This window comes from Leptodactylus fuscus, chromosome 8 (assembly GCF_031893055.1).
Source record: "Leptodactylus fuscus isolate aLepFus1 chromosome 8, aLepFus1.hap2, whole genome shotgun sequence".
Taxonomy (NCBI): Eukaryota; Metazoa; Chordata; class Amphibia; order Anura; family Leptodactylidae; genus Leptodactylus; species Leptodactylus fuscus.
In genome coordinates this window covers 3,591,126-3,663,214 of record NC_134272.1, presented here as the reverse complement: position 1 = coordinate 3,663,214, position 72,089 = coordinate 3,591,126, and positions in this window count along the sequence as shown.

Genomic DNA, 72,089 nt, shown 5'->3' with positions numbered 1-72,089 from the left:
CCAATACCCAAGATATTTCCTAAACCTCTAGTTTAGTATAGCAGCCTGCAGGGGCGTAACTAGGAATGGCGGGGCCCCGTGGTGAACTTTTGACATGCCCCCCCCCCCCAGATGCTGAACACCTCGACCCCTGACAGCCTGTTTGACACACACGCAGTTTAGCCCTTTTTCTACCATGTTTATCATACGGATCGCTAGCTTGTAATGAATATTAATAAAAGGTTTTAGACTCAATCCAGACATGAAATCTTTATTATTGTTCATTTTTTTAGGTTTGTCCCCCAGAAAACACTTCTATCCTGGGGTGTGAGGAGCGTATAATACGTGAAAATAATCCCATAGAGAAGGCAGGGATGGTTTATTAGGGTAAATTCACAGAAAGCTTTCAATGGGATTTGGAGATCAGTCCTGACAGTAGAGGAATCAGCTGGGGAAAATCTGACATTCAAGTGAATGAGATTGTTGGGAGGCTTTTTTTTTTTTTTAGGTCTTAGGTTTTCTTACTGTCTCTGCCTTCTCGATCACTGTATACACCATATACTCAGTGCGTGCTGTGTACATAGCTATGGGAGCCGCCATGATGTGGACCCAATACAGCCCTACATTCATATAGTATGACTACCAGGGGCCACATTGAGAAGCCGGGACAGATCTCAAGACGGAAGAAAAGGAAAGAATAAAGAGATGCCGGATGTGACAGAAAGGAGACACAATGTGCTGATGAAGTAGGTTATACAATGTATCAGTGACACAAATACCAGACAATCACAAGTTGTCAACGTTTTCTCTTATATGTAGATGTTTTGCCTACAGAAGAATTCAGCCCAGCTCTTGTTTTGTGCAAGAAATTGGAAGATCCTGAATAAGAGCAAACAATAAGGACTATTGTAAGTCTGGCCTGGACAATGACAATTCCTTCTGTTCTACAGACACGTCCTCCATGTGATTATCCGCTTTACTGTCAGATCCCACAGAAATACTGGCTGTGACCTCTTCTGATATTGTCAGTCTGTGGTCTCTATAGGGGATTACTATGAGGACCCCTGACTGTGACTGACAAGTCCTGCAGCCCTACACAAGAGCCTACACAAGACCCTACAGGAGCCTGCACAAGACCCTACACAAGACCCTACACAAGACTGTGCACAAGACCCTACACGAGACCCTGCACAAGACCCTGCACAAGACCCTACACAAAACCCTGCACAAGACCCTACAGAAGACCCTGCACAAGACCTTGCACAAGACCCTGCACAAGACCCTGCACAAGACCCTACACAAGACCCTGCACAAGACCCTATGCGAGACCCTACACGAGACCCTACGTGAGACCCTACACAAGACCCTACACAAGACCCTGCACAAAACCCTACACAAGACCCTGCACAAGAGCCTGCACAAGACCCTGCACAAGACCCTGCACAAGACCCTACACAAGACCCTGCACAAGACCCTGCACAAGACCCTACACAAGACCCTGCACAAGACCCTGCACAAGACCCTACACAAGACCCTGCACAAGACCCTACACAAGACCCTGCACAAGACCTTGCACAAGACCCTGCACAAGACCCTGCACAAGACCCTACACAAGACCCTACACAAGACCCTGCACAAGACCCTACGCAAGACCCTACACAAGACCCTACACAAGACCCTGCACAAAACCCTACACAAGAGCCTGCACAAGACCCTGCACAAGACCCTGCACAAGACCCTACACAAGACCCTGCACAAGACCCTGCACAAGACCCTACACAAGACCCTGCACAAGACCCTGCACAAGACCCTACACAAGACCCTGCACAAGACCCTACACAAGACCCTGCACAAGACCTTGCACAAGACCCTGCACAAGACCCTGCACAAGACCCTACACAAGACCCTACACAAGACCCTGCACAAGACCCTACACAAGACCCTGCACAAGACCCTACACAAGACCCTGCACAAGACCCTACATAAGACCCTGCACAAGACCCTACACAAGATCCTGCACAAGACCCTGCACAAGACCCTGCACAAGACCCTGCACAAGACCCTACACAAGACCCTGCACAAGACCCTGCACAAGACCCTACACAAGACCCTACACAAGACCCTGCACAAGACCCTGCACGAGACCCTGCACGAGACCCTACACGAGACCCTGCACGAGACCCTGCACGAGACCCTACGCGAGACCCTACACAAGACCCTGCACAAGACCCTGCACAAGACCCTACACAAGACCCTGCACAAGACCCTACACAAGACCCTGCACAAGACCCTACACAAGACCCTACACAAGACCCTGCACAAGACCCTACACAAGACCCTACACAAGACCCTACACAAGACCCTACACAAGATCCTGCACAAGACCCTGCACAAGACCCTGCACAAGACCCTGCACAAGACCCTACACAAGACCCTGCACAAGACCCTACACAAGACCCTGCACAAGACCCTGCACAAGACCCTGCACAAGACCCTACACAAGACCCTGCACAAGACCCTACACAAGACCCTGCACAAGACCCTGCACAAGACCCTACACAAGACCCTGCACAAGACCCTACACAAGACCCTGCACAAGACCCTGCACAAGACCCTGCACAAGACCCTACACAAGACCCTACACAAGACCCTGCACAAGACCCTACACAAGACCCTGCACAAGACCCTACACAAGACCCTGCACAAGACCCTGCACAAGACCCTGCACAAGACCCTACACAAGACCCTACACAAGACCCTGCACAAGACCCTGCACAAGACCCTGCACAAGACCCTACACAAGACCCTACACAAGACCGTGCACAAGACCGTGCGCTCAGCTCAGGAGACTTTCTCTGTTATTAGTAACCACAAGTTTTCCAATATCCTTAAGTCTTCTTAATCCCTCCCCTGGATTCTGACTTTGGGTTGTCTCCATCCGCTACGTTCTGATCCGGAGCTCGCCGTGTAAGTTACGAGAATGACAATGTGCGATCTGTCACATGAATGGAGTCTAGACAGAGATTAATTGAACCCAATCACCATCAGCTATTAGCAGATGTCACATCAGTGACTGGCACATACAATAATACGTGTAACAGAGATTATCACCATTTGTCACTAACACAAATACAATCCCATTTTAAGAAGAAGTTCAAGGAGATCTGACACATGTAAAGTGATTATTAGCTGAGTCTGCAGTCTATTGTATCTCTATTTACTATGTAGTGTAATATTATCTATGCAAGAAAGCAGCTATCCCCTCCATACAACCTACCCCAATCCCCTCCATACAACCTACCCCAATCCCCTCCATACAACCTACCCCAATCCCCTCCAAACGACCTACCCCAATCCCCTCCAAACGACCTACCCCAATCCCCTCCATACGACCTACCCCAATCCCCTCCATACAACCTACCCCAATCTCCTCCAAACGACCTACCCCAATCCCCTCCATACAACCTACCCCAATCTCCTCCAAACGACCTACCCCAATCCCCTCCATACAACCTACCCCAATCCCCTCCATACAACCTACCCCAATCTCCTCCAAACGACCTACCCCAATCCCCGCCATACAACCTACCCCAATCCCCTCCATAAAACCTACCCAATCCCCTCCATACAACCTACCCCAATCCCCTCCATAAAACCTACCCAATCCCCTCCATACAACCTACCCAATCCCCTCCATACAACCTACCCCAATCCCCTCCATAAAACCTACCCAATCCCCTCCATACAACCTACCCAATCCCCTCCATACAACCTACCCAATCCCCTCCATACAACCTACTCCAATCCCCTCCACACGACCAACCCCAATCCCCTCCATACGACCTACCCCAATCCCCTCCACATGACCTACCCCAATCCTCTCCATATAACCTACCCCAATCCCCTCCACACGACCTACCCCAATCTCTTCCACACAACCAACCCCAATCCCCTCCATATAACCTACCCCAATCTCTTCCACACAACCAACCCCAATCCCCTCCTTACGACCAACCCCAATCCCCTCCATACGACCTACCCCAATCCCCTCCACATGACCTACCCCAATCCTCTCCATATAACCTACCCCAATCCCCTCCACACGACCTACCCCAATCCCCTCCACACGACCAACCCCAATCCCCTCCATACGACCTACCCCAATCCCCTCCACATGACCTACCCCAATCCTCTCCATATAACCTACCCCAATCCCCTCCACACGACCTACCCCAATCTCTTCCACACAACCAACCCCAATCCCCCTCCATATAACCTACCCCAATCTCTTCCACACAACCAACCCCAATCCCCTCCTTACGACTTACCCCAATCCCCTCCAAACGACCTACCCCAATCCCCTCCATACGACCTACCCCAATCCCCTCCATACAACCTACCCCAATCTCCTCCATACAACCTACCCCAATCCCCTCCATACAACCTACCCCAATCCCCTCCAAACGACCTACCCCAATCCCCTCCAAACGACCTACCCCAATCCCCTCCATACGACCTACCCCAATCCCCTCCATACAACCTACCCCAATCTCCTCCAAACGACCTACCCCAATCCCCTCCATACAACCTACCCAATCCCCTCCATACAACCTACCCAATCCCCTCCATACAACCTACCCAATCCCCTCCATACAACCTACCCAATCCCCTCCATAAAACCTACCCAATCCCCTCCATACAACCTACCCAATCCCCTCCATACAACCTACCCCAATCCCCTCCATAAAACCTACCCAATCCCCTCCATACAACCTACCCAATCCCCTCCATACAACCTACCCAATCCCCTCCATACAACCTACCCAATCCCCTCCATACAACCTACCCAATCCCCTCCATACAACCTACTCCAATCCCCTCCACACGACCAACCCCAATCCCCTCCATACGACCTACCCCAATCCCCTCCACATGACCCACCCCAATCCTCTCCATATAACCTACCCCAATCCCCTCCACACGACCTACCCCAATCTCTTCCACACAACCAACCCCAATCCCCTCCTTACGACTTACCCCAATCCCCTCCAAACGACCTTCCCCAATCCCCTCAATATGAGCTACCCCAATTTTGTGTACTCATTCTTTCCCAGTCCTCTTCACTTGCCCTTCCTCAATCCTCTCTACTCAGCCTTCCCCTATCATCACCATTTGTACCCAATTTATGTAACCAACGTTCCCCCATAACTTTTATATGAATTCCAATGGACAGATGTTGTAGTCTACAAACCTTTTCACTTGGTTGTGCCCAGCTTCCCTTTCCTCCCCGTTACCTTCACAAGCCCCCTGCGATTCCTCAGCTCTTTCCCAGGCCTTGTCACTTGTCATCTCTTGTCTTAGTTTCTAGTTACTGATTCTTACAATGTGGGACTTGTCTTCTTATTGATACAACAGATGTTCCAGGAATATTCGAGAATCCCAAACTAGACTTAGAGCCTGTCAGGATCATGTATGTAATATGTTCTACTAACAGACCAAATCATAGTAGACTTCACCAGAACTAAGAGGTTTATGCTTGGTGACTTGTATAACCCGACTTGTGGCTACTAATGATCAGTTCCAATGTCACCTGTAGATGGGTCAGGAAAGTGACAAAAAGGAATCAATTCGTTCCCATTAGTAGAGACAAATGTCGGCAAATCTGTAGGATGCAAAAGCTAAAAAACAAGAGTATTTTGCAAGCGTGTACGTCGCCTTCACATTTTTATGTTCTACATTTTGGGCAAAGGTTACCCCAATCGTGCGGCTTCACTGTGAGCTGCCTTGCGTGTTGACCCCATCGAGCGCTCTGCTTTTAGCGCGTGTAATGTGCTCATCCGCCATTTACAACATGTCACGGTCTTTTTTGCTGAAATATCTGAATTCCACAAACACAAATAAGAGTTTTTTTTATTTCTCAAGGTTTAGCGCAAGAGCTGCCATAGTAACGGAGCGCATCTCTGTACAAGCAGTGAGCGGAGCTTCAAAGGTTGCGTCTGAGTGTTTCTATTCAATGCGCCTGCCGAAATATTGTCATAGACCTTCCCATGTGCTGCTCGCGTATCGCATAAAAGTGCTTTGTGTACGGAAAACAAAAGGAAACCTGAGAAATAAAAAACGGACAGATAGAAGGTTACCATTGGCAACCGTGCACAGGAAGGATATAGGAAAAATACTAAAGCGGAGCATTGTGTGGATTGGCTATAGCGCGTATACAGCCCAGGCACATAGGGGGTCATAAAGACTTGTATACAGACCATATGGGGATAAACAAAGGCCACTCTCTTTCAATTCCAGACTTAGAAAGTCTTACAATGAGATAATAACGTGACAATTTACGCCGTGGATTATCTTATCTTATCTTATTTATTGTACACAATGCAGGAATAGTCTGTGAAACATGAAGCCGACCCTTAATGCACCCATAGGTATTAGGTGACACCAGCCACGTGATCAACTAGTCATCAGCAAGCGTGACAAGCTCTAAAACAGGAGAAGTTTTGTTAGTTTGCTGGTCTGTAACTTGCAGATATGTGCAAACACAATGCAGAGGAGGAGAGACATCAGCAATGATCTTAGAGATGCGATTATTGCTGCCCATCCATCTGGGAAGGGTTATAAGGTCATTTGAAGTCCATCATTTTACAGCAAGAAAGTCACAAGTGGACATTTGAATGGGCTTTCATCCCAGGAGTGGACACCCCAATAAATTCACCCCAAGATTAGACTGTGCAATGAGTAGAGAAAATGAAAAAGCTCAAGAGATCCATCTAAGACTCTACAGGGCTCAGTTAGAACGGTCAAGGTCATGACATTACAATTAGGAAAAGATTGAACAGTTTTGGCTTGTTGGAGGGGGTTTCCAGGAGAAAATTTGGCAGCATGACGTAAGTTTGCAGTGTTGCATCTGAGCAAACTACAAGACGCCTCCACATGAGACCAAAGTGGAGATGTTTGGCCATAGTGTACAGCAGCGTGTTTGGTGAAACAAGGTGCGAGACTGCAAAGTCCAGAAAACCATGACAAGTTATTACTGCTAAAGCTGCTCCTACAAACTATTGATTTACCTTATTATTATAGTATATTGTATATTGTATCTATTATTATAGTATATTGTATATTGTATCTATTATTATAGTATATTGTATATTGTATCTATTATTATAGTATATTGTATATTGTATCTATTATTATAGTATATTGTATATTGTATCTATTATTATAGTATATTGTATATTGTATCTATTATTATAGTATATTGTATATTGTATCTATTATTATAGTATATTGTATCTATTATTATAGTATATTGTATATTGTATCTATTATTATAGTATATTGTATATTGTATCTATTATTATAGTATATTGTATATTGTATCTATTATTATAGTATATTGTATATTGTATCTATTATTATAGTATATTGTATATTGTATCTATTATTATAGTATATTGTATATTGTATCTATTATTATAGTATATTGTATATTGTATCTATTATTATAGTATATTGTATATTGTATCTATTATTATAGTATATTGTATATTGTATCTATTATTATAGTATATTGTATATTGTATCTATTATTATAGTATATTGTATCTATTATTATAGTATATTGCATATTGTATCTATTATTATAGTATATTGTATATTGTATCTATTATTATAGTATATTGTATATTGTATCTATTATTATAGTATATTGTATATTGTATCTATTATTATAGTATATTGTATATTGTATCTATTATTATAGTATATTGTATATTGTATCTATTATTATAGTATATTGTATATTGTATCTATTATTATAGTATATTGTATATTGTATCTATTATTATAGTATATTGTATATTGTATCTATTATTATAGTATATTGTATATTGTATCTATTATTATAGTATATTGTATATTGTATCTATTATTATAGTATATTGTATATTGTATCTATTATTATAGTATATTGTATGTTGTATCTATTATTATAGTATATTGTATATTGTATCTATTATTATAGTATATTGTATATTGTATCTATTATTATAGTATATTGTATATTGTATCTATTATTATAGTATATTGTATATTGTATCTATTATTATAGTATATTGTATATTGTATCTATTATTATAGTATATTGTTATTATTATTACACAGGTTATTGTATTCAGTATTCACAATGTGCATGCCTTTAACCCTTTCCTGTAGACCACAAGCGGGAAGCGGTAGATTCTATGGCTCTGCTATCACCGTCCGCTATAATGACCTCGATCCCAACCATTTCAGTCTATAGATGATGCAGCCGCAACACCTGAGAAAGAAACATCAATAACATCATAAGAAGAGGGTATTTTTGGATTGTCTCTTTGGGGCTGCGCTTGTTCCAAATACAGTAGTAGAAACTTCAGAGAAATTCACTTAGAGGGAGACAATGGGATTCATTCATCAAAGCTGTCCAATGCAAAACGTTCTAGTGGAAGGATTGATGGGACAAATAAATATGTGCCCCCCCCCCCCCCCAGGGCCCTTCTTTATAGTTGGTGATGACTATTCCTATTGGAGATGTAGTCGTGTCGCCTGAGCACATTGTCGTCTCTTACTAAGCAGACCCCTAGAAAGACCAATTGAAAGTATTATTTATCCTCCGTGCTGAAGCCTCCATGATGAATAATCACAATAGGGAGATGAAGAAGTATCTGGTGAGACTCGAGACTTATCTGAGGAGCCTCCTATATACTGTATATACCAAGACCTGTATATCACTTGTATAATCCGACACTAGCCTCATCCTGGTGGATATAGATGGCGGTTGTCACAATGTAACTGCAAGTTTTTTGTTAATGATTTAGTAATTTGTTACATTTTGAGCAGATTTATTATATTTGTCCATTTTCTACATTGGCTCAACATGACAGAATGTCCTTGAAATATTCCTGATGGTCATAAAAAGAAATGTCTTGTGAGAAAATGACCTAAAGCTTATCTCACGTGTTACGTTAAACATATTTAAGAATTTTTTGTGATATTATTATTATATTATATTATCATTTGGTGATATTTTGGTGATTTCTTTATTGTTTATTATATTACATGTAATTATCTATGTTTTTAAAAATATTTCACAATTCCAACTCTTGCCACTAAACCTAAACTATTCTGTGACTTGTTTTGTGAAGATAGACAGAGGACCATAGACACGCAGTATAATGTCCCATTGTGGCCTATGATGTATATGAGAGCGCTGAGCCCATTCCTCCCCAGTAATAGGACACGACTAGTCCAATGACTGAAGACACAGAAACCTTCCGCCTCTTCCCTCCCCGCACAGATCTCGCCTTCTTATCATAAGACATAAAATTCCTTCCCACAGAAGAGCCACAAGCGCTAAATAAAGTCGAGATATTTGCTCATTTGTTTTACAAATTTACAGCCAAAGCAGATCTTCCGGAAGTTTGTAGAAGCAGAAGGAAGGAGCGAGTTATTAGCTAAGGAGGTTGGGCCTCGTCCAAGAAGAGGAAGAATCACATCTTGAGTTTCTGTTACCTTCAATCTTACAAGAGATTTTTATTACTGGGGAGGAAATTACTGTGAGCCCGGACTTAGCGGCAACTGCCATAAAGCAAGTCCTATAGCCCAGATTCATGACTGTGTCCATGGTTACAGACTACAAACAGCCCCGTGTAGTCTGATGCTGCAGGTATACAATCTGCATGTACAATATAGGTATACGGGAACGAGGAAGAGGGCGGATTGTAAGAAGGTTACGAATTAGGTGGCGGAATGTATGACTGCAGTTTGATACTTTGTTTGTAATCTATCTCCATGGTTACAGACTACAAACAGCCCCGTGTATGACTGCGGTATGTATGACTGTGGTATGTATGACTGCGGTATGTATGACTGCGGTGTGTATGACTGCGGTATGTATGACTGTGGTATGTATGACTGCGGTGTGTATGACTGTGGTATGTATGACTGTGGTATGTATGACTGCGGTGTGTATGACTGCGGTATGTATGACTGCGGTATGTATGACTGTGGTATGTATGACTGCGGTATGTATGACTGTGGTATGTATGACTGTGGTATGTATGACTGCGGTATGTATGACTGTGGTATGTATGACTGCGGTATGTATGACTGTGGTATGTATGACTGCGGTGTGTATGACTGTGGTATGTATGACTGCGGTGTGTATGACTGCGGTATTTATGACTGCGGTGTGTATGACTGCGGTATGTATGACTGCGGTATGTATGACTGCGGTGTGTATGACTGTGGTATGTATGACTGCGGTGTGTATGACTGCGGTATGTATGACTGCGGTGTGTATGACTGCGGTATGTATGACTGCGGTATGTATGACTGCGGTATGTATGACTGCGGTATGTATGACTGTGGTATGTATGACTGCGGTGTGTATGACTGCGGTATGTATGACTGCGGTATGTATGACTGTGGTATGTATGACTGCGGTGTGTATGACTGCGGTATGTATGACTGCGGTGTGTATGACTGTGGTATGTATGACTGCGGTGTGTATGACTGCGGTATGTATGACTGCGGTATGTATGACTGCGGTGTGTATGACTGTGGTGTGTATGACTGCGGTATGTATGACTGCGGTATGTATGACTGCGGTATGTATGACTGTGGTATGTATGACTGCGGTGTGTATGACTGCGGTGTGTATGACTGCGGTGTGTATGACTGCGGTATGTATGACTGCGGTGTGTATGACTGTGGTATGTATGACTGCGGTGTGTATGACTGTGGTATGTATGACTGCGGTGTGTATGACTGCGGTATGTATGACTGCGGTGTGTATGACTGTGGTATGTACAGTATGACTGTGGTGTGTATGACTGTGGTATGTATGACTGCGGTATGTATGACTGTGGTATGTACAGTATGACTGCGGTATGTATGACTGTGGTATGTACAGTATGACTGTGGTGTGTATGACTGTGGTATGTATGACTGCGGTATGTATGACTGCGGTATGTATGACTGTGGTATGTATGACTGTGGTATGTATGACTGTGGTATGTATGACTGCGGTATGTATGACTGTGGTATGTATGACTGTGGTATGTATGACTGCGGTATGTATGACTGCGGTATGTATGACTGTGGTATGTATGACTGCGGTATGTATGACTGTGGTATGTATGACTGTGGTATGTATGACTGTGGTATGTATGACTGCGGTATGTACAGTATGACTGCGGTATGTATGACTGCGGTATGTACAGTATGACTGCGGTATGTATGACTGTGGTATGTACAGTATGACTGTGGTGTGTATGACTGCGGTATGTATGACTGCGGTATGTATGACTGCGGTATGTACAGTATGACTGTGGTGTGTATGACTGTGGTATGTATGACTGTGGTATGTATGACTGCGGTATGTATGACTGTGGTATGTACAGTATGACTGTGGTGTGTATGACTGTGGTATGTATGACTGCGGTATGTATGACTGTGGTATGTACAGTATGACTGCGGTATGTATGACTGTGGTATGTACAGTATGACTGTGGTGTGTATGACTGCGGTATGTATGACTGCGGTATGTATGACTGTGGTATGTATGACTGTGGTATGTATGACTGCGGTATGTATGACTGTGGTATGTATGACTGCGGTATGTATGACTGTGGTATGTATGACTGCGGTGTGTATGACTGTGGTATGTATGACTGCGGTGTGTATGACTGCGGTATTTATGACTGCGGTGTGTATGACTGCGGTATGTATGACTGCGGTATGTATGACTGCGGTGTGTATGACTGTGGTATGTATGACTGCGGTGTGTATGACTGCGGTGTGTATGACTGCGGTATGTATGACTGCGGTATGTATGACTGCGGTATGTATGACTGCGGTATGTATGACTGTGGTATGTATGACTGCGGTGTGTATGACTGCGGTATGTATGACTGCGGTATGTATGACTGTGGTATGTATGACTGCGGTGTGTATGACTGCGGTATGTATGACTGCGGTGTGTATGACTGTGGTATGTATGACTGCGGTGTGTATGACTGCGGTATGTATGACTGCGGTATGTATGACTGCGGTGTGTATGACTGTGGTGTGTATGACTGCGGTATGTATGACTGCGGTATGTATGACTGCGGTATGTATGACTGTGGTATGTATGACTGCGGTGTGTATGACTGCGGTGTGTATGACTGCGGTGTGTATGACTGCGGTATGTATGACTGCGGTGTGTATGACTGTGGTATGTATGACTGCGGTGTGTATGACTGTGGTATGTATGACTGCGGTGTGTATGACTGCGGTATGTATGACTGCGGTGTGTATGACTGTGGTATGTACAGTATGACTGTGGTGTGTATGACTGTGGTATGTATGACTGCGGTATGTATGACTGTGGTATGTACAGTATGACTGCGGTATGTATGACTGTGGTATGTACAGTATGACTGTGGTGTGTATGACTGTGGTATGTATGACTGCGGTATGTATGACTGCGGTATGTATGACTGTGGTATGTATGACTGTGGTATGTATGACTGTGGTATGTATGACTGCGGTATGTACAGTATGACTGCGGTATGTATGACTGCGGTATGTACAGTATGACTGCGGTATGTATGACTGTGGTATGTACAGTATGACTGTGGTGTGTATGACTGCGGTATGTATGACTGCGGTATGTATGACTGCGGTATGTACAGTATGACTGTGGTGTGTATGACTGTGGTATGTATGACTGTGGTATGTATGACTGCGGTATGTATGACTGTGGTATGTACAGTATGACTGTGGTGTGTATGACTGTGGTATGTATGACTGCGGTATGTATGACTGTGGTATGTACAGTATGACTGCGGTATGTATGACTGTGGTATGTACAGTATGACTGTGGTGTGTATGACTGCGGTATGTATGACTGCGGTATGTATGACTGTGGTATGTATGACTGTGGTATGTATGACTGTGGTATGTATGACTGTGGTATGTATGACTGCGGTATGTACAGTATGACTGCGGTATGTATGACTGCGGTATGTACAGTATGACTGCGGTATGTATGACTGTGGTATGTACAGTATGACTGTGGTGTGTATGACTGCGGTATGTATGACTGCAGTATGTATGACTGCGGTATGTATGACTGTGGTATGTACAGTATGACTGTGGTATGTATGACTGCGGTGTGTATGACTGCGGTGTGTATGACTGTGGTATGTACAGTATGACTGTGGTGTGTATGACTGTGGTATGTATGACTGTGGTATGTATGACTGCGGTATGTATGACTGTGGTATGTACAGTATGACTGTGGTGTGTATGACTGTGGTATGTATGACTGCGGTATGTACAGTATGACTGTGGTATGTATGACTGCGGTATGTATGACTGTGGTATGTACAGTATGACTGCGGTATGTATGACTGCTATGTTTGTAGTCTGTTTCCATGGAGACACGCGATCTTTGCGCCGCTGCGTTATTTGCTATTTTGCAGAGACCCCGCTGACAGCTGAGACAAAGAGCCCGAATTCCTCAGGTTTTGTCGCCATCATTACTCTCCAAAGTTTTTGCCAACACGAAAGTCTAAAGTTTTCTGTTTCTATTTTTATTGTGCGGATTTCACCTTGATAAACAACCAGAGAAACACAAGCGGACAGGTCTGAGGTCTGAGGTCTGAGGATTCTTCTTCAAGAAACACCTTTATACTTTAAGAATGGTTCCAGGTCTTTCATCATCTGCTGCCAAGTGCCCGTCCGGGTCTCATTTCTATCGTCTCCCATCATATTGGCTGTAAATAATTGAGTTGGTGACTGGGCCTGTGCCACGGCGTCCGCGCTGCGACGTCTCCTCATATCTGGGGTCTATTATTTATAGTCAATCTCTTATATAGAAGGTAATAAAAGGGATAAGAACTTTATTTATTAACTCCCAATTTCTTCAGCTCCAAGATCAAGCTAAAGACACCTCAGACGGCCCATCACATGTCCTGATGTAAAGCCTTCCGGACCGTCATTACAATCCCTAAAATGAAGCCTCCTCTGTCCCCACATTACCCCACATGATATGAGGCCGGCTCAGGATAACTTTATATGTCCAGACACCTTCTGCACATACAGGACACGACTGGTGACGGCTCAGACAACTTTATGTTTGTGTCACTTCTATTACAAAATTGTCTGACCCCTGTATAAGAAATGCCGCCCTACTTCCAATGCCGCCCCTGCTACCTCTTATGTCACCCCTGCTACTTCCTATCACCCCCTGCTACTTCCTATCACCCCCTGCTACCCCCTATCACCCCCTGCTAACCCCTATCACTGCCTGCTACCCCTTATCACACCCTGCTACCCCCTATCACCCCCTGCTAACCCCTATCACTGCCTGCTACCTCTTGTGTCACCCCTGCTACCCCCTATCACCCCCTGCTACCCCCTATCACCCCCTGCTACCCCCTATCACCCCCTGCTACCTCCTATCACCCCCTGCTACCTCCAATGCTGCCCCTTCTACTTCCGATGCCGCCCCTACTACCTCTTGTGTCACCCCCTCTACCTCATAGATTGTAAGCTCCTGGGAACAGGGCCCTCAGTCCTATTGTGTGAAATGACTGTTTCTTTGTAATGTATCTTTCTGTACTTGACCCCTACACATTGTACAGCGCTGCGGAATATGTTGGCGCCATATAAATAACATGTATTATTATTCTAGCGCTTCATATTCTTGCAGAGGACTCCTGGCTCACTCTATAAATACGGAGGCCATAGTCCAGGGCGCAGGCAATAGTCCAATTGTTTGTTTCTGAACACTTTGGAATATTCGGGTCGATCTGGTCTCTGTACAAGTTGCTTCTAATAACACTTGTATTTTTGAGCATATTCCTTCTTCTGTTCCACCCCTGCTTATCACTTTTGCACACTACTCTATATACCCCGCACGGTTTCTGCTCTCCTTTGCTCTGGACCAGTCCTGTACTTTTGCATTTCTTCCGATTCCTTCCATAGCTTGTTCGGCCTCCTCTAACAAACCTTCGGTCCTGTCTGCGTTCTGCTAAGTGACTGTCACCCTCCACTATCAGAGCAGGATCCTAACAAGTCCTTTTCTAATGCCTTGTCTCCGGAGCCTCCCCTTACTCCATCAGTTGTCATCCCAGGCTTGTCCCTGGACAGGGATCCAGCTGAATTGTGCATGTGTACCCAGAGGCTGGCGCTATCGCATGTTACTAATGAGTCCCGCAGAGACTGCAGCCTGTCTGGGTTTTTCTACCTCTTGCAGACTGAAAGAATTAAAATGCTTCTGGCAAGCGCTGTCGGCTCCGGCAAATAATCCCTTTCCTTATTGCTTCTGTTACGGTGACATTGCCTATTATATTGTGCGCTGGCTCTTTAATTCTCCTAAAACACAACATATATTATACATAGAAAAGTAATGATTTTCAGCCCCCGCAGGCGGGATGTGTGTAAGACGTGACGTCTCTTTCTCTCTTCCTTAGGAGATCTGTTTGAAACAACTTTAAATTATTTTGTTCTCAGCAGCGCGTTTTGCCCCGGGGCCGACGACGCGCGATGCTCTGCTAAACAAAGTTTGATTCTCTCGAGGTGGGATCGTCTTCCCATTAATGCCATGCACATTTCTTTTGAAGGGTAAATGCCTTGTAATGAATTATTTTCAGGGATCCAACAACATCACAGTCGATAGGACGGAATCATTTGCTATGTGACGACTTGAATAAAACATTACTAGGAGTCAGCGATGAATAAGACGCCGCGTTACCCTGATCTCTGCCCACCAAGAACATGCAAAGGAGGCGAGATGCTAAAAGGGAAAGAGTCCCTGACATGTCTGCTGTAATGAATGCCTGTGTGCATCAAGAACGTACAAGTCCCCTGGGATCAGAAATTTGCATTATGCTGCCCCTCTGTTATTCTTCCTGGAAATAGATGAATACTGGAGAATACCTTTATGTAAAGTGTGTGCCCTGACATAGTCTAACATTGATAGTTGCAGGAAGAGTTGTCGATTTATCTATACATTGCCAGGAGGAACTGCAGGAGTTCTAAGAAAAGAAATCGCAATATTGTTATGTATAAGGAAGTCTTTACTAAAGCAGATGTCACAGAGGACGCCCCTTCATGGGATCAATAGGAGTTCTAATGGCTAAAAAGTATTGAGATTCTAACTTAAAGGGGCTTTCTAGATTAACATTATAGATGATGCCTTCTAAATAATAGGTCATCAAGATCAAAGAAAGAAGCCGAAACTATTATACTGTATATAGAGGCTGAACTGACTTGCAATACCTGCTCTGACCACTACACAGAGAACAGCGCTGTCTGCTTCCTGTTTCATTCTATGAGTATCGGATGCTGCGATCCTGAGTGTCCTCGGTGTCAGACCACAACACATCTGGTATTGAAGACCCATCCTTAGGATAAGATACCAGGATTTTTATCCTGAAAACTCCTTTACAAATTTATTTATGTAACTCAGTCATCAAAATGTCCGATCTGTCCAGATACAACATGTCCAATCTGTCCGGATACGACGCGTCCGATCTGTCTGAATACGATTCGTCTGATCTGTCTGGATACAACATGTCCAATCTGTCCGGGTACCACATGTCCAATCTGTCTGGATACGACACACTCGATCTGTTCCGCCTCGACACATCCAATCTTTCCATATACAACATGTATGATCTGTCCAGATACAACACCTCCGATCTCTCCGGATACGACACCTCCGATCTCCGAATAATAATAATAATAATAATAATAATAATAATAACAATAATAATAATGTCACAAATCTAAAGTAACAAAAACAAGAAGCCAAAGATACGGGCGAGTGAGACATAAAGGAGCGAAGTATCTTGTAGGATGAAGCTGTGGCCGCGGCGATAGCAATAATGATTAGATTATATATTAGATACTACATAGATTATAATCTAGGCCGGATTTAATACAGAAACGTTTGGCAACGGTAAAATAAAGTTGCTGAGATTAAACCCATAATAGAGAAAATAAGATTATAAATATGCAATAAAATACGTCTATAAATACTGAATTAAACATCGCCGGGAGATTTAATGAGAAGGTTTCGCTGCCGTTACTTGGCATAATACATCACATCCAAACACTATGACAGCTGCCTTCAACTTTGATTCCTCATTCAGTCGATCTTGAGACGTTCTGTTTACTTCTGCCAGGATAGAAAAGATTTCCTGACACAAAGACGGCTGAAAATATCATCAGCATTGCAGGCAGCACAATAAGCAGGTCCATATATATATATATATATATATACTGTATACTGTGTATATCCACATTCAGGCTATGTCATGGAAAGGTCAATACGTAGGAGTCTATCCATAACATTCCTTACAAGTCTATGGTGAGGGTGACGGCCCTTGTATGTATAGGATGAAGTCAGCCCATTGTATGCAGCTAGAGAGGCAATCGTATGTGTATGGGGGTCTCCCGATTATTCCACAACAGGTGATGAAAAGAAGGATTAGTTTTGGAATATCAATCCCAATCCCTTTGTGTTAAGCAGAGACAATCATCCAGACACAACTCTCCCGGCCCTGACCTCGGCTCGTACCTGACTACTCACCTACCTGACCCTTCTGCTTGTACAACTCACTGGTTATAACAGACGTCAATGGAGCACTCAGGGGAACGTGTGCGTCCCCATTCCCAGGTCATAGTGGTCAGACCCCCATGGATCAGACACTTAGCCCCTATGAAGAATTAGAAGAACAGAACCGCTATTGTTCATGGGCCGTACGGCAATATCAGAAACAAGCGCTGGACAAAGGGTTTGGATCCAGCTGTGATCTGGGTGACGTCATCTACAATCCCATATGGGTCAAGTGTTGTCCATTAGTAAGCAGACCGGCTGTTACGGATGGCAGAGATGGTGTTCGAGGGTCACTCTGCCATAATGTAGGATGGAGATAAGGGCTTTTACCAAGTAACAGAAAGGGAAATCTATTGCTGCCTGGTCCTGCAGCTTCACCATCACAATACAGAGCAGTCTACACGTACACGCGTGTATAAGCTCAGGACAACACATTAGCAACTGCCTGGGGGATAGAGCCTTGGAAAATAAAGCTTATGCATCTGCTAGTATACAGAAAGTAGATATATATATATACGTGTAGAGTCGGCTTTTATTCATAAACTCCAGAAGTGGGTAAAACGCAATAATAGCGACAGCAAACAAGTTAATGGAGATTTGAGGGTTTGTAGCAGTGAAGATTCTCTAGGATTAGGATTTGTATACATTGCCCTCGATAATGGGGAATATTGTACAATTATATCTGCAGCTTAAAGGGGAACTCCACTCTTATGTAGCAAAAACACAATAAAAAATGTAACAAATAAATAATAAAATAAACTTCCCATAATGGGAAAGAACCCATCACTAACCTGCCCCCCATCGTGTACCTGCCCGCAGCCATGACTAGCGGTGTCTCTACAGCTCTAGGGAACGGGATTGTCCAAGACGGACGAATAATAGGTGATGCTTAGGATAGATCGCGGAGGGGGGGGGGGGGGTCGAATAACCGAGCCCCGAACCAGTCGTTACTTCTAGCACAGGGTATGGAATCAGACACAGACGGCCCTTATACTGTGTATGTCCCAGTTGTGTTTTTTCTGTCCAGCTCCCATTGCACTGCCCAGTATACGGCGTTCTCTGCTTCCGATTCCATACACCCTGCTATAACGGGCTGGTGCGTGCGGGGTCTGGGTGGTCTCAAATGAAAGACTTATTCTAAGGGTGGTCAGTGCAGAGTAAATTGCTGCAATGATATTAACCTATACACATATATACACATATATACACATGTATACACCTACCGCCTACTGGAGATTTATCAATTCCCATAGATTTTGAGCCCCCATATGGCAACATGTTACATTATCCAGCCGAAATATCAATAAGGTGATGCAGAGAATTGCACTGACCTTATATGACACCAATATTGGAGACCATCGGGAGGAGCCTTTGTCTATACGAGGTCCCATTTATTTTCCATTCGTTAACCCTTTAACAGCCTTTGCACGCCAACAATCCATCGCCCATAGACGTACAATGATATATCAGCTTTTGTAGATTGTTCAGACCAACAAAATCTTTAGATGGGGGGGGGGGGACTTTCATAGAATTTTTACATTTTTGGTGCTTTTGTTTTTACAATTTATTCTATTATAAGCCATCTATTAGTGTCTGACCAATGGGACACGTAGGACGGATTCTATCAATGAAGATTTTGTTGCCACTGAAAGACAATTCTAATCGTCCACATGGGGGCAAATGCCGAGATATCTGCAAACTCAAGTAATGAGCAGTGGCTAGTAGTGGGGCCCATAGATGGAAGATTCCACAATTTGGTTCGTTTGTAACTTTTCTGACTGTTTGTATGGTTGTATACATGACTACAGCGGCGAGAGCTTTGCATTGACAGCGTTGAGCCTTGAAGCCTCTTCGTACCTGATGGGTTGTCTCCGCAGGTTGCTTTGGTAACTGACAATGGTGATAACTGTACAATATGTTCCCTCTGCCCCTCTCCGGGCTGGAATACAATTGGTAATTACCAGTATAATTCTATTGTATAGCAATGGCTTTGTTCTATTAATTCTTCCCTAATACGAGAGACAAAGCTTTATATCCGCGTCAGAAAACCTTTAGAATTGTGGACGAAGCTTTCAATAGGGAACATTCAGGAAGAAATGGGAAAATACCCAAATACAAAGCCCAAAGGACTCGTTTGTCTTCGGCTTCTATCACATCATTATGGAAACCAAGACCCAGTGCGCGATGGTCACCGACTGACTGACGGACCCCGACTTATAATGGGGCCCATCGGGCTTCATTGTGGTTTTGAATGTTTCGATGGTAAGAATAATATTGTATCAAATATAAGAGAATTCGTCACTGAGGATTCTTATAGCGCTAATGTGAACAAAACCCAGAAATTATAGTATGCAAATGTGACAGCAGTGTATACAGTATTATGTTACATAGTAGACCACAGCCACTGTATATATATATATATATATATATATATATATATATATATATATATAATGTATTCTAGTCCACTTTCTGTTACTCCGTAGGACCTGGCTGACTTTTGTCGCCCCCTCTCCATTTACCATCAGGGGTGTCGGGGTCTGTTTACAAAAATTTCGGAATAGGGTCTAGGATTTTCCAATCTTATATATTGATGCCATTTCCTCTCCTATAATAGTAATTAGTCCATTCACACGGAGTAAACGCGCGCTCATTTTGGCAAAATACACATGTAAAAAAATGTCATTGAAGTCGCGCGTTTACTCCATGTGATTGGAGCCTAATACTGTGATACTATAGTATGAAATTAGTAATAGCAATCTAACAATAACGAGCAGAAATAGTAGAATATTAGTAGTAATTAAGGTTCTTAGTAATAGTATAGTAATATTGTCAGACTGAAGTGCTAATGTAACATTAGGATTAGTAACAATACAATATAGTTGCAATTAAACGAATAAAACTGCTGCCGGCAGCAGTCATTGTATGTCCTGTTTCAACTCAGATCTGCGTCCAGAGGACGCAGATCTGAGTTGAGCACATACACGGCTGAAGCGAGGAGCTGACACAGGTCAGCTCCTCGCTTCGCCGCTGCCGCCTGTCTCGCTGACACATATGCGGCTGAAGCGAGGAGCTGACCTGTGTCAGCTCCTCACTTCGCCGCTGCCGCCTCTCTCGGTGACACATATGCGGCTGAGCCGGAACCCTGACACAGGTCAGCTCCTCGCTTCAGCCGCATACATGTCAGAGTCAGCGAGAGAGACACCCAGCGGCGAAGCGTGGAGCTGACCCGTGTCAGCTCCTTCCTTCAGCCGCATGTGTCAGCGAGAGAGACGCGCAGAGAGCGGCGAGGGAGCGGAGGAGAAGGTAAGTTTAATGTGGAGGTGGAACGTGAATCTGGGGGCAGATGAAATAGAGGACGGAATGACACTGGGGCAGATGAAGGAGGGGACGGCATGACACTGGGGGCAGAGATGGAGAGGACATGAATCTGGGGGCAGAGATGGAGGGACATGAATCTGGGGGCGCAGATGGGGGACATGAATCTGGGGGCAGAGATGGAGGGGGGACATGAATCTGGGGGGACATGAATCTGGGGGCAGAGATGGAGGGGACATGAAACTGGGGGCAGAGATGTGGGGACATGAATCTAGGGGCAGAAATGGAAGGGGGACATGAATCTGGGGGGACATGAATCTGGGGGCAGAGATGGAGGGGACATGAAACTGGGGGCAGAGATGGAGGGACATGAATCTGGGGGCAGAGATGGAAGGGGGACATGAAACTGGGGGAGAGATAGAGGGGGGACATATAATTTACGGGTGACTGTAGGAGGATTATACTATGTGCGGGCACATGAAAAATTAACGAGTGGGCGGAGTCAACACAAAAGTGGGCGGGGCTAAATTTGCTGCGGCGCGCTAAGCGCGCCACACATTTTGTCCCTCTTTTAGTTCTTCAAAAGTTGGGAGGTATGGAGATGGGGGGACATGAATCTGGGGCAGAGATGGAGGGGACATGAATCTGGGGGCAGAGATGGAGGGACATGAATCTGTGGGCAGAAATGTGGGGACATGAATCTGGGGGCAGAGATGGAGGGGACATGAATCTGGGGGCAGATGAAGGGTGTATATGAAGCTAGGGGAGAGACGGAGGGGGACATATAATTTACGGGTGACTGTAGGAGGATTATACAGTGTGCGGGCAAATGGAAAATTAATGAGTGGGCGGAGTCAACATAGCAGTGGGTGGGGCTAAATTTCCCACGGCGCGCAAAGCAAAAATGGCAGGGGAGGGGGGGGGGCAGACACTTAGGCCGTATGGGGCCCCAAAATTCCTGATGGTGGCCCTGGATACATATATATACACCTACCACCTGCTGGAGATTTATCCATTCCCATAGATTTTTTAGCCTGCACTTGGCGATATGTTCTATTATCCGACCGAAATATCAATAACGTGACGTAGACAATGCACTGACCTTACATAACACTATAAACAAGAAGATGCGAGACCCCCGGCAGGTCCCTGCGCTTATGTAAGGAGCCCATTTATCTCACATTGTTTAACCCTTTAACAGGCCAACGACCCAGCGCTCATAGGCTTGTAATGACAAATCAATTTTGGTATATTGTTCAGACCTACATGGCCGGGGTCATTGGATGGGGGGGACATATTACTAGTGTTTGTGTAATAGATTTTATTAAGAACCATCAGTTTTACTGTGAACATTGTAACACATAAGATGGATTCGCTCGCCACAGACTTTGACTTGACTGAACATTTGGTTCCATCCATCCATGACACTGCTATGGTACATTGCCACTGGTGACCAGGTATGGCCAGTCGGACTAAGGGGGTGTTCACACGTGGGAATCTGAAGCTAATTTTTTCTGCTTGACACAAACCTAAAATTTTAACGCAGGGATTGGAGAAGAGTGCCATATTATTTGGCCAAATTCAGATTTTCTTGCAGGATTTGTCAAATTCTGCATACAATTCCATGTCAAATTCTGCCCTGCAGGGGGCTCTATTAGAACACTGTTATCTAGGTAGGGGTTACTGGAGGGGGGGGGGGGACATATTGCTTTGCTACATCAATGGGTCACTTAAGAGACCCAGCAATGCAGCTGAAAGCCTAGATCTGCACAGTGACTGGGACTTGCACTCACATCACGTGCCCACAGATCACCACGTTGCATTTGCTTTGTGGGTTCTTCACTAAGGTAAGTCAATGGAGTGACATTGTGACCCTGAGGGAAGGACTTATTGGTATCAAAGATGTTCAGATCCTGGATGACCCCTTTAATCCAAGGTGCACGACCACTTTAAGGGTTAATATCCAATACAAGGGGAGGAGGCTTTCAGGCCAGGTACTAGGACCCTTACCTTATCTGCTCCCTTCTTCTTTGCCTTTTTCTTATGCCAGTTCCTCTGATCTCCATATTTCTGTGTCTTTCTGGACTGGTGAATGAGGAAATGCTCCCCACAATACGGCAGGGACACCCACATGACATCCCACATACATCCTGGTGCTCTCAATGCAAACGTATGTTCTTGGTTCAGAACTTACTGCCAGTGTTCACTCCAAGCTGTGTGATAGAGGCGACAAGGAAAGGAATAATACAAAGAATAAGAACCATCAGGACCTGTAGACTGGAAAACTCTGTGACCTCAGTGACCTGCTCTGGCTTATGTGTCGTGTCAATTATATACGATTCTATGGGATTGTCATATGGTCAAAAATGTGCAAAAAACTAAAATATATAAAAATCTGCAAGAATTATGGGAACAGAATTGTCTACATGAACCCTACAAGTTATTTAATAATAGAAAGCAAGCAGAAGTTACAGAGAAGACCTCAAAGTAGAAGGAAGGTGGATGGTCAGATGGTCAAGGAACGAGGTGGATGGTCAGAAGGTCAAGGAACGAGGTGGATGGTCAGACGGTCAAGGAACGAGGTGGATGGTCAGACGGTCAAGGAACGAGGTGGATGGTCAGAAGGTCAAGGAACGAGGTGGATGGTCAGACGGTCAAGGAACAAGGTGGATGGTCAGATGGTAAAGGAATGAGGTGGATGGTCAGACGGTCAAGAAACAAGGTGGATAACACTCACTTATAACACTCACAATTGCACAACTGTGAGTGTTATAAGAGATTAACATTTAATCCTTTACAGGCCAATGAAACAGCACTGGCTCCATCTTACCGGAAGCAGCGGGACATAATATTACTAAGAGACTGTCCGATTATTAGACCATTGAATACCCTGCAGTGGCGCCGTCCTCCATGCTGCTGAATGTGCTATATCCACCTGGCCGACCTATACGACCTGCTGTATATAACTGATGGGAAACTATTTGTAAGTTTTAATCTAAGGAAGAATTTTTTAAACAATCTGCAAGAGAACTCAGAGAGATGGACGCAACGATATATATATATATATATATATACTGATTATCTCCACACAACACGTTTTATACATATTTTTGTCACCAGTGGGTTTCACTACCAAGATTTCTTCTATATGGCGGTAATTTTTTGCATATTCAATAGTCTATATAATAGAATCCAAATGTAATGGCAAGAAGAAGCGGCAAATAATTGTAAGATAATTGAGGTTTAATGAAGATTTATCATGTCCTCTTACACTTGTGGGCTTCCTGCTGTTTTATTGGGGTTAATATTAACACAAATGTGCAAAATAACAGAAATACCGATAAATCTGCAAGAATTATGGGAAGAGAATTGTCTACAAGTTATTTAATAATGGATCAGTTAATAGTTCCCGCCCGGGGCTGTGATTGTCACATTCACTGCATTGCTGCCCCACATGGAATACAATTATCCAAAGCGATTCCGGAAACCATCGCGCGTTAGGTTACAAGAAAGGCTCTGAAAAATCTCCTAATGCAATAATAAAAGCTGGTGTGAGGAGCCCGGTGGGGTGATCACCCGTCACGGCTCCCTCATTCATTGTCACAGATGTAGCAGAGCTAAGCAGGACTTCTGCAATGTGATGTCGTATCATCGAAGACTGAAGGTTTATCCAAGGACCTTGCATTGGTCTTCGTTGTCTTCTGTGATACTTGGATCTCGCTGCAGTTTAACCAGTTAAGTTCAGGTTAACGCTGCGACATCTATAAATATTCACTGACAAAATATCATCTCCAGATAGAAATGTCAGATGGCGGAAAGTGATAGATCGCGTCCTGCAGACCCGACATCAATGATCCATGAAGCTGTCACAGTGACCATAGAGTGTGACCTGCAGGCAGTGTATATAGAGTATATAGGGTATATAGCTTCTGAATATTCTGCCATTCATCCATTTACATCTCTGTTTATTTTGGGCTCCGGAGTCCAGTGGGCGGGTCCTATCCAGAGACTTAATAAACACTTAGTTATTTCCATCTTGGCGAATTGTCAGTTCCGCTAAGTAAAACCGTTCAGCTGTCACTTTGTTTCCATTCCCTTCTATGTGAGATACAGAAACATCGTAGATCAGCGCTAGTCACTTATTTCCGCCATTGTGGTTCGGACTTGCCGGCAGTTTTTCCCATCTCAGAAGTGATTTGCTAAGATGTGATTAACCCCTTAGAGGGCTCCTTTCACCATCTCCACCGTCTCCGTCTCTTCTTTATCTTGATTCTATCACAGATAGAATGTTTTCTCTCACCCTCACCATTCCTGAGCCATCAGTTCTGTTAGTTCCGGCACCCAATATGCTAATGAGGCTCCCTAGAACCAACATTTGCATATTGGATGCTGAAAATAACTGAATTGTTTGCTGAGGAATAGTTGGGGCGAGAGAAGAAATTACAACTGTGTTGGAAGCGATGGAGCGGAGCCTATTGGAAGATATAGAGAGTTGGGGTTGGTGCAGGGGGTGGAAGGTCCTCCCTAAACACCACAAAGGGCTTGTGTCCAACCCTTGCATCCTTATTGCCAGTATTGGACACTTTGGGTCCTATCAGTTACTTTCCCCTTAGACCTTACACCAAGGTCCAGCACGATGGTCACCGCCCAGGATCCACATCCCAGAATTGTAGACAATTTTTTACTTTTTAGTAGAATTTTACTATAAGTCTCATTGACAGATAAGATGCCAGACACATATTCCAAACTACCAGCCATTGCATTAGTACATGACATGTCCCAGTGTCAGAAGATTAATTGGAGGAGATATCTTGGACGTCCAGGACACGCGGTCTTGCAGAACATTCGTTCCCGTCCATTTGGAGCTCCCTCGGGTTCAGGTCTTTTCAGAAGCTTTTAAAGCCGAGTTAAAAATAAGATGAAACTATTATGAGACGAGACGTCAGGAGGCGGGACATGCCCATATACCAAGACAGTGCCAAGATGGGAAGGATTCCTCCTCTCCTGGCATCATCTGCAAAGACGTCCTTAGCTTTGATGGAGATCCTCGTCTTCGTCTCCCAGACATTAGGGCAGAAGCTTCTCTTGTACTTGTCACTGACATGTTTCAGATCAGTCTAGATTAAAAGTCGTACCTGACATTCATCGTCTGATGCGAGTAGAAAGGTATCCACTCTCTGCCGGCAACCATAACATCTAATTATGCAAAGAAATTCCCAAAGCTTTCCGTGGGTTACACATTGTCAAGGAGAAAAAGGATCATTGTACCGTTGGCTCCGCTCATTGACATGTTCTCTCTACAGGTTCTGGCTCACCAAGGTGTCCGGCCAAATACTAAGCCTCGCCATTGTCGGGAAAAAATCAAGATGCCTATGAGTTCTGCACATTCCAAAAATGTGTTTCTTAGCCCCTGTTTGTGGGAATCAGCACCAGTGGGGATATTATATAGGAACACCACCTGTCAGTGCTATACGGCGTCTATGTGGGTGACATGTACAAGTATAGAGTTGTATGTTCGCAGTCATTGTATGAATCTGGATCACAATGACTGCTAACACCTTCATTAGAAATTTGGAGGATCGTACCATTGACCACAGAGGAGCTTATCTTCTACCAGGACACTGCAGACTCCCATAGAAGTCAATGGATTTAAGAGGTCAATAATAATTTCACATCCAGTTTGGGGGGGGGGGGGCAAGCCACAACCCCAAACCTAAATTTCGGGTCTGGTTTGATCTGAACCAATTAATTTCCTCCCACCATTTCCTACAAACCCTTTAAATGAATTTTATGGCCTCCCTGTTTTTTAGCAGATGTGACCCAATAGTCAGTGACTAAGAACCCAACAATGAGGACTATTAGTTGCAGCCAATGGCGGGTGGAGAAAGTTACTTACATTCGTTTCAAGGTTTACTAAGTGCCTGTTTTTGTGTCGCCCACTTTCTATATGTTTTTATCTCCGATCTTCTTGAGGTCGCCTTTCATGATCTCGCCTCTGATCTCGGGAATAGGATATTGACATTCTTCTTGAGAGCACTTTATAAGGATTCTTCCAAATGTCACATTGTGCAAATGTCTTATTGTTAAATATTTCAAAGCTTCTTCTTGAAAAGTCGAAAAATCATCACCATCGGCGCAAAACCGACCCATTTGTTTTCTTCTGGGTCAAGAAAAGGTCAGCACTGGATCAACACTGTAGGTGATTGTAGGGTTATAGGTTGGACTTGATGGACTGATGTCTTTATCCAACCTCATCTACTATGTAACTATATGTAACTATGTAGCAAAAAATCTGAAAATTTGTCTTTGTGTTGATCAATGTCTAGTACCTGGATGGCCACAGGAGTCCATGAGAGATCCTCTGGTGTATCAGGGCTCGGACATAACAAGGGGCTCAGACATAACAAGGGGCTCGGACATAACAAGGGGCTCGGAAATAACAAGGGGCGCTGAAGGTCCAGCGGAGGAAGCCCAATGAGGGGGTTGATTCACTAATATCAATATTTGGGCAGAGATATCTCGAATAGTTGGGTTAGGCTTTCTCAGTAGGATCTTCTGTTTGGCTTAGACCCATCTGGAACCAACAAATTGGGTTTATTTCTCATGGGACAATGATATCAACTAAGATTACAATGAGATGATGGATCTCCAGAATCGTGTCCTCTGCTGAGTCCAAGGAACCCAAGTCCGACATTACTTGGAGACGTCTCCCATGGCTCTTGACAGCCCAATACAATTCCAAGCGAGTTTGCAGAATTCAGCACCTCCTGGGTTCCTAGCAATGTTCTAGAGGTCATCACATCTGCAATCCTTCCCCCCACCATGTCTTCTCCAGCGATGATCTAGAGAACACACCATTGGGCTGAGATGAGGAGCTGGTAGAGCCCTTGACGTAGGACATTCATGTGACCGGTGAGTTTTCCTCCTCCCCAGTTGGAGACATGAGAGGGTTGTTATCTCTTCACAGTCAAGGAGAGGGAGAACGATGAAGTCCCAGTTAGGTTGATGGCCACAGACAGATCCAAGTGCCATTATGGAGTCAGGAGATGGGCCATAGCCCTGCTCACCAACCACCACCACTCCATGGGGAATACGGCTACCATCCACTACCGCACAGCAGGACCCCTTGTCACACCAGCCCATGAGGATGATGGCGGGTCTGATACTGGTTACTGCAGCTGCTACTACTACTTTCAGCCTCCAAGCCTTGCTCTACTGGGTTGTAGCAGGTGCCATATTACTTGCCTACCTGTGGGATGGTTTGGTGGCACAATGAATTGGACTATATAACTTCATAGAGGCACATTGGGAAAATCTGCAGAGGTGCCGCTCTCTCAGCAATCCAGCATCCTAGTATGAGGACGGTCCGCAGCGAGCGCTACTATTGGGAACTATTTAGAGACATCATAAAATTTCTATTTTTTTAGGAATAGCGCCTCATTTGTCCATGAGCTATGGCTGGTATTGCAGTTTCCTGCCATTCAGGTAAATTGGACTGAGCTGCAATACTAGACCCAACCTATGAACAAGAGAGGCGCCATTTCTTAAAAAAAGGTCTAGGCAAGAATTCTGCAGAAAAGTCACCGATGTCCCCCCATTACCTAAGTCCATGTGGACCCTGGAGCAGGACAAATCCCTTCTCTTCTGCCTGTCCCTTTAACTGTTTGCATTGCGCTTTACAAACAGATTGTAGCAGGTTGAATCATTCTGTCACATGGATAATACTTCTTAAAGGCAAAGTTCCAGGATGAGTAGGCTGTCATCTAATATGTCACTGGTGATGACTGATGAGACATGACTGTGTCACACAAGAAATCTGCTGCTCCTTCTGGAAAGCCAAAAAAACGCTCTTGTACTTATTTGGGGATATTTTCTGTCTTATCGCAACGTGTCATCCCCAGCAGTCACATGGCAGCACGGCTGACTAAAATTAATATCGGATCAGGAGAAGTTGCCAAAGCAATCTGCGTCCTCGCCGAGATGTTCAGAAAGAATCCGCTCGGTTATTAGTTCTTCACATCTGTCAAACAATTACTAAGAGAGAGATCAATGTGAATCCTGTCGTAGCCACGTGCAGCCATCTCGCGTCTGACAGCAAGAATGCGACATGTCCTGAAAGCGAGCGGCGAAATCACAAGTAGTGGGGGTGGATTAGACACAAGATGTAAGATGGAGTCAGCGCAGCAGATGGCCGTCACTGCTATGGGACAGCTGCCATATTGGAGGACCACAATAACCTTCATCTATTAGATATCATATGTATAAAATGTAACTAGTGGTGAGAGGGGTCTGACCCAAATGTAACACCTGTCTGCAGGATAAGCCATTAGTATGTGATCTGTACACCCGGACCCCGCGCCGATCAGCCACAAGCAGCAGCAGTGGATAGACAATGGTAGTTACTCTGTTCTTGTTTAAGTAATAGGCAAAGAGTAGCAGAGTCATCGGGGAGCTGCAGGTAAGAGCGGAGGACCTCGGACTCCCCGACCACCCAAGTTGGAGGATCCACTGTGTGCAACATGGTATGGCCAAACCCAGATTCTATCCCAACCTTAGTGGATGTAAGCAGAATGTCGCTAGGTTCACACCTGCATTAGGGTTTCCATTCTCTGGGTTCACTTGGGGACCTGAAGAACAAAAACCCAATCCACCTAAAAAGTGGTTACCTGCGGAAACCTGCGGACCCCATAGACTATAATGGGGTCTGCCCAATTTCTGCCCAACAAGTGCTTGCAGGACTTTTCCTTCTGCAGTCTTTAAGTAGAATGGAAACCCCAAATGGACACGGGGCGCAGGTGTGGACCTAGCCTAACACTGCAAAGGCTGGAAGTACTATCAGTATTTGGGGAGTTGCATGTTCAGTAGGTGGAGACGGGTCCACCAGTTTAACAAAAAACTGAGGCTCGATCTCTGCTGTCACCCGCTCGGAACTTCCATTGATGCGATGCAACACTTCAACTACTGACACTGACATCACCCTATAACGTCCGACGCAGCAGATGAACTTTTCATAGTTACATAGTGGATATCGTCACTCCTTAGGGACAGACCACCATATAGGTGTGTGGAGACTCATTAAGCCTTTAGCACTCCACTTCACAAAGGACCATGGGAAGAATATGCAAATCTGTCTTCCATGATGTAATTAGGAAGTCAGCTGCTGCTGCCTCAGTGTTGCAAACCAATAGAGGGCGCTCACTGGAATGTGCAAGCCTGTCTTCCCTGATGTAGTTAGGAAGATAGAACTCCAGTGAAATAACCCAATAAAGGTTGCTCCCTTTCACATCATGCTCGACCTTCCAAGAAGCCTTTGTTTTGCAATGATGCTGGGATTATTACCAGGTATAGTCTGTCAATCGAGGACAGCTGTTTTGATGTACTTGCATTTTCACTGGAGTTCTGTCTTCCTAACTACATCAGGGAAGACAGGCTTGCACATTCCAGTGAGCGCCCTCTATTGGTTTGCAATACTGAGGCAGCAGCTGACTTCCTAATTACATCATGGAAGACAGATTTGCATATTCTTCCCATAGTTACATAGTAGATGAGGTTGGATGAAGACATCAGTCCACCAAGTCCAACCTATGACCCTACAATCCCCTACAGAGGGGAAGGCAAAAAAAACCCAACGAGGTTCCTGCCAATTGCCCCATTTCAGGGGGAAAAATTCTTTCCCGACAGATCTCGGTTGGGATCTCTCAGACTTTTAGGTCGTTCTCAATCTCCAGGGTTCGGTTAGGTTTATTAGATTCGCCATTTACCAAGCTCTTCTCCCGCTTCTGGTTACAATTGGTCGTATCCCTGGACAAGTCGCCGGCGCTCTCATCTTTAGATTACTTTGCGCTAATCTTCACCCGAGCGGAATTACTTATTAGAACCTTTTGTCTTATTCCAGATGAATATTCAGACATGGAGGACGCAGATTGATTTCTGACACAACAATACAATGCAGAGAATCATCGCTCGGGTCTATGGTGGCCAAGAAGCAATCTAATTAAAAAACATTAAAGACAAGGTGAGACAATGGCGGCGAGCGCTGGGAGACGCTGTCACTTCCAGGACAAGATACTTAGGGCGCGCCCAACCGCCAGCGAGCCAGGAACGCAGTATTTTACAATGCATGAAATTCCAGATAATGACGGCACAAATCTCCAACATGAAAAAGCGCGATGTCGGGGGACTGTCAGCAGCCGCACAAATGGAGAAATTACCCGAATGTATCACATGTCATGGAATGAAAGAATACGGATCTCTCTCCTGACAGGGGGATAAATAAATGCGTATTTATTCATGCGATGACAAGGGATTAAATTGTAGGAGAAATATAGATTGTTGCTGCAGCTGCAGAGAGAGGCTGGAACGTCGTCCCCGGGGGATCTGCAACATTTAGCAGGAGAATCATCAAATCAATTGGTGCATTATATAGCAGTGCTATGTGTGTGCAGTATAGTAGTATAGCAGTGCTATGTGTGCAGGATAGTAGTATAGCAGTGCTATGTGTGTGCAGGATAGTAGTATAGCAGTGCTATGTGTGCAGTATAGTAGTATAGCAGTGCTATGTGTGTGCAGTATAGTAGTATAGCAGTGCTATGTGTGCAGTATAGTAGTATAGCAGTGCTATGTGTGCAGTATAGTAGTATAGCAGTGCTATGTGTGTGCAGTATAGTAGTATAGCAGTGCTATGTGTGCAGTATAGTAGTATAGCAGTGCTATGTGTGCAGTATAGTAGTATAGCAGTGCTATGTGTGTGTAGTATAGTAGTATAGCAGTGCTATGTGTGTGCAGGATAGTAGTATAGCAGTGCTATGTGTGTGCAGGATAGTAGTATAGCAGTGCTATGTGTGCAGTATAGTAGTATAGCAGCGCTATGTGTGTGCAGTATAGTAGTATAGCAGTGCTATGTGTGTGCAGGATAGTAGTATAGCAGTGCTATGTGTGTGCAGGATAGTAGTATAGCAGTACTATGTGTGTGTAGTATAGTATTATAGCAGTGATATGTGTGTGCGGGATAGTAGTATAGCAGTGCTATGTGTGCAGTATAGTAGTATAGCAGTGCTATGTGTGTGCAGTATAGTAGTATAGCAGTGCTATGTGTGCAGTATAGTAGTATAGCAGTGATATGTGTGTGCAGTATAGTAGTATAGCAGTACTATGTGTGTGTAGTATAGTATTATAGCAGTGCTATGTGTGTGCAGGATAGTAGTATAGCAGTGCTATGTGTGTGCAGGATAGTAGTATAGCAGTGCTATGTGTGTGCAGTATAGTAGTATAGCAGTGCTATGTGTGTGCAGTATAGTAGTATAGCAGTGCTATGTGTGCAGTATAGTAGTATAGCAGTGCTATGTGTGTGCAGTATAGTAGTATAGCAGTGCTATGTGTGCAGTATAGTAGTATAGCAGTGCTATGTGTGCAGTATAGTAGTATAGCAGTGCTATGTGTGTGCAGGATAGTAGTATAGCAGTGCTATGTGTGCAGGATAGTAGTATAGCAGTGCTATGTGTGCAGGATAGTAGTATAGCAGTGCTATGTGTGTGCAGGATAGTAGTATAGCAGTGCTATGTGTGCAGTATAGTAGTATAGCAGCGCTATGTGTGTGCAGTATAGTAGTATAGCAGTACTATGTGTGTGTAGTATAGTAGTATAGCAGTGCTATGTGTGTGCGGGATAGTAGTATAGCAGTGCTATGTGTGTGCAGTATAGTAGTATAGCAGTGATATGTGTGTGCGGGATAGTAGTATAGCAGTGATATGTGTGTGCGGGATAGTAGTATAGCAGTGATATGTGTGTGCGGGATAGTAGTATAGCAGTGCTATGTGTGTGCGGGATAGTAGTATAGCAGTGATATGTGTGTGCAGTATAGTAGTATAGCAGTGATATGTGTGTGCAGGATAGTAGTATAGCAGTGCTATGTGTGTGCAGTATAGTAGTATAGCAGTGATATGTGTGTGCAGGATAGTAGTATAGCAGTGCTATGTGTGTGCAGTATAGTAGTATAGCAGTGCTATGTGTGTGCAGTATAGTAGTATAGCAGTACTATGTGTGTGTAGTATAGTATTATAGCAGTGCTATGTGTGTGCAGTATAGTAGTATAGCAGTGCTATGTGTGTGCAGGATAGTAGTATAGCAGTGCTATGTGTGTGCAGTATAGTAGTATAGCAGTGCTATGTGTGTGCAGTATAGTAGTATAGCAGTGCTATGTGTGCAGTATAGTAGTATAGCAGTGCTATGTGTGTGCAGGATAGTAGTATAGCAGTGCTATGTGTGCAGGATAGTAGTATAGCAGTGCTATGTGTGCAGGATAGTAGTATAGCAGTGCTATGTGTGTGCAGGATAGTAGTATAGCAGTGCTATGTGTGCAGTATAGTAGTATAGCAGCGCTATGTGTGTGCAGTATAGTAGTATAGCAGTACTATGTGTGTGTAGTATAGTAGTATAGCAGTGCTATGTGTGTGCGGGATAGTAGTATAGCAGTGCTATGTGTGTGCAGTATAGTAGTATAGCAGTGATATGTGTGTGCGGGATAGTAGTATAGCAGTGATATGTGTGTGCGGGATAGTAGTATAGCAGTGCTATGTGTGTGCGGGATAGTAGTATAGCAGTGATATGTGTGTGCAGTATAGTAGTATAGCAGTGATATGTGTGTGCAGGATAGTAGTATAGCAGTGCTATGTGTGTGCAGTATAGTAGTATAGCAGTGATATGTGTGTGCAGGATAGTAGTATAGCAGTGCTATGTGTGTGCAGTATAGTAGTATAGCAGTGCTATGTGTGCAGGATAGTAGTATAGCAGTGCTATGTGTGTGCAGGATAGTAGTATAGCAGTGCTATGTGTGCAGTATAGTAGTATAGCAGCGCTATGTGTGTGCAGTATAGTAGTATAGCAGTGCTATGTGTGTGCAGGATAGTAGTATAGCAGTGCTATGTGTGTGCAGTATAGTAGTATAGCAGTGCTATGTGTGCAGGATAGTAGTATAGCAGTGCTATGTGTGTGCAGGATAGTAGTATAGCAGTGCTATGTGTGCAGTATAGTAGTATAGCAGCGCTATGTGTGTGCAGTATAGTAGTATAGCAGTGATATGTGTGTGTGCAGTATAGTAGTATAGCAGTGCTATGTGTGTGCAGTATAGTAGTATAGCAGTGCTATGTGTGTGCAGTATAGTAGTATAGCAGTATTATATATACTGTATAAATTCCCTCAAATGTTCCATATTTCGCCTGAAGCTGTAATCCACTATAGGTCTGACGTCTCCCACACTGTGAAGGTCCTCGTGTGTAACATGGAGACTTTCCTGGGCTTCTAAGATGGGACCAGCGGCCTCTTTTATTGCACCTGCTCTGATAGCCCTGTGTGTACAGGTACAAATACAAGACATGATCCTGTTATAGCCGGCCATTGCTGTGTCTGAGCCATACAGGAGGCGGCCGCACCATATTGAGGGCTCAGAGACACAGCAGTCGGTTTCCATCATTATTCTTGGTACTGAGTAGTAAGGCAGCGGGTGACACTGCAGCAAAGGGAAGTCCGAAATTCAGGGAGCGAGAAAATCTGCAGAAAAATCTGTTTCTTTCTTCCTGTGCCTGGATATTTACTGAAGTGTCTTTACTTTTAGCCCTATATATAAGATGTCAAGGACTGAGTCCATCTCAGCAGTCTGAAGAAGGACTATATGTACAGTATATATAAGAATATAGTGATGTATTCCCAATATCTCTAAGTATTATCAGTCCTGACTTCTATTTTATATTCCCATTCCCTCCCCGTCCTCCATCTATCCTCTCTTCCTCTATCTGACGTTCATCCTCTGTTCATCCCTCCATCTCCTTTCTATCTTCTCTCCACCTCTTTCTTATTTTCTTCCCTCCTTAGCTATTCGATTTATCCTCAATCCTCCCTCTACATCAAACTGTGAAGAACCCACCAGTCCAGTTCTGGAAACAAACTTGGAAGCTGCTACAAAGTTCCTGCAGTTGTGGGTTGTAGTTACAATTTAGATTTTGGATTTTTCTGTTTGTATTATGGATTTGAATACAAGGTCCCAGTATTTTTGGTAAGACATCAGCCATACGTATGATCTGTGGTGTAGGAGGGGAGTAGTGTGGGTTGGTGGAGGACTCGGGGGGGCTTGGGTGACATTTAGTAGCGGGGTCTCTCCTGTGACCAATCATAGCAGGCGTGGTAGTCTGCAAAATCCCTCATTGGGATAGTCTGCAGATTGGCTTGTACATTCCTAGAGAGTTCCAAGGTGGTGTCATCTGTAACTCCCAATAGGGACTAGGTCATAGGAGGGAAATGGTCAAGTAGAGCGTCCTCTAGTGGGCCAGATGGACAGCTATCCTAGGTGGACCATATCTCCAAGACCACAGTGAGTGGATTTCTCAGGTGGGTTTCTGAGTTTCCAGAGATTCTGTGTTAGCCCTGGTATCTGTAATATTCTACAACTGCAAGGTGATACAGATTGTCCAAGTGTAGAGCGAGGGATGGGAAGAAAATTCTTGTTATTATTTATCAGGAACGACAATCAAAGAGGAAGAGATGGATACAAAGTGGCGGGGACTCAGACCCTGAGCTGTCCATTGCCAGTGCTTGCCTTCTGGGGCCTATTACATACCAATTATGTGTCTGACCCCCTGGACATGACTGCTGAGGCCAAATCGTGGGTGAGACTTGTCATCGCTGGAGCAGAAGATCAGGGACTGTGAGACCTCGGCTGGGACCACAGGACCGAGGACAGATGAGTGCGGCTTCTTTGTTTTTCTGGCCCCTTCCTTGCTCTTTGTTCATTTTTACATCTGGGCTGGACATTTCCTTTAATTCTTTCCATCCTGATTAAAGATTTGATCATTAGTCTAAAAATTCTTCAGTATTTGACACCAGGGTAAACGTCTGACGACTGGTCATCTTGTGTGCACACGATATATCATCGGCCAGATTTACACCGGCAATCCTGGATATGGCCAAGAACCCAAACATTATAAACCTGACATCCATAAAACATCACAGGGAGTATAGAGCGGTCGTATGTGCCGCCATGTGCCGAGCGTAAAACCTGACCTTTACTTTATGTGAAATCCATCTGCAGGGGATTCTCTAGACAGTCGAGATAATCCAGGACCGAGATCTTTTATATCCCATTTTATTTCTCTCTTATTTTTATAATGATGAAAAGGTTCAATTCTTATTATTTCCCCCAAATCATCAACATTTCTTAAAGGGAACCTGCCATAACAACGGACGTGAAGAGATCCAGGTCCGGAATATATAATTATCTGGAGGCCATTGGAGTTTATGAGAAAGGTCAAAGCCCCGGCGGGAGGCGGCGAAGCTCCTACGGATTGTCACCGGCAGAGACCGTCTATTAATTCAACACATAGGGAGACATTTACAAAAGTGCCAGTTTAACCCCTTCCCGCTCTATGCCATACGATTAAGCCGCGTATAGTTGTATAGTAAACGCTCAGCGCCGTAATAGTACGAAATTGTTAAGCCGTGGCCGAGGGCTGTGATGAGACGCTGGAGTCAGAAGAGACTGATTCTGGTGGATTTTCCTCCCGACACCCCTCGGATTCCCCAACATTATCAGACTGCCAATGCACAATTCCCATAGGGAACCTAAGAGTGAAGTTCTGTTACATTGGAAATCTGAGATCACAGGTTCAAGTTGTAATGTATCAAGGTAATGTAACAATGTGAGGTAATGTAACAAAAATAAATAATAAAAAGTTCAGAAAAGTCACCTTTATATTTACAAAAATACATAACATAAAGAAACAAAATAACGAAACCTGTTCCGTCTCCCCATGTATATATAAGCTGTCACTATAACAATATAGTATCATTTATCCCATACAGTAAACAGCAAAAAAAAAAAATACCGCAATTCGCAAATTAACATATTTTTAAGGACCACAACGACAATTCTGTACATCTTAGATGCGACTTTCCCGCACTTGCCTATAGAAGACGCCATTCAGTACTAGAGCCCATCATATAAGTGAGATGTATAGAAGCTTTTATCATAGATGGAGATTCCTGCTGATTGGAAGGAAGTTTTGCAATGTTTAGAACAACAGGAGAGCAGATGATAAGCGGCATCAATAGATGGAGGAGGAAAGGATTGTGCGGATTCGTATATATTGTTATTGCAGATTTCTACTTCTTATATTCTGGAGATTTCATGTTATTTATCGCCTCCTTATTCAGCAAATGCCTCCTATTGTGTAGAAACTGCAGCATTTGGTAAAATCCTATTTTTTAAATCATCATCTTTGGTGCAAAACCCGACTTAAAACCCCTTATTTCATTGAACAGAACAGCATTGGCGGCAGGGGTGAGGCGAAGCTCTGTTTCCTCCTTGAGCCATTCATACCACTTATCATCTGGGATACATGGGGGGGGGGGGGGGTATCCCAAACATCTTGGGTTGGCTCTGCTTTGGACTTGCATAGTCTTCACTGCTGAGCTGTTGTTCCTCCTAGATTCCTCCACACTGCTAAGGTGTGATATATTTCCAAGTGTAAAGATCCATAACACTGCAGATACATGATTCAGTGTAGATATGGTCTCAGGATACTACGTAGAGTATAGAATGTGACTGCTACAATATGGACACAATGTTCATACTGCATGTAATAGGAAGGCACAGCCACTATATAGATGCCAGATCCCTGCCTGCTCTGTTTGCCCAGCAATTCCAATTATTCCATCTGATACATTTTATGGGTAAACAAAGAAACCTCTTACTATGTCATGTAGAGACCCCAGACTCATGAAGAGACCCCAGACTCATGTAGAGACCTCAGACTCATGTAGAGACCCCAGACTCACGTAGAGACCCCAGACTCATGTAGAGACTTCAGACTCATGTAGAGACCCCAGACTCACGTAGAGACCCCAGACTCATGTAGAGACCTCAGACTCATGTAGAGACCTCAGACTCATGAAGAGACCCCAGACTCATGTAGAGACCTCAGACTCATGTAGACCCCAGACTCATGTAGAGACCCCAGACTCATGTAGAGACCTCAGACTCATGAAGAGACCCCAGACTCATGTAGAGACCTCAGACTCATGAAGAGACCCCAGACTCATGTAGAGACCTCAGACTCATGTAGACCCCAGACTCATGTAGAGACCTCAGACTCATGTAGAGACCCCAGACTCATGTAGAGACCCCAGACTCATGTAGAGACCCCAGACTCATGTAGAGACCTCAGACTCATGTAGAGACCCCAGACTCATGAAGAGACCCTAGACTCATGAAGAGACCCCAGACTCATGTAGAGACCTCAGACTCATGTAGAGACCCCAGACTCACGTAGAGACCCCAGACTCATGTAGAGACCCCAGACTCATGAAGAGACCCCAGACTCATGTAGAGACCCCAGACTCATGTAGAGACCCCAGACTCACGTAGAGACCTCAGACTCATGTAGAGACCCCAGACTCATGAAGAGACCCCAGACTCATGTAGAGACCTCAGACTCATGTAGAGACCCCAGACTCATGTAGAGACCCCGGAGTAGAATGCAGCCATCACTATAATTCATCTGACACAAATCTCTATTCGTTTGGTTTTGTACAAAAATGAACAATTTGGAATATTCGGCTCGGTTTGTTCTTCTCTAGCCTGAACAATCTGATCTAGTTCCTGTTCCTGCTCAAAATCTTGTCAACTTTGGCAACTTTGTGGACTTGTTCCTTGCACCATGGTCCACAACAGGTGTTAGAGCAGGGACATGTCTACTATATGTGAGGTGGGAGGTTTATCTCTCTCTTTCTAAAGGAATAGATACATTAGAAAGGAAGTGCAGACTGATGACATCACTAGACGACAGATACATTCTGATGACATCACTAAACGACAGGTACTTACTGATGACATCACTAAACAATAGGTACATATTGATGACATCACTAAACGACAGGTACATACTGATGACCTCACTAAACAATAGGTACATACTGATGACATCACTAAATGACAGGTACATACTGATGACATCACTAAACAATAGGTACATACTGATGACATCACTAAACGACAGGTACATACTGATGACATCACTAAACAATAGGTACATATTGATGACATCACTAAACAACAGGTACATACTGATGACATCACTAAACGACAGGTACATACTGATGACATCACTAAATGACAGGTACATACTGATGACATCACTAAACGACAGGTACTTACTGATGACATCACTACTATACAGATATAGGAGAAGACATGCTAATAATATGAGCTGTGGCCCCAGGTTTTCTTGCAGCAGTGACTGAGATCTGACAATCCTTTCTTCTGAGTGCTGGTTTGGGATTTGGGCTGACAGGACATTATATCACAGGTATTGATGACACCACCACATTGTCTTTGTGACGCGCAGACGCGATGTTTTAAGATGGTGTCGGTGCCTTTAGATTGGTGATGTCGTTGTAATATTTGATCTATTGTTTTGTAGGGTGTAATCCTCCGAAGAGCGATGTCTGATTTATGGGACTTCTCCCAGATTCTCTCACAGACATCAACTCTATGATTTTGTACAGAAATTTATCAAACCTTCAGATTTGCCTGAATCCTAATCTCAGACTCCGGAGAGATGAAGGAAGAATCAACTTTCTGCTTTACAACATAATGTAGAACATTTGTCAAAATTTTAAAGGGACAATCCAGTGGCAATGTGTTTGACTCCTTATATTGTGCTCAGTAGTAATAGATGTCTCCTGACCATTGTCAATCCTTATCCTGCTTTTACCTCATTCATATCCTCAGATGATCACATTGTGACCTGTATTGTATTAGCATGGATTGCTGTGTATACAGGAGGTCTCTCAGAGCTGCCTGCAGATACTATGAGAGCTGCCATGTGACCTCAGATTCATCAGAATACTGCCCCCTCTCTCACATACTGACCACAGCCCCCCTCACAGTCAGGTCCCCGTGGCCCCATCACCTTCACCAGTGTTACCAGCAGCAGTCATTGGTGCAGCTTGCAGGACTCGGTGACATCATTCTCACAGTGTAATGTCCTGGCAGCCATGTCATATTATAAGCTCTCCAATGTTTTGCAGAAACAGAAATTAGACATGGATACAAGTACTAGACATGGATACAAGTACTAGACATGGATACAAGTACTAGACATGGATACAAGAACTAGACATGGACTAGATATGGATACAAGTACTAGACATGGGTGCAAGGACTGGACATGGATACAAGTACTAGACATGGATACAAGTACTAGACATGGATACAAGTACTAGACATGGATACAAGTACTAGACATGGATACAAGTACTAGATATGGATACAAGTACTAGACATGGATACAAGTACTAGACATGGATACAAGTACTAGACATGGATACAAGTACTAGATATGGATACAAGTACTAGACATGGATACAAGTACTAGACATGGATACAAGTACTAGACATGGATACAAGTACTAGACATGGATACAAGTACTAGACATGGATACAAGTACTAGACATGGATACAAGTACTAGACATGGATACAAGTACTAGACATGGATACAAGTACTAGACATGGATACAAGTACTAGACATGGATACAAGTACTAGACATGGATACAAGTACTAGACATGGATACAAGTACTAGATATGGATACAAGTACTAGACATGGATACAAGTACTAGACATGGATACAAGTACTAGACATGGATACAAGTACTAGATATGGATACAAGTACTAGACATGGTGCAGGAACTAGACATGGATACAAGTACTAGACATGGATACAAGTACTAGACATGGATACAAGTACTAGACATGGATACAAGTACTAGACATGGATACAAGTACTAGACATGGATACAAGTACTAGACATGGATACAAGTACTAGACATGGATACAAGTACTAGACATGGATACAAGTACTAGACATGGATACAAGAACTAGACATGGATACAAGTACTAGATATGGATACAAGTACTAGACATGGATACAAGTACTAGACATGGATACAAGTACTAGACATGGATACAAGTACTAGACATGGATACAAGTACTAGACATGGATACAAGTACTAGACATGGATACAAGTACTAGACATGGATACAAGTACTAGACATGGATACAAGAACTAGACATGGATACAAGTACTAGACATGGATACAAGTACTAGACATGGACTAGATATGGATACAAGTACTAGATATGGATACAAGTACTAGACATGGGTGCAAGGACTGGACATGGATGCAAGTACTAGGAATGGGTGCAGGAACTAGATATGGTGCAGGAACTAGACATGGATACAAGTACTAGACATGGATACAAGTACTAGACATGGATACAAGTACTAGACATGGATACAAGTACTAGACATGGATACAAGTACTAGACATGGATACAAGTACTAGATATGGATACAAGTACTAGACATGGATACAAGTACTAGACATGGATACAAGTACTAGACATGGATACAAGTACTAGACATGGACTAGATATGGATACAAGTACTAGATATGGATGCAAGTACTAGGAATGGGTGCAGGAACTAGACATGGTGCAGGAACTAGACATGGATACAAGTACTAGACATGGATACAAGTACTAGAGATGGGTACAGGAACTAGACATGGATACAAGTACTAGACATGGATACAAGTACTAGACATGGTGCAGGAACTAGACATGGATACAAGTACTAGATATGGATACAAGTACTAGACATGGATACAAGTACTAGATATGGATACAAGTACTAGACATGGTGCAGGAACTAGACATGGATACAAGTACTAGATATGGATACAAGTACTAGACATGGGTGCAGGAACTAGACATGGATACAAGTACTAGACATGGGTGCAAGAACTAGATATGGATGCAAGTACTAGACATGGATGCAAGTACTAGACATGGATACAAGTACTAGACATGGATACAAGTACTAGACATGGATACAAGTACTAGACATGGATGCAAGTACTAGACATGGATACAAGTACTAGACATGGATACAAGTACTAGACATGGGTGCAAGAACTAGACATGGATACAAGTACTAGACATGGGTGCAAGGACTAAACATGGATGCAAGAACTAGACATGTATACAAGTACTAGACATGGATACAAGTACTAGACATGGATGCAAGTACTAGACATGGATACAAGTACTAGACATGGATACAAGTACTAGACATGGATGCAAGTACTAGACATGGATACAAGTACTAGACATGGATACAAGTACTAGACATGGATACAAGTACTAGACATGGATACAAGTACTAGACATGGGTGCAAGAACTAGATATGGATGCAAGTACTAGACATGGATGCAAGTACTAGACATGTATACAAGTACTAGACATGGATACAAGTACTAGACATGGATACAAGTACTAGACATGGATACAAGTACTAGACATGGATACAAGAACTAGACATGGATACAAGTACTAGACATGGATACAAGTACTAGACATGGGTGCAAGAACTAGATATGGATGCAAGTACTAGACATGGATGCAAGTACTAGACATGGATACAAGTACTAGACATGGATACAAGTACTAGACATGGATACAAGTACTAGACATGGGTGCAAGAACTAGATATGGATACAAGTACTAGACATGGATACAAGTACTAGACATGGATGCAAGTACTAGACATGGATACAAGTACTAGACATGGATACAAGTACTAGACATGGGTGCAAGAACTAGACATGGATACAAGTACTAGACATGGGTGCAAGGACTAAACATGGATGCAAGAACTAGACATGTATACAAGTACTAGACATGGATACAAGTACTAGACATGGGTGCAAGAACTAGATATGGATGCAAGTACTAGACATGGGTGCAAGAACTAGATATGGATGCAAGTACTAGACATGGATGCAAGTACTAGACATGTATACAAGTACTAGACATGGATACAAGTACTAGACATGGATACAAGTACTAGACATGGATACAAGTACTAGACATGGATACAAGTACTAGATATGGATGCAAGTACTAGACATGGATACAAGTACTAGACATGGATACAAGTACTAGACATGGGTGCAAGAACTAGATATGGATGCAAGTACTAGACATGGGTGCAAGAACTAGATATGGATGCAAGTACTAGACATGGATACAAGTACTAGACATGGATACAAGTACTAGATATGGATGCAAGTACTAGACATGGATACAAGTACTAGACATGGATACAAGTACTAGACATGGATGCAAGTACTAGACATGGATACAAGTACTAGACATGGATACAAGTACTAGACATGGGTGCAAGAACTAGACATGGATACAAGTACTAGACATGGGTGCAAGGACTAAACATGGATGCAAGAACTAGACATGTATACAAGTACTAGACATGGGTGCAAGTACTAGACATGGATACAAGTACTAGACATGGATACAAGTACTAGACATGGATACAAGTACTAGATATGGATGCAAGTACTAGACATGGATACAAGTACTAGACATGGATACAAGTACTAGACATGGGTGCAAGAACTAGATATGGATGCAAGTACTAGACATGGGTGCAAGAACTAGACATGGATACAAGTACTAGACATGGATACAAGTACTAGACATGGATACAAGTACTAGACATGGATACAAGTACTAGATATGGATGCAAGTACTAGACATGGATACAAGTACTAGACATGGATACAAGTACTAGACATGGGTGCAAGAACTAGATATGGATGCAAGTACTAGACATGGGTGCAAGAACTAGACATGGATACAAGTACTAGACATGGATACAAGTACTAGACATGGATACAAGTACTAGACATGGATACAAGTACTAGACATGGGTGCAAGAACTAGATATGGATGCAAGTACTAGACATGGGTGCAAGAACTAGATATGGATACAAGTACTAGACATGGATACAAGTACTAGACATGGATACAAGTACTAGACATGGATACAAGTACTAGACATGGGTGCAAGAACTAGATATGGATGCAAGTACTAGACATGGGTGCAAGAACTAGACATGGATACAAGTACTAGACATGGATACAAGTACTAGACATGGATACAAGTACTAGACATGGATACAAGTACTAGACATGGGTGCAAGAACTAGATATGGATGCAAGTACTAGACATGGGTGCAAGAACTAGACATGGATACAAGTACTAGACATGGATACAAGTACTAGACATGGATACAAGTACTAGACATGGATACAAGTACTAGACATGGGTGCAAGAACTAGATATGGATGCAAGTACTAGACATGGGTGCAAGAACTAGATATGGATGCAAGTACTAGACATGGATACAAGTACTAGACATGGATACAAGTACTAGATATGGATGCAAGTACTAGACATGGATACAAGTACTAGACATGGATACAAGTACTAGACATGGATGCAAGTACTAGACATGGATACAAGTACTAGACATGGATACAAGTACTAGACATGGGTGCAAGAACTAGACATGGATACAAGTACTAGACATGGGTGCAAGGACTAAACATGGATGCAAGAACTAGACATGTATACAAGTACTAGACATGGGTGCAAGTACTAGACATGGATACAAGTACTAGACATGGATACAAGTACTAGACATGGATACAAGTACTAGATATGGATGCAAGTACTAGACATGGATACAAGTACTAGACATGGATACAAGTACTAGACATGGGTGCAAGAACTAGATATGGATGCAAGTACTAGACATGGGTGCAAGAACTAGACATGGATACAAGTACTAGACATGGATACAAGTACTAGACATGGATACAAGTACTAGACATGGATACAAGTACTAGATATGGATGCAAGTACTAGACATGGATACAAGTACTAGACATGGATACAAGTACTAGACATGGGTGCAAGAACTAGATATGGATGCAAGTACTAGACATGGGTGCAAGAACTAGACATGGATACAAGTACTAGACATGGATACAAGTACTAGACATGGATACAAGTACTAGACATGGGTGCAAGAACTAGACATGGATACAAGTACTAGACATGGATACAAGTACTAGACATGGATACAAGTACTAGACATGGGTGCAAGAACTAGACATGGATACAAGTACTAGACATGGATACAAGTACTAGACATGGGTGCAAGAACTAGACATGGATACAAGTACTAGACATGGATACAAGTACTAGACATGGATACAAGTACTAGACATGGGTGCAAGAACTAGACATGGATACAAGTACTAGACATGGGTGCAAGGACTAAACATGGATGCAAGAACTAGACATGTATACAAGTACTAGACATGGATACAAGTACTAGACATGGATGCAAGTACTAGACATGGATACAAGTACTAGACATGGATACAAGTACTAGACATGGATACAAGTACTAGATATGGATGCAAGTACTAGACATGGATACAAGTACTAGACATGGATACAAGTACTAGACATGGGTGCAAGAACTAGATATGGATGCAAGTACTAGACATGGGTGCAAGAACTAGATATGGATGCAAGTACTAGACATGGATGCAAGTACTAGACATGTATACAAGTACTAGACATGGATACAAGTACTAGACATGGATACAAGTACTAGACATGGATACAAGTACTAGACATGGATACAAGAACTAGACATGGATACAAGTACTAGACATGGATACAAGTACTAGACATGGATACAAGTACTAGACATGGATACAAGTACTAGACATGGATACAAGAACTAGACATGGATACAAGTACTAGATATGGATACAAGTACTAGACATGGATACAAGTACTAGACATGGATACAAGTACTGGACATGGGTGCAAGAACTAGACATGGATACAAGTACTAGACATGGGTGCAAGGACTAAACATGGATGCAAGAACTAGACATGGATACAAGTACAAGACATGGGTGCAGGACAGCACCGCACCTCCCATGAGGCGACCTGAAGCGAGCGCTTCAGGAGGCGCTATGTCAGGGCCTCAGGGAGGGCGGCATTTTTGCTTCCCTAAGCCAGTCCAGGACAAGCTGTCCTGGACTGGCTTAGCACCGAGCGGTGGATTGGGGAGGCCACTGGAGCAGCGCTGCTCCAACAGCCTCCCCTCACACTCAGGCAGAGAGCAGGCAGCCTCCCGGCCTACTCTCTGCCGGTGAACGGCGCTAAGCCCCGGCCCCTCCGCTCGGCCACGCCCCCTCCTCCCGGCCCCCGGGGGGGGGGGGGGGGGGGGGCGGCTTTCTGTAGTTCGCCTCGGGCGGCAAAAGGGGAAGGTTCACCCCTGGTGCAGGAGCTAGATATGGATACAAGTGCTAGACATTGGTGTCAGTGGCCACAAAAAAATAGGGGCCTCTGGCCGAGCCGACTGCGCATGCCTAGAAGTTTGAAGTCCAGCACCAGAATAAGAAGCGAAGAGAGGCGTTCCAGACGAAGATGGAGGCGGCGCTGGAGATTTCTCTCGCAACATTGGGGATGCCCCCAGTGCTGTGAAATAACTCATTTGCATACAGAAGAAAACCTGGATTTCTACCAAATGGCGACCCGGAAAAGACATCTAAAGGTAGGAGAAGAAATGCCTTTCCTAAGTCTATTCCTACGGGTTATTGAGAAAAAATGCCGTTTTAATGATTGAATCCCTTTAAATCAGCTGATCTGAGGACAGGTGATCAATATCATAGATCCGGAGAACCCCTTAAAGCCTACACGGTTGACCAAGTACATATAAGGGGATATTGTCACTCCTTAGGGAGAGACCACCATATAGGTGTGTGGAGACTTATCGAGCCATTTGCGCTCCATTGTGAGGGATCATGGGAAGAAGATGCAAATCTGTCTCCCATGATGTTAATATAGGGAGCGCCCCCTAGTGGGCTGCATGAATGAGTCACTGTTTCCCTATATTACCATCATGGGAGACAGATTTGCATCTTCTTCCCGGGTACATGTAGCACAGCCATCACATAGATGTTTGCGATGTCACAAGTTACATTCTAGATAACACATTGTACCGCAGATAATAACGCAGGATTGTATAGAATTTGTGACTACTTGTTTGTTCCAGCCTTTGCTACCAAGGACGTGTTATTGTGACGGCGGTCTGGTGATGGCGGCCTTCTCCATTCATCGGCTCCTAATGTTTGAGCCCTTTTCACTAACACATACTTGTTCTGTTTTTGATGTCCTCACGTTTTATCTGTATTGGTGGTTGGAGAATGAATTGAATGCCGGGTTCATTGCCTACATACCGTGTTGTTCTGTGCCTGTGTCACCTCTTTACCAGCTGCATGATGTCATCGCTTGCGAATCGCTGCCTCCAACAATACACGGATGACCAAGGACACAACCAATAAATCTCTTCTATCCAAACGTTCCTGCAGTGAATCATATCCGATATCCTAAAAGCAAAGGTAAGTTATCGCTTTGTTACATCTCATCAATTACCATCCTGACTGCCATGGAGACAGTCAGTAAGTATGGAGACGTCGCATTAAGGGAGTCTGTCAGCAAGGCTAAACCAGCACAGTCAGAGAGGTCCGGCTCACCTGGATGGAACACACTTATCCCCAGGAGAATCCTTGCCTCCATTGCCAAGAGAATCTGCAAATGCAAAGTCTGGAGCACTAAGGGCAGCTCCAAACTGCTGTACCCCGCACCGCTCTAATATGCCCCACACTGCTCAAATACTCCCCACACTGCTCTAATATGCCCCATACCACTCTAATACGCCCCACACTGCTCTAATATGCCCCACACTGCTCTAATATGCCCCACACTGCTCTAATATGCCCCATACCAGTACACCCCGCACCGCTCTAATACGCCCCACACTGCTCTAATATGCCCCACACTGCTCTAATATGCCCCATACCACTCTAGTACACCCCACACTGCTCTGATACACCCCGCACCGCTCAAATACTCCCCACACTGCTCTAATATGCCCCACACTGCTCTAATATGCCCCATACCACTCTAGTACACCCCACACTGCTCTGATACACCCCGCACCGCTCAAATACTCCCCACACTGCTCTAATATGCCCGCATTGCTCTAATACGCCCCACACTATTCTAATACGCCCCACACTATTCTAATACGCCCCACACCGCTCTGATACACCCCATACCATTCTAATACACCCGCACCGCTCTAATACGCCCCATACCACTCTAATACGCCCCACACTGCTCTAATATACCCCACACTGCTCTAATACACCCCACACTGCTCTAATACACCCCACACTGCTCTAATACACCCCACACTGCTCTAATACACCCCACACTGCTCTAATACACCCCACACTGCTCTAATACGCCCCATACCACTCTAATACACCCCACACTGCTCTAATACACCCCACACTGCTCTAATACACCCCACACTGCTCTAATACACCCCACACTGCTCTAATACACCCCACACTGCTCTAATACACCCCACACTGCTCTAATACGCCCCATACCACTCTAATACACCCCACACTGCTCTAATACACCCCACACTGCTCTAATACACCCCACACTGCTCTAATACACCCCACACTGCTCTAATACGCCCCATACCACTCTAATACACCCCACACTGCTCTAATACACCCCACACTGCTCTAATACACCCCACACTGCTCTAATACACCCCACACTGCTCTAATACACCCCACACTGCTCTAATACGCCCCACACTGCTCTAATATGCCCCACACTGCTCTAATACGCCCCATACCACTCTAATACACCCCACACTGCTCTAATACACCCCACACTGCTCTAATATGCCCACACCGCTCTAATACACCCCACACTGCTCTAATACGCCCCATACCACTCTAATACGCCCCACACTGCTCTAATATGCCCACACTGCTCTAATATGCCCCATACCACTCTAATATGCCCGCACCGCTCTAATACACCCCACACTGCTCTAATATGCCCCACACTGCTCTAATATGCCCGCACCGCTCTAATACACCCCACACTGCTCTAATATGCCCCACACTGCTCTAATACACCCCACACTGCTCTAATATGCCCCACACTGCTCTAATATGCCCGCACCGCTCTAATACACCCCACACTGCTCTAATATGCCCCATACCACTCTAATACACCCCACACTGCTCTAATACACCCCACACTGCTCTAATACGCCCCATACCACTCTAATACACCCCACACTGCTCTAATACACCCCACACTGCTCTAATACGCCCCATACCACTCTAATACACCCCACACTGCTCTAATACACCCCACACTGCTCTAATACACCCCACACTGCTCTAATACGCCCCATACCACTCTAATACGCCCCACACTGCTCTAATATGCCCACACCGCTCTAATATGCCCCACACTGCTCTAATATGCCCGCACCGCTCTAATATGCCCCATACCACTCTAATACACCCCATACCACTCTAATATGACCCGCACCACTCTAATATGCCCCGCACTATTCTAATACGCCCCATACCATTCTAATATGCCCCGCACTATTCTAATACACCCCATACCACTCTAATATGTTTCATACAAAGTGACCAGGATCAGATTTCACTTCCATTCATTGACAGTAAAGAAGATGATTCTAATTTTTAGAGAGCAAAAAGTTATCACCAAATCCGATGCAAGAGCAGGAATAATAATACCCGCAGCAAACGTATCCGTCTTATCTTATAGGGTGCTTAAGTGATTTGTAATTACATCTTCACGTTCTGACTTGGCTATTGGATTCCATTACAGTAAGACGCGCCGGCACATAATAGGCATTTGTGCATCACTCGCTGCGTTAATCAGTTCCTGGCAGTGGATGGATCAGATACAGCTCCAGGCATGAAGCCCTGCCCGGGGTCCTCTATTAGCGCCCCTCATAGACACGTCTGCAGCTGATACAAGACCTGCAATAACTCGCTGCGTATTCTCATTACTGTTATGTAACATCAGTCCAAGGAAGGTGACTCTTAAAGGGGCCATAACACCAGAGTCTGCAATAGTCTCACTGATAGCTTTGTATATCTGCATACAGGATAAGTCATCACCTGGACCCCACACAGATCAGCTGTTCTAGAAGCTTCCATGCAGCAGTATCTACAGTCCTGGACATAGAGCGGATGCTGCCGTCTCCTGGGGACTCTGCTATACAGTGCATGGGGCTGCAGCTCCCTCCTGTCACTTATATAGGAGCAGACTGCACACATTTGCCATCCAGTACTGCAGCTTTTTATGCCAGGGGACAGCTGGATCAGTCAATCTGTACGTGGTAGACACATCAGCCACATTCAGTGTCCATGTCAGGTCATATTGGTGGGAGCAGCTGAGTGGGATCCAGGCAGAGCACCCTTTTATCATGTCGTAATATCACACATCATGAAGATTGTGCAGGCGGCAGGTAAATTTGGATTCCTAAATATCCCCTATTATTAGTCACATCTGCATATGATGAATACAGGCATGGTTCTATATATTCCCTGGCATTACAGCATCTCATGGACCTTGTATTCTCTTTCGTTCCCTGAGCAGGTTTGTAAATGTTCCGTTCCTGTTGCTACAGAATTTCTGTGTTTCAGCCTGCATAAATCTGCGCCTGCACCCCTCACCATATGCTCAGTACGTTGCTCACAGCAGAAATAGCTCCTCGTGAGCTTGTCAGCCGCTGCCCCTTCCCATCGCTTTCTGCCAGGCACAATGAAACCTGAAATCATTAACTATACATAAAGGCGCTGATATATATTTATTAGCTGCACAACCTGCACAACACTCAGTCAGGTTTCAGACTTGCTTATTAGGAGCCGGGAAATGGACGGCCACAAATTTCCCGAATTCCCACGTTGTTCTCATAAATCCATCTTTAAGTGGCTCGTAAGATTTTCATGTTCCGGAGCAAGGTAATAGAATCTAGTAACTGCTATTATGGACTGTAATAACTAGTCAATGCCTGATGGCTCTTACTAAATGCAATAATTACCCTGATAATCACTTGTAATAAAGAATCTTCTCCAAATGGGCAAATAAAATTGTGCAAATGACAAAGAAATTATTTCTAAATTATTGTCATGTAGAGGAATCGGCCATAAGAATCAGGGTGGTGACACATGATGTGGCTGCAGCACCGTAGCTGCGCCCTGGGCCCGGGGCTGTCGTGGCTTTCACTTTAGTGATATATTCATTATAGGTTATTTCTCATTACTGGTGATCTGCAAAACTGCATGGCCTGTAATAGAGAACCCTATAATCTATCAGGGGTTCACTTACTTAAAAAGGGGCTGTCACTAGGTCTGAAAGCCCAATGACATCCATCCTCTGATCGGCGCTGTCACCAGGTGTGATAATCCCAATGACATCCATCCTCTGATCGGCGCTGTCACCAGGTGTGATAATCCCAATGACATCCATCATCTGATCGGCGCTGTCACCAGGTGTGATAACCCCAATGACATCCATCCTCTGATCGGCGCTGTCACCAGGTGTGATAATCCCAATGACATCCATCCTCTGATCGGCGCTGTCACCAGGTGTGATAATCCCAATGACATCCGTCATCTGATCGGCGCTGTCACCAGGTGTGATAATAGTGTTTTGCAAGTGACAAACCCCAAAAGTTTCATGTTCAGGCAAATCCAAAATGTTTTAAATTTTTTGGTTGAATCTGGTTCTAAACAAATAGTTTTGTCTATTTCCATCCGTCCTGCTGCAGCCACGTTGGTACCGTCCTTCTTAAAGTTACATCACATCTAAACCAGTTTACAGCATAAAACATGTCATCATTCCTGCAAAATTCCGGTTGTCACCAATTAACCCTTTAGCAGTGTCCCGGTGAGACTGTGCAGGGTACCCAAGCTATAATAGTGTCAGTAGAAGCATTAAGCGCCCTTCAGACCCCTCCTCGCCCTTGAGACCCCTCCTCGCCCTTCAGACCCCTCCTCGCCCTTCAGACCCCTCCTCGCCCTTCAAACCCCTCCTCGCCCTTCAGACCCCTCCTCGCCCTTCAGACCCCTCCTCGCCCTTCAAACCCCTCCTCGCCCCTCAGACCCCTCCTCACCCTTCAGACCCCTCCTCGTCTCCCCCCCATTACAGTTTCGGGTTCTGCCTCAGCACTAAGCAAAAGACACAAATAAATGATAGCCACAAAACTTCATCTTATCCGAATAACGAGACCTGATGAGCGCCGTCACCTCCAGCCATGGACATCCACTGGTCTCCAGCCTCTGTCATGTGTCAGCACAGCTCAATATTCTTCTTAGGGTAAGAAATAACTTAATTGGTTGTGGCGTCGATCATGATGATCTTCAGGGTAATGTCAGGGCTGCGGGGTGCAGATGTTGCGATGAGTCTGATGGATGTCACATCTAGAGCCTTGTCTTCATAGCTCCGAGGGTCATTCCAATACTTCAAGGTCACGGAGTCAGAATTTCCAGTAAGGCCAACCATGTGCACTCGTAGGATTAATGGGGTAGTCGATAATTTTACTATTGATGACCTTTCCTTAGACAAGGTTAGGATCAGGGGATAATCATTCTCAATAGGGAGAGTGTGCACCTACACAGATGGGCCCTTCTGTAATCTATGGAAGAATCCACCGGTAAGTGATCAGATCCTTCTACAGCACCACCACAGGTGAAATGAAGGATTGCATGGTGAGTATTGAAAGGAATGGGATGGCCAAGTCATCCATGGTCGTTCTGGGTCCTCCAGAGGGATAGACACTCTTTATAGTCACTCATCACTCCAGCTAACATGTGGGGCATGGGAGACTCCTTTTTATTAGTGCTGAATTACCCAATGGGGGGGGGGGTGAAAATCTTTGAAGAGACCCGAAGGCTTTCCTTATGTAACTATAGTAATAAATACTTGTATTCCCCATAAGATAATTCTGGAGTGTCTTGGACGTTTTCATTGTCGCACTCGCCAGTTACTTGTCCCAATACTTTACAAGGTCGTGACCTTGAGACCCCACCACAAGTCACTTCCCACCACCCCAATATTGATGACGTCACATAACAAAAGAATCCACTAATATGTACAATATCCATTATTATATGGACAAGGACCGTCAGTAATAGACAATAACTTGACCCTTATCTGTGCCGTCTGGATGAGCCGGGGTGCCCCAGAGGGCTAAACAGCTCAGCCCATTGGAGCCCTGCACCGGGGATATTATCTGGTCTCACGTAAGTTATTTTGGCCAATTATTGATTCAGAAATTTCCAATGGGAATAACAGGGGTGTAGCACACGACAGACAGAATACAATAGACAGATCAGGGGCCACAACAATTCCGTATTCAATGTTCTTACTAGACGGACACAGAAGGAAATCTCTGTATAATGCGGCAATTTCCGAGAATATGAGAAGGAGAGCGATAAAATACGGTAAGTTCCTAAAATCTAGTGACAGAGAAGAGTCAATGCCTTGTAAATATCTAACGCGGAGACGTCTGGGGCAATGTTTCTTCAAAGACGACAAGAACCCTGACAGGTCTAGATCACAAAGATGTCATGTACGAGGCAGAGCCCGCGCCGATCACACTTGATATGTAACGCCACGGCGAATATAAATCGTATCTTTCACATTATCCACAACTATAAGATCGGGATGAAACTGCGCAAAGAAAATAAACACTTTGGCCAGAAAAGCAATTTCCAAAAGGTTTAAAAAAAAAACAGCGAGAAATATATGAATATAAAATGCAAAAAGATGTCCAAATATTTAACCCCTTCTCACCGCGGCCATCCTTCCAACATGGAATGTTCTGGTTGGGTTCAAATTCAAGGCAATAGGGGGAATCCACCAATTCCTCCGAGATGATATTGTGGCGCGGATTTGGTGCAAAGCCCTTCCTTGCCACAAGCCTCGATCTTCACCGCACCGCGCATGTGCATTTCACAGGACAAGAAGTCGTGTTCTTTTGAAAAGCTGGTCATCTCATGATACACGACTAAACATATTCAAGTGAGATAAGGAGGACACATCTGTATGACATGAAGCTTATTCAATGGGTCTTTACGTCAGCACATACTGTAGAGGAGGATACCAGACCCCTCCCTAATTGGGTCAATGGAAACGGGTTGTCATGATGAGTCGCCCCTTTAAGGATCTTTTACTGCAGTTTGGATGAATTGATTAAATACATGACATTATCTTTACAGCGACACAATAAGGTCTGTCTGATCCCATTATATTGTGTTCTCTAAACAAACCTACATTCTGGAACAAATCCCATTCAGGCCACAATGCACACCAGGCTGTTAGTCTGCAGTCATTAGCATGGATGGCGGATGTGGGATTCAGGTGATGAATGTTTACAGCAGAATCGTCCGTCTCATTTCCTACAGTCTGTCTCTTCCTTTTTAATTGCTCCTTCCCAACCTCTGTGACGGACATGACGGCGAATGTTAATGATTGTTCTCAGAAAAAGCAGAAACGCGACGGCTCCTAATTCTGAATACAAACAGTAAACTGGCCATTCAGTGTGATGCACAGACAATTCTCTTGACCCCTTTCACTTCAGTCACACTAACCTATCTATCTGCAGGGCTGGGGTGATATGCTGGGTCTGGTGACAGTAACCTATCTATCTGCAGGGCTGGGGTGATATGCTGGGTCTGGTGACAGTAACCTATCTATCTGCAGGGCTGGGGTGATATGCTGGTTCTGGTGACAGTAACCTATCTATCTGCAGGGCTGGGGTGATATGCTGGTTCTGGTAACAGTAACCTATCTATCTGCAGGGCTGGGGTGATATGCTAGGTCTGGTGACAGTAACCTATCTATCTGTAGGACTGGGGTGATATGCTGGTTCTGGTGACAGTAACCTATCTATCTGCAGGGCTGGGGTGATACGCTGGGTCTGGTGACAGTAACCTATCTATCTGCAGGGCTGGGGTGATATGCTGGTTCTGGTGACAGTAACCTATCTATCTGCAGGGCTGGGGTGATATGCTGGTTCTGGTGACAGTAACCTATCTATCTGCAGGGCTGGGGTGATATGCTGGTTCTGGTGACAGTAACCTATCTATCTGCAGGGCTGGGGTGATATGCTGGTTCTGGTGACAGTAACCTATCTATCTGCAGGGCTGGGGTGATATGCTGGTTCTGGTGACAGTAACCTATCTATCTGCAGGGCTGGGGTGATATGATGGTTCTGGTGACACTAACCTATCTATCTGCAGGGCTGGGGTGATATGCTGGTGACAGTAACCTATCTATCTGCAGGGCTGGGGTGATACGCTGGTTCTGGTGACAATAACCTATCTATCTGCAGGGCTGGGGTGATATGCTGGTTCTGGTGACAGTAACCTATCTATCTGCAGGGCTGGGGTGATACGCTGGTTCTGGTGACAGTAACCTATCTATCTGCAGGGCTGGGGTGATATGCTGGTTCTGGTGACAGTAACCTATCTATCTGCAGGGCTGGGGTGATATACAGGTTCTGGTGACAGTAACCTATCTATCTGCAGGGCTGGGGTGATATGCTGGTTCTGGTGACAGTAACCTATCTATCTGCAGGGCTGGGGTGATATGCTGGTTCTGGTGACAGTAACCTATCTATCTGCAGGACTGGGGTGATATGCTGGTTCTGGTGACATTAACCTATCTATCTGCTGGGCTGGGGTGATATGCTGGGTCTGGTGACAGTAACCTATCTATCTGCAGGGCTGGGGTGATATGCTAGTTCTGGTGACAGTAACCTATCTATCTGCAGGGCTGGGGTGATATGCTGGTACTGGTGACAGTAACCTATCTATCTGCAGGGCTGGGGTGATATGCTGGTACTGGTGACAGTAACCTATCTATCTGCAGGGCTGGGGTGATATGCTGGTTCTGGTGACAGTAACCTATCTATCTGCAGGACTGGGGTGATATGCTGGTTCTGGTGACAGTAACCTATCTATCTGCAGGGCTGGGTGATGTGCTGGTTCTGGTGACAGTAACCTATCTATCTGCAGGGCTGGGGTGATATGCTGGTTCTGGTGACACTATCCTATCTATCTGCAGGGCTGGGGTGATATGCTGGGTCTGGTGACAGTAACCTATCTATCTGCAGGACTGGGGTGATATGCTGGTACTGGTGACAGTAACCTATCTATCTGCAGGGCTGGGGTGATATGCTGGGTCTGGTGACAGTAACCTATCTATCTGCAGGGCTGGGGTGATATGCTGGTACTGGTGACAGTAACCTATCTATCTGCAGGGCTGGGGTGATATGCTGGGTCTGGTGACAGTAACCTATCTATCTGCAGGACTGGGGTGATATGCTGGGTCTGGTGACAGTAACCTATCTACCTGCACGGCTGGGGTGATATGTTGGGTCTGGTGACAGTAACCTATCTATCTGCAGGGCTGGGGTGATATGCTGGGTCTGGTGACAGTAACCTATCTATCTGCAGGGCTGGGGTGATATGCTGGTTCTGTTGACAGTAACCTATCTATCTGCAGGGCTGGGGTGATATGCTGGGTCTGGGGACAGTAACCTATCTATCTGCAGGGCTGGGGTGATATGCTGGGTCTGGTGACAGTAACCTATCTATCTGCAGGGCTGGGGTGATATGCTGGTTCTGGTGACAGTAACCTATCTATCTGCAGGGCTGGGGTGATATGCTGGGTCTGGTGACAGTAACCTATCTATCTGCAGGGCTGGGGTGATATGCTGGTACTGGTGACAGTAACCTATCTATCTGCAGGGCTGGGGTGATATGCTGGTTCTGGTGACAGTAACCTATCTACCTGCAGGGCTGGGGTGATATGCTGGTACTGGTGACAGTAACCTATCTATCTGCAGGGCTGGGGTGATATGCTGGTTCTGGTGACAGTAACCTATCTATCTGCAGGGCTGGGGTGATATGCTGGTACTGGTGACAGTAACCTATCTATCTGCAGGGCTGGGGTGATATGCTGGTACTGGTGACAGTAACCTATCTATCTGCAGGGCTGGGGTGATATGCTGGTTCTGGTGACAGTAACCTATCTATCTGCAGGGCTGGGGTGATATGCTGGTTCTGGTGACAGTAACCTATCTATCTGCAGGGCTGGGGTGATATGCTGGTTCTGGTGACTATAACTAGACAAGGGGTTTGGGTAGTGACACCACTAGTATATGACCCCAATAAGATTTGCCCCTATTACCCCCTTCCTTTACTATAATCTGTATAATCGCCTCTGAGAACTTCTTGTGTAAGCAGAAGACGTTTATTAAGGACTTGGAGGACTTTCCCTTTCTATAATCTCTACATTTCGATCTTCTCTTTATTTCCACTCGGTTAGTTTTGCCCTTTTCAACCTTCTTTGACAAGTTTTCTCCAATGATTTCCTTCTTCCATACTTGCTTGTGTTTTCCTCGAGAGGTGTTCAGAAGAGCAAGGACATCACGCTTCGCTCAAGACGTCTCCACTCAAGAAACTCAATTCACTGTCTTATGTATTTCTTCTTTCGCTGGAAGGAAAGTTCTGGCTTTTTGTTATTTCTTTCACTAGTTTAATCTTTTTGATGTTACTGAGTTCTAGACTTTTATAACCCAACTTTACAATGTTCTCAAAAATTTTCTTTGACATCAACATCTTACCCGGAGATCTTATTCACAGGAGAACATACATTTTCTAGAAGCTTTCACACATCCTTAATAGAGTAAGACAGGAGAGGACGGTGAGGGCTCTGGGCTCCGGGTCTGTTGGGCTCATTACGTATCGTTATACATGGGCCGGATTAATACAATGGCTTCCTTGTTTCTTAACTCGTTCTGAGTCGGGTTCGACCTGCACATTCCAAATTGGGTTTCTAACATGTCTGTGATGTCTTGGTATCTCCTGACAACCTCTCATACAATAATCAGTGGTAGACAGACATCTTACACTGCTGATGTCACATACAGAAGGAGGAACACGAGGCATTTCAGTGATGGTAGAAGTAGGAGATGAATGTGATATTCACCTCGGGATGATACAGAGTTACTAATCCATTTTCTTCAGCAATCCACAGCAGTGACTGCAGTAATAGAGCGAGAGAATCCTCCGAGATAGAAATCATAGACAGGAGTCAGGGAGAAGATCTGCACTGCTGCAGACATAAAGACAAAGGACAGTTAACCTTTTCATTGCCAATAATCTAATTGTGTCTGTCTGTTGTGCAGTAGAGCAGTTTGATTTGTCCACAGTCTTACTTCTTTTTTTTTTTTTACTGACATTCAGTCCTGTTAATTAAAACATTCTTTAAGGGTTTTTTGGGCAAGAGTTTAAAATTTAAAACGTTACTGTATTTGGATTACACGACACTACAATAAAACTTAATATAATCACATTTCGAACCCCTGGAGGGCCAAGTTGTTTCAGCATTGTTTATACTGGGTGGAAGCCTACCTGAGCACCAAACACACGTGGAGTGTAACAATGATGTCTACAGTGTTATATTACTGATATTATGTCTATAGTGTTACATTACTAATATTGATATCTATAGTGTTACATTTCTAATATTGATGTCTATAGTGTTACATCTTCTAATATTGATGTCTATAGTGTGACATTACTAATATTGATGTCTATAGTGTTACATTTCTAATATTGATATCTATAGTGTTACATTACTAATATTGATGTCTATAGTGTTACATTACTAATATTGATGTCTATAGTGTTACATTACTAATATTATGTCTATAGTGTTACATTACTAATATTATGTCTATAGTGTTACATTACTAATATTGATGTCTATAGTGTTACATTACTAATATTGATGTCTATAGTGTTACATCTTCTAATATTGATGTCTATAGTGTTACATTACTAATATTGATATCTATAGTGTTACATTACTAATAGTGATGTCTATAGTGTTACATTACTAATATTGATATCTATAGTGTTACATTACTAATATTGATGTCTATAGTGTGACATTACTAATATTGATGTCTATAGTGTTACATTACTAATATTGATGTCTATAGTGTTACATTACTAATATTGATGTCTATAGTGTTACATTACTAATATTGATATCTATAGTGTTACATTACTAATATTGATATCTATAGTGTTACATTACTAATATTGATGTCTATAGTGTTACATTACTAATATTGATGTCTATAGTGTTACATTACTAATATTGATGTCTATAGTGTTACATTACTAATATTGATGTCTATAGTGTTACATTACTAATATTGATGTCTATAGTGTTACATTACTAATATTGATGTCTATAGTGTTACATTACTAATATTGATATCTATAGTGTTACATTACTAATATTGATATCTATAGTGTTACATTACTAATATTGATGTCTATAGTGTTACATTACTAATATTGATGTCTATAGTGTGACATTACTAATATTGATGTCTATAGTGTTACATCTTCTAATATTGATATCTATAGTGTTACATTACTAATATTGATATCTATAGTGTTACATTACTAATATTGATGTCTATAGTGTTACATTACTAATATTGATATCTATAGTGTTACATTACTAATATTGATATCTATAGTGTTACATTACTAATATTGATATCTATAGTGTTACATTACTAATATTGATGTCTATAGTGTGACATTACTAATATTATGTCTATAGTGTTACATTACTAATATTGATGTCTATAGTGTGACATTACTAATATTGATTTCTATAGTGTTACATCTTCTAATATTGATGTCTATAGTGTTACATTACTAATATTGATATCTATAGTGTTACATTACTAATATTGATGTCTATAGTGTTACATCTTCTAATATTGATGTCTATAGTGTTACATTACTAATATTGATATCTATAGTGTTACATTACTAATATTGATGTCTATAGTGTTACATTACTAATATTGATGTCTATAGTGTTACATTACTAATATTGATATCTATAGTGTTACATTACTAATATTGATATCTATAGTGTTACATTACTAATATTGATGTCTATAGTGTTACATTACTAATATTGATGTCTATAGTGTTACATCTTCTAATATTGATGTCTATAGTGTTACATCTTCTAATATTGATGTCTATAGTGTTACATTACTAATATTATGTCTATAGTGTTACATCTTCTAATATTGATGTCTATAGTGTTACATTACTAATATTGATGTCTATAGTGTTACATTACTAATATTGATGTCTATAGTGTTACATTACTAATATTGATGTCTATAGTGTTACATTACTAATATTGATGTCTATAGTGTTACATCTTCTAATATTGATGTCTATAGTGTTACATTACTAATATTGATGTCTATAGTGTTACATTACTAATATTGATATCTATAGTGTTACATTACTAATATTGATGTCTATAGTGTTACATTACTAATATTATGTCTATAGTGTTACATTACTAATATTGATGTCTATAGTGTGACATTACTAATATTGATTTCTATAGTGTTACATTACTAATATTGATGTCTATAGTGTTACATTACTAATATTGATGTCTATAGTGTTACATTTCTAATATTGATATCTATAGTGTTACATTACTAATATTGATGTCTATAGTGTTACATTACTAATATTGATGTCTATAGTGTGACATTACTAATATTGATATCTATAGTGTTACATTACTAATATTATGTCTATAGTGTTACATTACTAATATTGATGTCTATAGTGTGACATTACTAATATTGATTTCTATAGTGTTACATCTTCTAATATTGATGTCTATAGTGTTACATTACTAATATTGATATCTATAGTGTTACATTACTAATATTGATGTCTATAGTGTTACATTACTAATATTGATGTCTATAGTGTTACATTTCTAATATTGATATCTATAGTGTTACATTACTAATATTGATATCTATAGTGTTACATTACTAATATTGATGTCTATAGTGTTACATTACTAATATTGATGTCTATAGTGTTACATCTTCTAATATTGATGTCTATAGTGTTACATCTTCTAATATTGATGTCTATAGTGTTACATTACTAATATTATGTCTATAGTGTTACATCTTCTAATATTGATGTCTATAGTGTTACATTACTAATATTGATGTCTATAGTGTTACATTACTAATATTGATGTCTATAGTGTTACATTACTAATATTGATGTCTATAGTGTTACATCTTCTAATATTGATGTCTATAGTGTTACATTACTAATATTGATGTCTATAGTGTTACATTACTAATATTGATATCTATAGTGTTACATTACTAATATTGATGTCTATAGTGTTACATTACTAATATTGATGTCTATAGTGTTACATTACTAATATTATGTCTATAGTGTTACATTACTAATATTGATATCTATAGTGTTACATTACTAATATTGATGTCTATAGTGTTACATTACTAATATTGATGTCTATAGTGTTACATCTTCTAATATTGATGTCTATAGTGTTACATTACTAATATTGATGTCTATAGTGTTACATTACTAATATTGATATCTATAGTGTTACATTACTAATATTGATGTCTATAGTGTTACATTACTAATATTGATGTCTATAGTGTTACATTACTAATATTGGTGTCTATAGTGTTACATCTTCTAATAGATGGGGCTCATATACAATTCAGTGTGGTGGACCCGCACTCTCTGATCCCCGTATGATTCTTCTGGGGAGCATTTCTTCTAGAATCCCTCAGTATTACAGCATACAGTGGTTCAGACTCCATCAGAGGTAGATTGGGCGTGTAGTAGTGTGTGGGTACTTAGTGCAGATCCATACAACATACAGCCACAATACGGCTACATACATGAAGTGTAATGCAGAGACCACTATGTGTGTAAACCTCTCTGGGTATAATAGACAGTCCACAAGAGAGGAGCTGCCTCTACGAGAAGGCCAAATGTTTTTTTGTTAAATGTGAACAACAAAGTCCACATTTTGCCAAACTTCTGAGTACGTTCCAAATGTTCTCGCTTTTGTTCCAAAGCACTTTGTGTTGTCAAATGTCATCTTTTATAAATCTGCTGACAGTGACCGTGTGATACAAATCCATTGAGAGACTCGTCCATGAGGGGGACCTTAGATAATATCACTCCGACCGTCATCTGTGCGTAACTGACAGCGAGCTCAATGTAGAGCTATCATAATGATGGTAAATGTCTCCCCTGCAGCCATGTCGCTCCTTAAAGGAATTGTCAAGGAGATTAGATTAATAGCCAATAGATTGTACAGGAGCGATGAGCGATATAATCACGTGAGTCTTGAGAGTTCACATTTTGGGGTTGCGGAGTATGATATATGGCTGTCTCCTCTACTCATCGAGAAATATGGACTAGAGCATGAATATTAATCCGTCACGATGATGCCAAGGATGTAACGTCAGGGCTGACGCGGCTAAGTCCTGCATTTTTAACATGTTTACTGAATGGCGGTTTATTATTAATAAATGTGAGTTTCATTAAGGAATGGAGATGGATATGAGCGCGTAATGAGGCGCCATAGTTACAGTATACAGACGGCCTGCCGCTCATGGTATACATCAGATGGAGCTTTCCTGCCGTTACACTGAATTAACATTGTTGCATTTGGCTGCGAGCGGCTGTACGAGCCCTTAAATCTGCGCTGAATATTCATGGACTCTCGTGTTTACTGTTCATCACTTCCAAAGACGTCAATCACCGAGAAGCTTTGTCATAGACGGCCCTAAAAAGTCGAGATGAAGTATGAGGCCATTTCCTTGGGGTTACCCAGTTTAGGATGTTGATGGTTGAAGAGGAGCTGCAAAGTCCAGGCCTAATAATACAATTCATTGGTCATATAAAATGTATCACCTGTCAGAAAAATCCAAAGTGTATTTGTAGTGGACACGGAGGGAGAAATCCAAAGGCGTCCCTTAGTAGAGAGAAGAGAATTTGGACGGGAGGCGGAAGGTTTCTGACCAGCCGTACGGCCTCAGGTGGTTCGGTCACATTCGCCATCTTTATCTGCCAGATCTTCCCCTCCACATGCAGATTGTTGTTTCACTATCATTAGCAATTCTTCTGCATAGATGTTCTGTGTTGGCCTCTTTCATACGTGTCTTTGATGTGTAGACGCTTCTATATGTCATTGGATTGTAGATGTTGGAGTATTGTGGGTCTTGTTTTTCTCTTTCATGTTTGTGTTTCATGTGTAAATCTCTTACCCGGCTTTTGTTGGCTGATATTTATGTCTCGTTACTTAGATGCAAAAATATTCTCTTTGTTCTTGTTAATAAATGAAACATTGTATAATGTCAATTACCTTCTTATATGGTAACAAGTAGTGCGATACTGGGGGCGGATACACCAATCCCTCCAATAGTTCTATAGTTATATACAGACAATAAGACGTATCTCACATCAGTATAAAGTGTCCGAGCCCTGTATTATATTCCTGCAGACCAATAAGTTCCTGGCGTACAATACGGTGAAAGGGAATTGACATCTAGTTTTGTCTTGTAATTTCGTGGAGGTCCCGCAGGATCGGTCAGATTCTCTATTAGTATAAATGACCGCTTAGACGTCTCGGAGATTTACTATCTGTAATAAGGAATGGCGGCTGATCGTGACCCGGCCTCTTTGTGCTTCTCACTGTGGGAGATCTTCAAGAGAACTACAATTTATTTATGACCGCAGACTTAAGACTACAAGAGCTTCGGAGTATTAGGATCACTGATGGTAAGGAAACAATAAAGCTTCTTAGGGTCTATTAAAGGGACGGGATTTTCTTTGTTATTAAGGTTTCATGTTCCGTATTTTGCAATAATCATGAAAGGAACCTGCAAACGTCTTCACCCGTCTACAAGAAAGCGGATGACTATTATAGCGATATAACAGTACACGGTGCGGTCAGATTGCGGTAGTTGCATGAAAATTAGCCCAGCGATTAGCGACCATTCCCATGCGGTCACTGTGGCACCTTGTACATATACAGAAGCAGTGGTCATCCGTGCATTGGGCAGTTCTGCTGAACCAACATATCCATCACCTCTCCATGTGGTAGTTCATATTACTGGAGCTTTGTCCAAATTATTTCTAGACCTTTGGGTATTACAAAGCCACCAGAAAGCAGTAGCCTACCTGCGATTATCAGACCAGTCCACTACTAGGATTGGCCAACAATGACAGACCATTGGCTATTCTAAGTGTTACCATCTATTAGCCACAGAACAGAATGGCTGCTAGGATTATTTATTGCCCTGGAGAACCCAGATCATTGATTTCGATAGTTGCTGTGTCTGCAGTTTTCTCGTAACTAGCCAAAGGTCCAGAGCAAACTAGCAGGATATGGAAGCCAAAGTAGATGCAACCAAATAGCAGGCGCCTGGGAGCGGAGGAAGAGGGTTTAACTCTCCCTCCTTAGTGGCTAAATGGATAAGCCTTGGAGAACCTTTAACACTGCAGAAGCGACAGCAATTAATCTGAAATTCCTGACACAGGCTTCGTGGTGCCCCCGCCAGAAATGGAAAACTGCAGGGCATCTCCATAACTTACCTCTGACCATCTGATGTCCTACCTGAACAGCTTATGATTTGGATGTTAAGATAAGTCTGAGTGTCTACAAACCACACCTAGACTTATTGTAATCTTCTAATTGCTCCTAATTATTATTACGTCCAAAGGTTTTTGCCCTTTTCTCATGTAATTGGTGTTGTAAGGTACCGCAACGAGAAGCTCATCTCTGGGTGTCCCACTGTTCAGACTTCCAATGATCAGTTTTTATCTGTGCAAGTGTTCCATTTCCCTGCAGTGCCTCCGATGGATAAATGAAGTATTACACAATTCCCCATTGAATCAATAGACATATAATATACCGCCATACTACGTCCTCCAGGAAGAAAGCCTCTCAGGGATGATTTTTTTTTCTGTGGCTGAAGATTCTTCTTTACAGTAATAAGGTGCGTGAATATTGGTTTTCTAAGCCAAACAACCCCTGTAAAGATATAACCGCCATCATACTACACGACAGCCACATACAGTAAGTGGAGCCTCTACTACCATTGTATATTGGAAGATAGCCAGAAGATTAGGGGGATTTTTTTTTGCGTAGGTGTCCCATCTGTCCCTGACAGTCCTGGTGATGAGTAAAATCGTACAATCTCGCCATTCCATTATTAACACGTCTTTATGTCATTCACTTGCTAGGTGCATATGTTTATCTCCGTTTGTGTGAAGCAGCCATATTACGCCGCGTACAGCCCTGATACAACATATGTGTGAATGGCTTAGTCAGATATGGAAATTCAGACAAAGTTTCGAGAAGTTTAACATTGGACAAAGTTTCCTGAATATGAACAAGTGCAGCATGTATATAACATTTATGTAGAGTCTATCACAGGAGTCAGATGGACAATCCCTACTTTGTTCCATTTACGTTCCATCATTTTACACTTCGTCAGTCTTCTCTATTGTTTGGGAAAAGGACAATTCACTGGCGCCCCCTACCTGGCAAAGCCCCCAATCACAGCCAATGACCCCCAAGACTTGGAACTCTTCTCCGTTTCTATTCCCAGCTCCTCATTAGCAGGCGGCAGATCTCTATCTGTTCTATCTTCAATATGAGCCGTTCCTGGCAGCCATACTCAGGACTGCGCGAAAGACAAATTTAACAGCTTGACATTTTGGCTGGGTTAAAGGAAATGAATGAACAGAAAGAAGTATTCATGTAACATGTCTTGTATTGGATTTAACACATAATTATCACTCCGCAAATGGCTTTGGAGACATCTCTGACTTATATCAAGATAAAGAAGAAGTTACATTGTAGCGAAAAAAATATAAGATAATTGGAATGTTCCAAATTTCTGAATATATTATCATTGGCTATTTAGGTAATCGAAAGCTGGAGCAAGTAACTGTGAGGACCCTCTAAATCAGGACCACCATCAACGCACACAGTGATGTCACAGTACAAGGATAATACACACAGTGATGTCACAGTACAGGATAATACACACAGTGATGTCACAGGACAGAGATAATACACACAGTGATGTCACAGTACAGAGATAATACACACAGTGATGTCACAGTACAGGATAATACACACAGTGATGTCACAGTACAGAGATAATACACACAGTGATGTCACAGTACAGGATAATACACAGAGTGATGTCACAGTACAGAGATAATACACACAGTGATGTCACAGTACAGGGATAATACACACAGTGATGTCACAGTACAGAGATAATACACACAGTGATGTCACAGTACAGGATAATACACACAGTGATGTCACAGTACAGAGATAATACACACAGTGATGTCACAGTACAGGATAATACACACAGTGATGTCACAGTACAGGATAATACACACAGTGATGTCACAGTACAGAGATAATACACACAGTGATGTCACAGTACAGAGATAATACACACAGTGATGTCACAGTACAGGGATAATACACACAGTGATGTCACAGTACAGGATAATACACACAGTGATGTCACAGGACAGAGATAATACACACAGTGATGTCACAGTACAGAGATAATACACACAGTGATGTCACAGTACAGGATAATACACACAGTGATGTCACAGTACAGAGATAATACACACAGTGATGTCACAGTACAGGATAATACACACAGTGATGTCACAGTACAGGGATAATACACACAGTGATGTCACAGTACAGAGATAATACACACAGTGATGTCACAGTATAGGATAATACACACAGTGATGTCACAGTACAGAGATAATACACACAGTGATGTCACAGTACAGGATAATACACACAGTGATGTCACAGTACAGGATAATACACACAGTGATGTCACAGTACAGGATAATACACACAGTGATGTCACAGTACAGAGATAATACACACAGTGATGTCACAGTACAGGATAATACACACAGTGATGTCACAGTACAGGATAATACACACAGTGATGTCACAGTACAGGGATAATACACACAGTGATGTCACAGTACAAGATAATACACACAGTGATGTCACAGTACAGAGATAATACACACAGTGATGTCACAGTACAGATAATACACACAGCGATGTCACAGTACAGAGATAATACACACAGTGATGTCACAGTACAGGATAATACACACAGTGATGTCACAGTACAGAGATAATACACACAGTGATGTCACAGTACAGAGATAATACACACAGTGATGTCACAGTACAGGATAATACACACAGTGATGTCACAGTACAGAGATAATACACACAGTGATGTCATAGTACAGGATAATACACACAGTGATGTCACAGTACAGGGATAATACACACAGTGATGTCACAGTACAGGATAATACACACAGTGATGTCACAGTACAGGATAATACACACAGTGATGTCACAGTACAGAGATAATACACACAGTGATGTCACAGTACAGAGATAATACACACAGTGATGTCACACTACAGGATAATACACACAGTGATGTCACAGTACAGGATAATACACACAGTGATGTCACAGTACAGAGATAATATACACAGTGATGTCACAGTACAGAGATAATACACACAGTGATGTCACAGTACAGGATAATACACACAGTGATGTCACAGTACAGGGATAATACACACAGTGATGTCACAGTACAGGGATAATACACACAGTGATGTCACAGTACAGAGATAATACACACAGTGATGTCACAGTACAGAGATAATACACACAGTGATGTCACAGTACAGGGATAATACACACAGTGATGTCACAGTACAGAGATAATACACACAGTGATGTCACAGTACAGGGATAATACACACAGTGATGTCACAGTACAGAGATAATACACACAGTGATGTCACAGTACAGAGATAATACACACAGTGATGTCACAGTACAGAGATAATACACACAGTGATGTCACAGTACAGAGATAATACACACAGTGATGTCACAGTACAGAGATAATACACACAGTGATGTCACAGTACAGGATAATACACACAGTGATGTCACAGTACAGAGATAATACACACAGTGATGTCACAGTACAGGATAATACACACAGTGATGTCACAGTACAGGATAATACACACAGTGATGTCACAGTACAGGATAATACACACAGTGATGTCACAGTACAGAGATAATACACACAGTGATGTCACAGTACAGGATAATACACACAGTGATGTCACAGTACAGGATAATACACACAGTGATGTCACAGTACAGGGATAATACACACAGTGATGTCACAGTACAGAGATAATACACACAGTGATGTCACAGTACAGAGATAATACACACAGTGATGTCACAGTACAGGATAATACACACAGTGATGTCACAGTACAGAGATAATACACACAGTGATGTCACAGTACAGGATAATACACACAGTGATGTCACAGTACAGGATAATACACACAGTGATGTCACAGTACAGGGATAATACACACAGTGATGTCACAGTACAGAGATAATACACACAGTGATGTCACAGTACAGGGATAATACACACAGTGATGTCACAGTACAGAGATAATACACACAGTGATGTCACAGTACAGGATAATACACACAGTGATGTCACAGTACAGAGATAATACACACAGTGATGTCACAGTACAGGATAATACACACAGTGATGTCACAGTACAGGATAATACACACAGTGATGTCACAGTACAGGGATAATACACACAGTGATGTCACAGTACAGGATAATACACACAGTGATGTCACAGTACAGAGATAATACACACAGTGATGTCACAGTACAGGATAATACACACAGTGATGTCACAGTACAGGATAATACACACAGTGATGTCACAGTACAGGATAATACACACAGTGATGTCACAGTACAGAGATAATACACACAGTGATGTCACAGTACAGGATAATACACACAGTGATGTCACAGTACAGAGATAATACACACAGTGATGTCACAGTACAGGATAATACACACAGTGATGTCACAGTACAGGATAATACACACAGTGATGTCACAGTACAGGGATAATACACACAGTGATGTCACAGTACAGGATAATACACACAGTGATGTCACAGTACAGAGATAATACACACAGTGATGTCACAGTACAGGATAATACACACAGTGATGTCACAGTACAGAGATAATACACACAGTGATGTCACAGTACAGAGATAATACACACAGTGATGTCACAGTACAGGATAATACACACAGTGATGTCACAGTACAGGGATAATACACACAGTGATGTCACAGTACAGTAAAGATTGCCCCTTGAAATATGAAGACGGCTAAATATTTGGTGAGCCCATATAGTATAGTATAGTATATAGTATATACAGTGTGTTTTGTGACTATTTAGTGGCAGGTGTTGGAGCTTTTCATTCCTGATATGTATTGGGGAATATTCCTGATTCTTCCATATGAGGGAGGACCCCGCCATTGTATAGGTGGAGGGTGATGGGATATCTTGTACATTGTGGCACACCTCTATGTCTCTGGATTGGTTGCTGCTCTTCTTTATGTTTCTCCTTTTTAGATACTTTTCAGAAATGTCCAATAAATAGGGGAATATTTTATTTAATTCCTACAATGTGCCCAATGTCTTCCTATTACCTGCAATGTCTACAAGTCAGGTAAAGGGGAAGGACACAGAGGCCTCACCCCAGAATGGCCGCTTCTAGCTTGTATCTAAGTGCGGGCAGAGTTCTCCTTTATGATTGATGTCCCTTCTACTTTAGGATCTTTCATTACATTACAGTTTTGGTTCTTCTGCCTTGATGTAACTTTACATTTATCGAGTCTTGTTATTCATTTTTGATGTTCGGTAATATCAAAGACATCTGTCGTGAAAAAAATATCTTACATAACTTTCACATTTCAAGTTAATTGCAATCATAGGTCTGAACGTCGTATCGAGCGATATATCAAATAGTCATTAGCAGAGCAAAACTCCGGCGAAGAAAACACCATAAATCTCACTCAATGTGAAGCTTTGCTTTATAATCACTTTTAGTATTACAGTCGTCTTAAAGGGAAACTAAGGTTTAAAAAACTTCTGGACCTGTCAGAGGGCGATGGTGAATGTGTCCGAGCGACCCGAGTGATGGGTCAGTGATATCCATGAAGAGCGGTGTATGTAATATCAGGCTATATAGTGGGATATATACAATATACAATACAATATACAATACAATATACAATGTTATATTCCTAATAAATCATTTATTTCTAGTATAAATATTATTATTACTATAGAATTCATCTCATTATTACCAGAGATTTTATTTACTCTTGTTACTAATATTACATTAGAATTCCACAATATTATTATTATTATTATTATTAATCATCGTTAGGTTCTTATCCGCATGTTCTAATAATGTTACATTGTTATTTTTACTGTTTCTTTCTTGCTATTGTTGCCACTACTGCTTCCCGCTTCTCCTTGTTCACTTCTGGGTTCCTCTGCCAGGGTCAGATGAGGGTTCCCGGGGACGGAGATGTCCTTTTCTTTTCCCTCTTCTTCTAGGGCTTGTTCTGCTTTCTTCAGTTTATGTCTCTTGGTGTCTTTTTTGGGCTGCACCTCCTCCGGCCCCTCTGGCCATGGCCGCTCTTCCCAGTATTGTCCTCTCTACTTCTTCTTCATAGGTTGCTCGATGTTCTTCTGCCGGCAAAAATAATCTTTGAGCTTGAGGGTTTGTTGGCTTGAGGTGCTGGCAAAGTAAGAGATGCATACATTTTGTATTTGTATTTTGTGACAGAGCTATAGATAGAATATTGAATCTTTGAAGTCACCACAAGTGAGTAACCTTACTGACCGCCATCCTGAAGAGAGGAGAAGGGACAAATTTCCTGGAGAAGAAGCCTGAGATGCTCCTCCGGTGAGAGGCTGAAGAGAGAACACAAAGGATCAATAATAAGTGCGCTGAAATGTCCAAAAACCTGAGAAATGTTAAAATAGTAAGCGCTGTGTGAACATGGTGTAAGTGGTCAGCGAGACATACTGGACATAGTGTAGTAAGTGAATTGTCCCCAATAGCCTATGGAAACGCAGTCACCGCCGGCTGAAGGCATTTAGTGCTGCCCCCGACTTCAGGACCTGTGAAGACCCAAACCAAGAGGATGTTCTGAGCGGAGCGTTACAATGTTTCAGTGAATATCAGCAACATATAAAGTAATACAATATCATTTAGAGATCCCTGTAATAAGAATGTCTAGCTCTGACTATATAATAAATGGTGATAGATCGGCAGCCGTGATGGCAGTCATATGTACTATTTGTGTCTGATAATATTCTTCACATTTGCATAGAGACTGTTAGGGTTGTGACATCTGCTGTGATTCCTTTAAGTCTGCTGGGTCCAGAGATAAATTCCCTTTTAAGAAACTGTGCTTTATTTATGTGCTGGGAATGGTCTTTATAATCTCCTCCATTTCTCTCTTCGATGCCAGCTATTGGTTTCACCCTGGTTTTGGCTCCCGTCCCTGTTGCTTCTTGTTCCTGCTGCTATTTGTGTTTCTCTGGCTCTGACCATTGGACTTCTCTTTGGATTGCGACTCTGCTGAACTTACCCTCCTGGCATTGGACTCTGGCTATGTACCTCGACTTCTCCATCCGTCACTTGCTCCTGTACTTCGCTGCCGTCCCTGCTCTGTCATTTACTCCTTGTCTAGTGAGTTGGTTGCAATTTTGCTCTCTGGTTCCTGCTCGCGGTGAATCCATTTGTGGCACATTCCTCTGTGTAGTCAACTCCGGTCTGAGATTGCCAAGTCCATCTCCACCAGCAGGAGTTCTAGTGACTGGCTATGAGACCGGCTTTGGCTCATACTGGGGGTGGAGCAATTTGGTTACGGTTTCTTTGCTAGCGGGCATTTGGTTCCACCGCTTCTCTCTATTCTGAATACTCGGGACTCTGCACCCGCATCTGAGCCCCTGACAGGGACTGGTTCCGATTGGTTTTATTTCTAGAAAATATGATGACTTTCTGGGAGGCTCCTAAAAAAAGGAGAGTTCCCAGACACCTTGGACCTCCTGTAATTTATATCTGTCTGAACAAGGGGCCCCTTCATATGCAAGGAGAGGGGCGTGCTGGTGACAAGAAGGGGGCCTGGTGTTCTCCCAGAACTGACTGTTGGTCCCCTGTCCTCCAGTTGGGCCCTATGTATAGGGGAGAAGTTTCCATAATGGGTCGGTCCCTTTAAGAAGTCCACT